The sequence below is a fragment of the Trachypithecus francoisi genome, unplaced genomic scaffold (assembly GCF_009764315.1).
Source record: "Trachypithecus francoisi isolate TF-2019V2 unplaced genomic scaffold, Tfra_2.0 Lachesis_group5, whole genome shotgun sequence".
Taxonomy (NCBI): domain Eukaryota; kingdom Metazoa; phylum Chordata; class Mammalia; order Primates; family Cercopithecidae; genus Trachypithecus; species Trachypithecus francoisi.
This window is the reverse complement of record NW_022681470.1, coordinates 134,406,518-134,477,061: the sequence shown is the minus strand read 5'-3', so window position 1 is coordinate 134,477,061 and position 70,544 is coordinate 134,406,518. Positions and strand designations below refer to the sequence as shown.

Sequence of the window (70,544 nt, the reverse complement as noted above, 5' to 3'; positions counted from 1 at the left end):
CTGCCCCTTAGGGGGTCTGATCCCGCCCCTTGAGGCTTAGGTCCCGCCCCCTGAGTTCTCGCACCTGTCCTGTTTGAGGGACCAGGCTCGGCCCTGCCCACTTGGGCTCAGGCCCCGCCCTTCAGGATCAGGCCCCGCCCCCAGGATCCTGCGGATTGAGGTCCTCAGGCCACGCCCCTGCAGATCCAGGTCTCCAGGACTTGCCCACTGAGACTTCAGAGGACCTAAGCCCCATCTGTGACTCAGGGCTCACCTACCCCCCCTACTGGCTGAACCCCTGGCAGGCTTCCAAATTGAGGAAATCCGGAGCCTGACGTCAGAGCTTTTAACCCGGACATCACCCACCTGAGGCCCTCAGCTCATATGGGCAGACTGCTGAGGCGTGAGGCTGGATCGTAGGGCTCGAGGCTGCTTACTTTTGTTGTTGTTTTGTAAACTCAGACCCTTGTAAGCCCCTTCCTTCCTCCCTTGCCCAAAGACCCTTTGCTGAGTGTTCTGTTTTTGTAGAATAAAAGCAAAGGATGCAGACCTACCCCACCCTCCACCCCCTAACTCAGCCAGACCCTTACACGTGGAGCCCCCAGCATGGGAATGAGGGGCTCTGCAACTGAGCGAAGCTGCGGGCTAGGAGGCTGGAAAGCCATTTGTCCTAGGACATAAACTCAGATTTTGGGGGTCAGTTTGTGTGTTCATTTATTTCATCAACAGATCACCTATTGTTTGCTGGCACTGCTTCAGAACCACAGGCAGGCCCTGATTTCTGCCTTCTCAGGGGGTGGGGGACAGATGTTGAACAAATAATTCCACGTGTAAAGGTTTATTTACAACCCAGGACAGGTGCTCCAAAGGCGAGGCCCCGGGTGCTGAATGAGTATAGCAGAGGGATGGGGATAGGTCAGGGAGAACTTCTCCGATGCTGGAGTGGAAGTTTAGTAGGTGACAAGGGGAGGGACGAATACTCCAGGCAGAAGGAACAGCATCTGAAAGTGCCCTGAGCTGAGGGAGAGCAGAGTGTGTTTGAGGAACTCACCAGGGGCCAGGTGGCTGGATCTGGGAAGTGGGGGCCGAATGAAGGAAGGGGCCAAATGCACAGGCTTTATGCTGAGGGCAATAGGGAGCCATGGAGAGTGTGTGAGCCAGATCACGATAGGACATGGCCAGATCTAGGGCTGGCAGGGAGGTGACTTGTGGGGGATCACCGGGGGTTGGGACCCTGGGAAGGAGGGAAGCTGAGGTCCAGACAACAGGAAGGGCCAGGATTGGGGTGACTATCTAGCAGTGGGGGCTGAGGGGAGGGAGGTGGTAAGGGTGATGCTCAGGTATTTGGCTGAGGGAACTTGATGGTAGAGTAGTCCCTGATATGGGAATATGAAAGGTGGGGGCCAGGCGTGGGGGCTTATACCTGTAATCCCAGCACTCTGGGAGGCTGAGGCTGGAGGATTGCTTGAGACCAGGAGTTAGAGACCAGCCAGGGCAACACAGTGAGACCCCATTTCCACAAAAAATAAAAAATTAGCCAAGTGTGATGGTGCACATCTGTAGTCCCAGCTACTCGGGAGGCTAAGGCAGGAGGATCATTTGAGCTGAGGAGTTTGAGGCTGCAGTGAGTTATGATCATACCACTGCACTCCAGCCTGGGCAACAGAGCAAGACCCTGTTCCAAAAACAAACAAACGAAAAAAGGTGGGCAATGACAATGTAGCAATTTTATACATATAAAACGCTACACTAGGCCGGGCGCAGTGGCTCAAGCCTGTAATCCCAGTACTTTGGGAGGCCGAGGCGGGCGGATCACGAGGTCAGGAGATCGAGACCATCCTGGCTAACCCAGTGAAACCCCGTCTCTACTAAAAAAAAATACAAAAAACGAGCCAGGCGAGGTGGCGGGCGCCTGTAGTCCCAGCTACTCGGGAGGCTGAGGCAGGAGAATGGCGTAAACCCGGGAGGCGGAGCTTGCAGTGAGCTGAGATCCGGCCACTGCACTCCAGCCCGGGCGACAGAGCGAGACTTCGTCTCAAAAAACAAAAACAAAACAAAACAAAACAAAAAAAACGCTACACTAAAGGAAAATGATACTATTATATACACACACACACACACACACACACACACCATCATTGTATATATAGTGGTGGTATAATAGCGGTATCATCTTCCTTTTGGGTAGCATTTGCCTGTAGACCATTTCCATCTAGGTTACTAGAGACAATAATATTAATTCAACAGGCCGGGTGCAGTGGCCCATGCCTGTAATCCCAGCACTTGGAGAGGCTGAGACAGGTGAATTACCTGAGGTTAGGAGTTTGAGACCAGCCTGGCCAACATGGTGAAACCCTGTCTCTACTAAAAATATAAAAATTAGCCGCGTGTGGTGGCAGGCACCTGTAATCCCAGCTACTCAGGAGGCTGAGGCAGGAGAATTGCTTGAACCTGGGAGGTAGAGGTTGCAGTGAGCCGAGATTGCGCCACTGCACTCCAGCCGGGGTGACAGAGTGAGATTCTGTCTAAAAAAAAAAATTAATTAATTCATCAAATATTTATTGGGCAATCTGCCTTGAGACAGGCACTGTTTGAGCCCTAGGTTCCCAGAGTTTACCTCTAGGGAGGAGACATGATAAATGATAAATAAGTAAAGAAATAAGTAAATTCACACAGGGCCTTTTTGTGATGTTTTTGTGACAGAAATGGGGGAGTTCTGAGCAGAGGAGGGACAAGATTTGTCATATGAACTTTTTTTTTTTTTTTTTGAGACAGGCTCTTGCTTTTTTGCTCAGGCTGGTGTGCAGTGGTGCAACCATAGCTCACTGCAGCCTTGGCCTCCTTGGGCTCAAACGATCCTCCTGCCTCAGTCTCCTGAGTAGCTAGGACCATAGGCACACACCACCATGCCCAGCTAATTTTTGTATTTGTTGTAGAGACGGGGGTCTTACTGTGTTGCCCAGGCTGGTCTTGAACTCCTGGTCTCAAGCAACCCTCCCACCTCAACCTCCCAAAATGCTGGGATTACAGGTGTGAGCCACCATGCCAGGATTATCATACGACTTTGTGTGCTCTGTTGAACAGAGACTGTGTGAGGCAAAGATGCGACTAGGCAGATCAGTTGGGGGTGACTGTATTCATCCAGGTGAGAGATGACGGTGGCTTCAACCAAGCTGGGGTCTTTAGAGGCGATCAAGAGCAATTGGATTCCAAGGAGGAGTGACTGTTCACAAAGGCAGTGCCGTCAGCCTTGGTGGTGGATCAAACGTGAAGTTTGAAAGAAGTAGGGGACTCTAGGTTTGGCCTTGAACGTCTGGAAAAACGGAACTGCCATCAGCTGACGTGGGGAATGTTGAGTGGAGTGAGTTGCTTTGTGGGAGATGTCAGGATGTCAGTTTCGGTTCAGAGGAATTGGACATGTCAATTGGATAGACATTTCTCTAATTCAAGAGAGTTTTGGGTTGGGCATGTATAGTTGGGAAGCCTTAGTATAAATATTTTATATATATTTCCAAAAACTAGAGGAGTGATTTCAAATAGGGGTGTTTTTTCCTACCAGAGGACATTCGTTGTTGTTTGGAAACATTTTTGGTTGTCACAACTGGTAGTTACTATTGGCATCTAGAGGGTAGGGACCCGGGACTCTGCTAAACATTCTTCAAGACACAGGATACCTAGCTCAAGAAAACAAGTAATTATCCAGTCCCAAAGGCAAACAGTTCTGCTGATTAAAAACCATGAACTGGAGAACCAAAACAAACAAACAAACAAACACAAAATAAATAAAAAAAAGGAAGAAGAAAAGAAAGCAAAACTTTAAGACTGGGTGAGATCTCTGTGTGTGTGAACGCGCGCGAGTGTGTGTGTGTGTGTGTGTGTGTGTGTGTGTGTGTATGGAGGAAGGGCTTAAGGACTGAGCCCTGGGGGTGGTCTCCAAAGTTAATCTAACAATTACGAGGCCAGGCGTGGTGGCTCACACCTGTAATCCTAGCACTTTGGGACGCCGGGGTGGGCGGATGACTTGAGGCCAGGAGTTCCAGACCAGCCTGGCCAACACGGCGAAACTCCATCTCTATTTAAAATACAAAAAATTAGGGCAGGGCGCGGTGGCTCACTCCTGTAATCCCAGCACTTTGGGAGGCCGAGGCGGGCGGATCACGAGGTCAGGAGATTGAGACCATCCTGGCTAACACGGTGAAACCCTGTCTCTACCAAAAATAAAAAAATCAGCCGGGCGTGGTGGCACGCGCCTGTAGTCCCAGCTAAGCGGTAGGGCGAGACAGGAGAATCGCTTGAACCCGGGAGGCAGAAGTTGCAGTGAGCCAAGATAGTGCCACTGCACTCCAACCTGGGTAACAGAGCGAGACTGAAAACAAAAACAAAAACAAAACTTTTTTTTTATTGAGTGCTTCCTGTGTGCTCTACCCATATATTTCCATTTAATTCTCACACTGACTTGTAAGATCACTTTTTATTATTCCGTTTAACAGAGGTGGAAACTGAGCCCCCGAGTGCCCGAGTGAAGTGACTTACCCAACATCCTTCGGTGGGGCCTCAGCGGGAGCCCTGAGTCCTTTTCTGCTCCACCCCTCAGGCTCTCAGTCCTGGTCTGGGTCCCTAGGCACGTTGCGTAGAAGGGGGCGTCGACGGGGGTTGGGCTAGAGTTGGGGGCGTGGAGATGAGCTACAGCTGGGCTGGCTGGGCGAGAGGCAGTAGCAGCCGCCTGTGTCCTGGGGCGCCCCCCGGTGGCCTGTGCTGGGGTCGTCGGCCAGAATCCCCTGTCCGAGGTACTCCAGAGCGGAATGGGAAACAGACAGTCCCAGACCCTACCTGAGCCACTCGGATCTCGCAGGTGCTGCCTCTCCAACACCTCCCTCCCAACCGAGGGTCTCCAAGAACGCATCCTTCGTCAAACACCTCCTGGACCGTTTTCAGTGCAACCCCGCCATTCACTAGCAAACAAAGTTAGCCTTGGGATCCGACATATGTGGGTTCAATTTGGGCTCTATTCCTTCCAAAGAGCGGCCTTGGGCACGTGACTGCCCCTGTCTGCATCTCCCCTTTCCCTTGTCATGCGAATAGTCCAGTATCATCATGCTTGTAATGCACGTTAAGTTTCCGCCAAGGGCCACGAGGGCGATTAAATGAGAGTGAGAAGGGAGGAGTAAGTTCCTTGGGTCCCCGGAGCCCTGTTACACTACTGCAAGTGTAGTTCTCAAAACACCCAAGTCAGGTCCTATCGCTGGCAGCTGTGGGACCTCCTTTCTCCTGAGTGTGAAGAACCCGCCCTCTGCTGGACAATTTGGAGATAACAGGCGCTAAGGAGTTCATTGTTCGTTCAATTTTGAGTCCGTGCATGTTTGAGTGTGCATGTGTGATTGCGTATGTGTTTAGGTTCATTTGGGTAACAGTGTGTGTATGTGTTGTAGTGTGCACACGAATGTGTGTAAACGTGTGTGTATGGGTGTGACTGTGTGTGTGCATATGGGAGGGTGTGTTGGAAGGACAGAAGAGGTGAACTCCACTCACCGAGTCACTGTAACTATCCACACCAGGCTGTGTTCCCGCTCATGGCTGGAGCCACTGTCAGAGCCCCTGCCTCTGAGCCCAGGTCTGACTTGTGTGGTGCAGGCAGGACATTCTGGAGAAATCATGCCCTTGGAGGCAGCTCTCAGTAATGACTAGTGGGTATTTGGTGGATAAATACCCCAGCTCCCTCGCTCTGGGTGTGATGACTCCCTTGCTCTGGGAGGTGCATGTTCTATTCTGTCTCCCTGAGGTACTAGGCAGGGCTGAGCCCTAGCTACCGACAGTGGAAACTTCCTTAATAAAGGTCCCTTTAACTGCTGCTGCATTCCTTCCCCATCCCACTTCTCCATTGTCCTAATTGTGTTTCCAGGGTTCACCTCCCAAATAAACAACAGGCAGTTGAACTCTTGTCTTATGGTCACCCTCCAGACAGAGGATTTGCACTCAACTCCTCATATTAAGGTCTAGTTCCAGGGAACCCAAATTAAGACACTCATGTGTGCTGGCTCCTCCAATCCCCAGAAACCTATCGGTGTGCCTTTTTTTTTTTTTTTTAACCAACGATGAATGTGAATTTCAGAGAGGGCAAACCACTTGCCCAAGGTCGCACGGCAGTGAGGGAGTGGCAGAGCCTGGCTTTGACTATGGGCTGTATGACCATGAGCTGGGTGCTTGCTCCTCTCCTGACAGCCTCCTCCCTCCTCAAGGACATGGAAGGAGCAGGGAATAGGTTGTAAGTGTAAAGTTTGAAAGGGAAATTTCTCCACTTTCTGCTTTTACTTCCTACCTCTGGCCCAGTAGTTTGGTGTGTGTGTGTGTGTGTGTGTGTTTTTCCAGTTTTTAAATATTGCATATATATGTATATATGTGTGTGTGTGTGTGTGTGTGTGTATATATATATATATATATATATATATAAATGTTTTCCAATGTATATAAAAGCATTTATGCATGGTACCAGTTTTTTTTTTTTTTTTTTTTTTTGGCAGGGTCTCACTCTGTCACCCAGGCTGGAGGGCAGTGATGTGATCTCGGCTCACTGCAACCTCTGCCTCCTGGGTTCAAGCAATTCTAGTGCCTCAGCTTCCTGAGTAGCTGGGATTACAGGAGCACCCCCATGCCCGGCTAATTTTTTTTTTTTTTTTTTGTATTTTTAGTAGATACGAGGTTTCACCATGGTGGCCCGGCTGGTCTCGAATTCCTGACCTCAAATGATCTGCCCACCTTGGTCTCCCAAAGTGCTGGGATTACAGACGTGAGCCACCGCACCTGGCCTTTTTTTTTTTTTGACACAGGATATTGCTGCTCTGTTGCCTAGGCTGGAGTGCAGTGGTGCAATATCAACTCATTGCAAACTCCATCTCCTGTGCTCAAGCAATTCTCCCACCTTAGCCTCCTGAGTAGCTGTAACCACAGGTGCATGCCATCACACCCAGATCCTTTTTTGTGTTTTTTGTAGAGATGGGGTTTTACCTTGTTGCCCAGGCTGATCTGGTGTAGCAGGATGAGTCGCAGACAAAACTCCTCAGACACCGGATTAAAGAAGGAAGAGGTTTTTTTATTCAGCCAGGAGCGTCGGCAGACTCGCGTCTTAAGAGCCGAGCTCCCCGAAAAAGAAATTCTTGGCCTTTTTAAAGGCTTATAACTTTAAGGGGTCCACGTGAAAGGGTGGTGATAAATGGAGCAAGCGTGGGAAATGTGACTGAGGGCTACATGCATCAGCTGACAGAGAGAAAGTTTTACAATGCTTTTTTCATACAGTGTCTGGAATTTACAGATAACACAAGTAGTTTAGGTCCGGGGTTGATGTTATTACTTTTTTTTAACTCCTAGGGCTGGGTGGTGGTGCCAAGGTTGTCTATTTATCTCACTTTTGATTTTTTCTAACTTTCTGCTTTTTGTTTTTTCTCCTGTCTTGTGAACTAGGCAAGGTGGGGGGAGGAGGGCAGCAAGAGTAGTAGTGGTCTTTTCCCTCATTCCCCTCTTCGAGCAGAGCATTATCACTAAATAGTGGGAGTTTTTATTTTATTTTTATTTTCTGAGTCTCTTTGTGGGACACAGCGATAGTGTTTTATGTAATACACTTGTGCTGAAGTTTTTTAATGAACTGTGGTAGCTACAAAACCTTTTATCATTTGAAGGAGCAGGTGTAATACACAGGGGAGCAGCAAGCACGTTTTTATTACCAGTAACACACTTATAATGAGAGTTTTAAATTTTTTATAGCTGCAAACTATTTTCTAAATGAAGACGTAGGATCAAACCTGTGTTAAACTTGTATATACACATGTACTAACTTTGTCATGTCTTAAGCAGGTTAGTTTTGTTACTAGTCTTAAAGGCTTTTTCTTAGCACGTAACAGTATTTTTTAATAACAGAAGTTTTAAAGAGCCAGATGCTTGAACTTGGGGCATCTGTTTGAGGAGAGAGTTAGTTAAAGTAAAGTTATCTTGAGGCATTAACTCTTTTGCTTCTCAAGGCCATTGGTCTTTTATGTTAGCCTTTTTATAAACATAACATGAAGAAATATCTAGGCTGCCAGCTATGTTTTCAGCCAACTGAGCAAATAGGTTTTTTCTGTTTTTGCTAAAGGAGGAGGTTCTGGTAACTTCTGGTTTATATGTTTAAAGAATGACTGCAAGACTCCGAATTGTTGCTGGGCTGGACAGGTCTGGGTTTCCTAAGTAGTATGTGCACAGTGGGGACACCTCATATAGATGTTTCTTCTAGCATGGTTATGGTGGAGGTAACAACAACAAAACAATGTCCAGCAAGGACAAAAGAGGTCCTTACCTGGGAAAAAGGTTGAATACAGTGACAGAACAATAGGAAAACAGTTAGTATTACAGGAAAATAATTAGTCTTAAGATTTTTAACTACATTTACTTGCTTGACGAGTCCTCAAGCTTCAGCCGTGCGTAGATCAGTCAGCTGCTGGTGTGTGACTAGAGCAGGGCTTGTTGTCTCCTCAAGCTTCAGCTGTGCGTAGACTGGTCAGCCTCTGGAGTGACCTAAGCAGGGCTGTTGTCTTCAGCAGCAGCTTGGTCTCGTCTCAGGATCAGCCAGGTTGGATGATCTGCGTCCTGCTGGCTGGTCCACTTGTCCTGAGCTGCCGTTGTTAGCTGACTGTGGTGGATCCAAGACGCAACACCTGTAACTTTAACAGCAGTGGGAGCGGACAAGGTTGCAGTATAGGGCTCATCCTATATGGGTTCTGGAAAAATTAGGTTTTACTTGAAACAGAGTCACCAGATTTAAATGGGTGTCAGGCTTCTAGGCATTATTTTTACTTATTAAATCATGAACACTGTGTATGGCTATTTTCTAAAGCCAGCATTTGCTTTCTTTTTTTGTTTGTTTGTTTGTTTTCTTGAGATGGAGTCTCGCACTTTCACCCAGACTGGAGTGCAGTGGCGCGATTTCGGCTCACTGCAAGCTCCGCCTCCTGGGTTCACACCATTCTCCTGCCCCAGCCTCCCAAGTAGCTGGGATTACAGGCATCCGCCACCACGCCTAGCTAATTTTTTTGTATTTTTAGTAGAGACGGGGTTTCACTGTGTTAGCCAGGATGGTCTCTATCTCCTGACCTCGTGATCCGCCCACCTCGGCCTCCCAAAGTGCTAGGATTACAGGCTTGAGTCACCGCGCCCAGCTTGCATTTGCTTTCTTAAGGTTAATTCCTTTAGTTTCTGGAAGTCACCTTTAATTTGACCTATGATTTGGGGGTGGCCAACCAAACAAAATCTTATAGGGCAAATACCTAGTTTGTTTGGTGGGGGTGCACCTGATTCAGAGGAGGACCATAGGCAAAAACCCGATTTTATCTTAAATAAGCAAACAAGCACTAGTATGTACCGATAGCCTGCGGCATGGGGCAATTCTGTAAAGTCTATAAGCAAGTTTTCACAAGGTAGGGTTCTTTTTCCTGTTTAAGTTTCTTAGAGGAGGGCTTCTTCTCCCCCATACTCCCTATTTAGTGGCTTAGCCTTCAGTGAGTAATTGGAATCCAGATATGGCAGAATCTTGCTTCTTTTAACTTCTAATGCGACCATTGGCTCCTGGGAGCCTAATGAGAAGGTGCCTAGTCTGTCCTAGTCTTTGCATTCTTCAGCTCCTGTCAGCCTGATCAGATCAGTATTTGGTTCCTCCAAGGTGCGGCAGCTTTTGGCCGATGGCCTCTTTGCCTTGAGGCCTTGGCCATTTCCTTTATTGCCTTTTGAACGTTTACCCTTCTAGTGTCCTTTCTTTTTGCATCTTGCACATTAATCTCTCTCTAGCCTTGTCCGGCTCTTGAATCCTTGCCTAACTTGACTTCTTTCATGTTTACATCCATGTCCATGTCCTCTCACATTGCCCAGTTTTCTTTTTATACTTCTCTTAGCCTTTCTTTTTCTTTTGCTCTTTCCCAGTTTTGTTCTTTAGTTACAGTTAACATACACTTTGGTGGCCACTTTTATAGACTAGGTGGTATTCATGCCTTCCGCTTCTGCTTGATGTTACCCTGGGCTTGCTTTACAAATGAAGTATTTACTATATACTGATTTTCAGCAGCCTCAGGGTTAAATGGAGTGTAAAGCCAGAATGCTTTATAGAGTCTTTTATAAACTGACTTAGGCTTTTGTCAGCTCTTTCAAGCATTTCTGAAATCTTTTTTATGTTACTTGCTTTTTTCTACCAATTCTTAGCCTCTGCAGAAGTGCTTCTCAGTATCTCTGCAAATGGTGAAGCTGAATCGCATTCTCTGGGTGTTTTCCCCCTTTTTCCTAGAGTTTAACAGGCTCTTTTCTTTTATATAATTTTTTCATTCACTTGGAGGGTTAAACAGGCATACCGAGAGTCAGTGTAAATGTTTACAGTCTTACCTTCACTGAGTTCTAAGGCCCAAATTAAAGCAATGAGCTCAGCTTAACCACAGTGTCCAGGGTTACCACCGCATATTCTGCACATCTCTCTCCTTGCGGGTTGATGGAGCTGTTCCTGTCCATGTACAGTTCCTAGTCTACTGATGCCCACAGTTGGTCCTGGAGGTCAGGTCTGCTAGAGTAAACTTGAGTCCAACACCTCCACACAGTCACGCTCGACACGGCTCTAGCTGCTGGCAGCAAGGTGGTGGGTTCAGGGTGTCTCCAGTTTAGTAGATCAATGGTTGAAAAGGGCTGATAGATGAAAGTCTGTTGCCCCCCCCGCCCCCGGATGTGGGCCTGGTCATTATAACAGACAGGTCCTCGCATCTTCCTGAGAGGCATTTGCATAGCTCAAGCAAGACCAGATCTGAGATGGCCCATTTGACTATCTTGACTTCCTTCTTTGGCCTCTTGAGGCTCCGATCCTTCCCTTCGAGGAGAGACCCAGGGCGTGTTAGCTCCTGAATCTGGTTTCTGAGGGGGCTGTTGGCTTCGGTAAAGCGGGGTAGGCTGGGACATATGGAGAAAGAATTTCTATCATCTCTGGCGGTTCCTGCAAAACTGGCTTCTCTTGCTGTTTCTGGGACTGTCTGCTGGCGAAGCTGCTCTTGCTTTTACTTTTGTGGCTTTTTTGCAATACGCGGTTAAAGAGGGCTAAATTTATGCTGGTTTTGTTTATATTATACTTAAGCATGAGTCAATATAAAGGAACTTGATCTAGGTACACTGGCTGTCCTGCGATCCCTGTCACCATCTTAAATACATGGCCATTTGTTCTCTGTCTATAGTTCCTTCGGTGGGCCATCCAACACCAAAAGAGGGCAATTCTAATTCACACAGAGTTTTTAACCTCTAAGGGGTTAACTTAACTCTAGAATCTCCTGCAAAACCTTTCTTAAGGTTCGCTGACATATATTTTAATAGAGTAAGTTTTGATGATTTGATGACTTTCCTTTTATTTTCTTGAAATGTTTTAACACAGTTCCTAGCGGAGTGGGCTTACTTTGTGTCTGACCTATTTTTCTCTTGAGACAAAACAACATTCACGCTACAAGAAGGAAAGGGTAAAAGGTCACTCATTCACCTAATTCACACTAAATCAAAATCAAAGCTAAAACCAAAGTGTTGTTAAAGGCACATCTGTTCGTCAAGCAATTTAAGCAAATTAAGCAAAATCAACACTAAAACCAAAGTATTGAGCAATTAATTCAAGTCAAGTCAAAAACAAAAACCAAGGTGCCGGTACAGGCATGCCGTGGGTGATCAGGCCACGCTTCCACTCAAATGGAGTGGGCAAGTTCCAAAGACCAGTCTTACCAAGTTTCAGATGTTCGGTCAGGGAACCAAGAAATGTAGCAGAACAGGCCGCAGACAAAACTCCTCAGACACCGGATTAAAGAAGGAAGAGGTTTTTCTTTTTTTTTTTGAGACGGAGTCTTGCACTGTCACCCAGGCTGGAGTGCAGTGGCCGGATTGCAGCTCACTGCAAGCTCCGCCTCCCGGGTTTACGCCATTCTCCTGCCTCAACCTCCCGAGTAGCTGGGACTACAGGCGCCCGCCACCTCGCCCGGCTAGTTTTTTGTATTTTTTAGTAGAGACGGGTTTTCACCGTGTTAGCCAGGATGGTCTCGATCTCCTGACCCCGTGATCCGCCCGTCTCGGCCTCCCAAAGTGCTGGGATTACAGGCTTGAGCCACCGCGCCCGGCCAGGAAGCGGTTTTTCATTCGGCCGGGAGCGTCGGCAGACTTGCGTGTTAAGAGCCGAGCGCCCCGAAAAGGACATCGTTTTAAAGGCTTACAACTTTAAGGGGTCCACGTGAAAGGGTCGTGATAAATGGAGCTTGCGTGGGAAACGTGACTGGGGTCTACCCGCATCAGCCACCAGAACAAAAAGTTTTACAACGCTTCTTTCATACAGTGGCTGGAATTTACAGATAACAGAAGTCGTTTAGGTCAGGGGTTGATATTATCATTATTACTTTTTTGAACTCCTAGGGCCGGGTGGTGGTGCCAAGGTTGGCTGGCTATTTATCTTACTTTTGTTTCTTTCTAACTTTTTGCTTTCAGTCTTTCCTCCTGTCTTGTGAACTAGGCAAGGTGTGGGGAGGAGGGCAGCAGGAGTAGTAGTGGTTTCCTTCCTTACTGGAACTCCTGGATTCAAGTGATCTGCCGGTCTTGGCCTCCCAAACTGTTGTGATTACAGGCGTGAGCCACTGCACCAAGCCCATTATCAGTTTTTTGATGACTCCAAACTTGTTGGGAAATGTATCTCTTTCAATTATCTATTATTGTATATTGAACCACCAGGAAACTTAGTAGGTTAAAACGATAAACAGGCTGGGCGCGGTGGCTCACACCAGTAATCCCAGCACTATGGGAGGCTGAGGCAGGTGGATCACCTGAGGTTGGGAGTTCGAGACCAGCCTGACCAACATGGGGAAACCCCATCTCTACTAAAAATATAAAATTAGCCAGGCATGGTGGTGTAAGCCTGTAATCCCAGCTACTTGGGTGGCTGAGGCAGAAGAATCGCTTGAACCAGGGAGGTGGAGGTTGCGGTGAGCCAAGATCACGCCATTGCACTCCAGCCTGGGCAAGAAGAGTGAAACTCTATCTAAAAAAAAAAAGAGAGAGATATACAAATTTTTTTTTGTTGTTTGCTTGTTGTTTTTTGTTGTTTTTTGTTTTTTGTTTTTGGTATGTGTATGAACTCCTATCTGTATCAGAATATATACAACTTTTGGTTTGCTCACAAATTTACCATTTGGGCAGGGCTCAGCAAGGGTGGCTTTCTCCATCCTAGACAGCATCAGTGTGGGCAGCTCATTTGAGGCTGGAAGAGATACTTTGAGGTGGCTCACTTTCATGGCTGGCAATTTGGAGCTGCCTATTTGCCAGGGGTCTGAGTTTCTCTCACATAAGACCTCTCCACGGGGATGCTTGTGCTTCCTTTTTACATGACAGCTGAGTCCAAAGTGTCTATTTCAATGGATGTAGAAGGAAGCTATAACGCTTCTTATGACCTAGGCCCTGAAGTCCTAGAAGACACAGAGACAGCCCAGATTCAAGGAGTGGGGAAGTAGACTGCACCTCTGTATCAGTTAAGGTCCTTCAGAGAAACAGAATCAATAAAATCAATCAATCAATCAATCAACCAATCAACAAACCAACCAATATTTATGTATTTATTTTAAGATATATCTGGGTTGGTCGTGGTGGCTCATGTCTGTAATCCCAGTAGTTTGGGAGGCCGAGGTGGGCAGATTGCTTGAGCCTAGGAATTGGAGGCCAGCCTGGGCAATATGGTGAAAACTCACCTCTACAAAAATACAAAAATTAGCTCAGTACAGTGGCATGCACTTTTAGTTCCAGCTACGTGGGAGGCTGAGGTGGGAGGATCACTTGAATTCGGGAGATCAAGGCTGCAGTGAGCCGTGATCACGCCACTGTACTCCAGCCTGAGTGACAGCAAGATCCTGTCTCAAAAAAAAAAAAAAAAAGCTATATCATATATTTATCTTAAGTCATATTTTCAACACCTTAAGATCTATATATACAAAACTATAACTAGATGTAAATTCATTTTAAGACATATATCTGGCTGGTCAAGGTGGCTCAGGGCTGTAATTCCAGCACTTTGGGAGGCCGAAGTGGATGGATCACCTGAGGTCAGGAGTTCGAGATCAGCCTGGCCAACATGGTGAAACCCTATCTCTACTAAAAACACAAAAATTAGCTGGGGGTGGTGGTGGGAGCCTGTAATCCCAGCTACTCAGGAGGCTGAGGCATGAGAATAGCTTGAACCTGGGAGGCGGAGGTTGCAGTGAGCCGAGATCACGCCATTGCACTTGAGCCTGGGCAATGAGAGTGAAACTCATCTCAAAAAAAAAAAAAAAAAAAAAGAAGACATATATCTTTAAGGAATTTGGCTCATGCGGTTATAGGCTGGCAAATTGTTAATCTACAGCTGCAGCAGGTCACCAGGCTGGAAACTCAGGCAGGCACTGATGCTGTAGTCTCAAGGTAGAATTTCTCATTTTCTGAAAAACTCAGTTTTTGCTCTAAGGCCTCTCAACTGACAGGATGAGGCTCATTCACATAATCCAGGGTAATCTCTTTCACTTAATCAACAGATTGTCTGTAACCCCAGCACTTTGTGAGACTGAGGTTGGAGGATCTCTTGAGTCCAGGAGTTTGAGATCAACCTGGACAACACAGGGAGATCCCATCTCTACAAATAATACAAAAATTAGCTAGGCATGGTGGCATGTGCCTGCGGCCTTCCAGCTACTTGGGAAGCTGAGGTGGGAGGATCGCTTGAGCCCAGGAGGTGGAGGTTGCAGAGAGCTACGATTGCACCACTGCACTCCAGCCTGGGCAACAGAGAGAGAACTTGTCTCAAAAAAAGAAGTCCACAGACTATAATTATATCCACAAAACGACTCCACTGCAACACCCAGTTTACTGTCTGACTAAATAACTGGATACTATATCTGGGCCAAGTTGACATAAAACACTAACCATCACAGCCTCTCAAGGGGAAGGTAGCAAAGAGTTTGCTGCCAGTTTTAATCTATTGCATAGGGAGAGAAGGGGCAGCAAATGACCTCTTTTTATGACACTGCACTTCCCAAGGGTCCTCTCTCCAAGTCTCCCTTCTGAGGCTTGGAGTAGTGGATGGCAGTAGGCTAATTTTATTTTGTTTTGTTGTTTTCGAGATGGAGTCTTGCTCTGTCGCCCAGGCTGGAGTGCAGTGGTATGATCTTGCCTCATTGCAACCCGCACCTCCCAGGTCCAAGCGATTCTCCTGCCTCAGCTTCCCAAGTAGCTGGGATTACAGGTGTGCACCACCACGCTAAGTTTTGTATTTTTAGTAGAGACAAGGTTTCACCATGTTGGCCAGGCTGGTCTTGGACTTCTGACCTCATGTGATCTGCCTGCTTCGGCCTCTCAGAGTGGTGGGATTACAGGCGTGAGCCACAATCCCTGACCATTTTCTGTTTTCTTTTCTTTCCTTTCTTGTTTTTATTTTTATTTTTATTTTTTTGAGCCAGAGTATTGCTCTGTTATCCAGGCTGGAGTGCAGTGATGCCATCTCAGCTCACTGCAATCTCTGCCTCCTGGGTTTAGGTGATTCTTGTGCTTCAGCCTCCTGGATAGCCAGGATTACAGGTGCATGCCACCAAGCCTGGCTATTTTTTTTTTTTTTTTTTAGTAGAGACAGGGTATTGCCATGTTGGCCAGGCTGGTCTCGAACTCCTGACCTCAAGTGATCTGCCTGCCTTGGACTCTCTAAGTGCTAGAATTGCAGGCGTGAGCCATCGCACCTGGCCAGAATAGATAATACATTAAAAAATAAAATTTATTAAAAATAAAAAGAAGAGAGGAAATCATTGAGTAACATCGCGTAACATGCTCTGGTGGTGGTTCCTAGCTCTTGTGTGACCTCTGAACTTTTCCAAAGTTCCCTTCTAGGATTTCTGTCTCCCAATCCAGTTCATGGGGTCTTCTGTCACCCAGGCTGCAAATGTGGCAGCTACAGCTACACCTGCTGGTCCTGCCCTCAATATGGACTAAGGGGCTTGTTAGGTTTTCATCCTTCTTCTTTGTCATTTTTTTTTTTTGAGATACAGTTTCACTCTGTCACCAGGCTGGAATGCAGTGGTGCAATCCTAGCTCATTGCAACCTCGACCTCCTGAGTTCAAGTGATCCTCCCAGCTTAGCCTCCCAAGTAGCTGTGACCACAGGCATGTGCCACACACCTGGCTAATTCTTCGTGTGTGTGTGTGTGTGTGTATATATGTGTGTGTGTGTATATATATATATATATATATTTTTTTTTTTTCTCTTCAGAGATGGGGTCTTACTGTGTTGCTGGTCTCGAACTCCTAGGGTCAAGTGATCCACCTGTCTTGGCCTCTCAAAGTGTTGGGACTACATACTCGAGCCACTGTGCCTGGCTGGGTTTTGAGTTCTTGAGCGTGTTAAATGAAACTTCAACACTGGCTTCTGGTGTGAGTGCTGAGTGAGATTTTATCAGTCACCACATGGGTCTCCAGTGCATCCGATTCCTGCTTCTCCTGTGTCTTTTGGTTGCAGGTACCCCTCTACCCCTGGTTATCTCAGTGCATTTGAGGATGGAAGCAAGAATGAACATGTGTGTCCCACCTCGTGCTTTACCCACCTGGCACAACTTCCGGGAAGGGCCCTTATGCAGAACCCATTCCTTTATGTAATTCAGGTTCCTGCTCAAAGATCTCTTCTTGGGACGTCCCTGCCTGATTACCGAGTCTAGAACAGCCCCCTCAGTCACTGTCTAGCTTGTCTGATTCTGCTAATTTCCCATAAGAGAAGTGGCATGTCACCGTCTCCACCACGCACTATTGGTTAAGCAACTCGAGTAGCTTGGGACCTCAGCCTCCCAAGTAGCTGGGACCACAGGCATGTGCCACCACACCTGGCTAATATTTTTGTATTATTATTATTTTTTTTTTGCAGAGATGAGGTCTGTCACACAGGCACTATTGGTTAAGCAACCAATAGTGTGTGGTGGAGGTGGTGACATGCCACTTCTGTTCTGAATCCCAGGCCAGTCCAGATTCAAGGGGAAAGAAATTAAGCTCTTCCTCTTGCTGAAGACAATGACAAAGACTTTGGGGCTATCACGTTTAAGCGTTCTGGGTTAGAATCTGAGATTCTGCATTTCCAAGACGCTGCTGGTCCAAGGAGCACATCTTGAGTATCCACTTCTTATAGCTCATGGCTAGAAAAGTCCTTTTCTTCCCTAAATTTTAAATGAGCACCTACTATGTGCCAGGATTCATTTTCACCCACGGTAATGTTTAATTACTTCATTGTGTGGCTGGAGCAAGGTTCAGCACCTCTCTGTTTTTAATCTCCTCCCTCCCTCTTCTCTCCAGACCTAGTTGGGCATCTACCCTGTCGCCTCCCACCTACTCCAAGGGGCCCTGGCCTTGCCCTGGCTCATCTGTGGGGTGGACCGGGTGGAGCCACCCCAGTAGAGAAGGAGTAGAATCTGTGCATCTCAGCTTGCTGCCAGCTCCAGGGCCCTCCAATGTGCTCTAGGACCTGAACTGGATCAGGCAGGGCTACATGGTATGTAGGTAGCCCTTAGTTAGGGAAGGAAATTTTGGGCATCTCCCCAAAATCTGATCAATCACAGGGGGAATACCTACTCCGATTTTCTCATTCAGCAGCTCCATCCTTCAAACTTACTCCTATCTTGGGACTGGGCCTGAGGACTCGCACCTGTAATCCCAGCACTGTGGGAGGCCGAGGCAGGCAGATCCTGAAGTCAGGAGTTGGGGACCAGCCTGATAAATATGGTGAAATCCTGTCTCTACTAAAAACACAAAAAGTAGCCAGGCATGATGGCGGGTGCCAGTAATCCCAGCTACTTGGGAGGCTGAGGCAGCAGAATAGCTCGAACCTGGAGGCAGAGCTTGCAGTGAGCTGAGATCGCGCCACTGCACTCTAGCCTTGGTGACAGAGCAAGACTCCACCTCAAAAACAAACAAAAAACCTTAAAAAAAAAAACCCAAACACCAAAAAAACAAAAAAACCCTGTCACCCTCATCTTAGTGCCTGAGGGCGAAGAACACCCAATACAGGATTTCAGGACCGTATTTGAACAAGATGTGCTCACTTTAAGGCCAACATCCCGTTTCCCACATAGGAAGACCCAGTCCCAGAGACCCAGCACTGCCCACAGTCAGAGCAAGGACGGGGCAGAACGAGGAATCCACCCAGAGTCCCTTGGCTCTGTCTTCCCATGCCTGCCCCCCGTCCACCCACAGCCCCTCTCACTCTTGCCCCCCATGCCTCCCACCCCACCTTCTACACTGAATAATTCTTCCCATTATAGTGATCCCAGAGTCAGCTACTTAAGAGTCTTGGCCGGGCGTGGTGACTCACGCCTGTAATCCCAGCACTTTGGGAGGACGAGGTGGATGGATCGCCTGAGGTCAGGAGTTCAAGACCAGCTGACCAAAATGGCAAAACCCCGTCTCTACTAAAAACACAAAAATTAGTTGGGTGTGGTGGTAAGCGCCTGTAATCCCAGCTACTCGGGAGGCTGAGGCAGAAGAATAGCTTGAACGTGGCGGTGGAGGTTGCAGTGAGGCGAGTTCACGCCACCTCACTCCAGCCTGGGCAACAGAGCTAGACTCTGTCTCAAAAACAAAACTAAACAAAACAAACACCAAAATAATGAAAAACCCCCACTCACCCTCATCTTAGTGGCTGAGGGCTGAGAACACCAACTGGGGATTTGAGGACAGTATCTGGACAAGATGTGCTCCCTTTAAGGCCAACATCCCATTTCCCAGATAGGAAGACTGAGTCCAGGAGACCCAGCACTGCCCACAGTCAGAGCAAGGACAGGGCGCAACGAGGACTCCACCCAGAGTCCCTTGGCTCTGCTATCCCATGCCTGACCCCGTCAGCTCACGGCCCCCTCTCACTCTTGCCCCCCTTGCCTCCCACCCCTCCTTCTACACTGAGTGAGATCCCAGAGTTAGCTTCTTAAAGGTCTTGGCCAGGCGCGGTGGCTGACACCTGTAATCCTAAAACTTTGGGAGGCCAAGGCGGGTGGATTGCCTGAGGTCAGGAGTTCACCATCCTGGCTAACCCGGTGAGACCCCATCTCTACTAAAAATACAAAAAAATTAGCCGGGCGTGTTGGCGAGCGCCTGGTAGTCCCAGCTACTTGGGAGGCTGAGGCAGGAGAATGGCGTGAACCCGGGAGGCGGAGCTTGCAGTGAGCCGAGATCACGCCACTGCACTCCAGCCTTGGTGACAGAGCGAGCCTCCGTGTCAAAAAAGAAAAAAAAAAAAAAAGAGTCTTGATGAGTTCCACTTGCTGCTGAAGACTTCTTTTCTTTTTATCTAGCTTCCTAATCCTCATTGCTGGGCATGCAAATAATTCTGCTTTGCATTAAAACAAACAAAACCGACCACAGTTTCCTGGTTTACTCTTCCAGTTCTCTTTATCCCCAGAATCTGACCTGGGTAATCCTCAGCGAGGCTGGATTCTTTGTTCTTTGTTCCTGCTCCTAGCCGTCATGTGTCAACCCAGCCCTGGGCTGGCTGGAGGCAGGACTTGAACTTCTGCCAGGTTGTGCAGTCAGAGGCCAGAGACTCCCTTCTCGAAGTCTCCTAATTCTGCACCGAAAAATGGTGCATGGCGTCCTCCCAGCCCATGTGTGGGAGATGTTTGGGTGCAAGGTTGGCCTGCCTGGTCCTCCTTGCCTGACGCCTGAATTCCCAACCTCATGATTTATGTGGCCTTGGCAGGGCAGGGGTAGCTGTAAACGTGGGGTCCCAGAGTCTCCTAGGCCCTAGGTTCAAGCAGGAGATACTGATCCCTGAAGATCCAGTTCCCACTCTGAACTGTGCCACTGACTTGGTTCCTCTTTGCACCCAGCTGCTACCGCCTGCAGGTTTTGGCCGGCTGTCCAGGCAGGGAGGAGGCAGCCAGGCCTATGGCCTATGGGGATTGGCTACCCCTGACTGGCCATCCCAGCCCAGCCTTGCCTAGGTCAGGGGCCAGGTACAAAGAAGCCCCAGGAGGAGGGAAGAGGAAGTTGTGTGGGACAAGCTGCTCCCGACAGAAGGTGCCAGGCTGGAACTGTCGGGGGTGGAGGGTCCTGGTCTGGGAGAGGGAGCGGCACTGCCCATGGCGGGGGTGGCTCCAGGGAGCTGGTCCTGGTGGGGCTGATGCGTTCCTGGTAACTGAAACCAAGCCCTTGGCAGCCTGTAGTGATTCAGGCTGGGCCTTTCGGGACTCTAAGGCTTCCTCTCTCTCTTTCTCTCTCCCTTCTCTCTTCTTTACGTCTTCTCTCTCCACCTCTTCTCCTGGCTGTTGCTGGGTTTCCCTCTCTGCTTTCAGCCCTTGTTTTGTCATCTCTGAGCTCTCCCTGCCTCCAGCACCTCCCGTCCCTGCCCCTGTCCAATGTCCCTGAAGCTCCCTGGGCTCTTTTCTGGGCCTCAGGACTTTACCCTCCATCCCGTCTGCCCTGCAGGATGGTGACACTGAGCTTGTCCTGGCTGGGCCTCGGGCCGGTGGCAACGTCCCCGTGGCTGCTCCTACTGCTGGTCGGGGCCTCCTGGCTCCTGGCCCGCATCCTGGCCTGGACCTACGCCTTCTATGAGAACTGCCGCCGCCTCCGGTGTTTCCGGCAGCCCCCCAAACGGAACAGGTTTTGGGGTCACCTGAGCATGGTGAGTGTGGCAGCAGGACGGGTCTGGGGTCTCAGGGTGGATGGACTTGTAGAGGGGCAGGAATGGGGCTCAGGGAGCTGGATATTGAGGGTGGGTTTGAGTCTGGGACATCAGAGGAGTGAGGGAGACCGAGGGGAGCCCCTCTTCCCTCACTGACCCAACCAGATTCATTCCTCCTCTCTGTCCACTCCATGGCCCCAGGACTTTTTCTTTCTCTCTTTTCCCCACCCTAAGCCTACTTTGGCTCAAGTTCCTGCCTGTCTTCCCCACGTTAATGCATCCTTGTTCTACTTGGGGCTTCTAGGGTGGACTGCACAGAGCAGGTACACCCTGGCTGGCCATAATCTTTTTTTTTTTTTTGAGGCCGGGTCTCGCTCTGTCACCCAGGCTGTGGTGCATTCATACCTCACTGCAGCCTTGACCTCCTGGGCTTAACCTATCTTCCCATCTCAGCCTCCCCAGTAGCTGGGACTATAGTTGTGCACCAACAGACCTGCTAGTTTTTTTGATTTTTTGTAGAGACAGTGTCTCACTATGTTGCCCAGAGTGGTCTCAAACTCCTGGTCTGAAGGAGTCCTCCCATCTCGGCCTCCCAAAGTGCTGGGATTACAGGCTTGAGGCACCGTGCCCAGCCTCTTTCTGTTTTTAAAAGGAAACCATTGATAAAAATTACAGACAAAAGCACACAAATTACACTTACAAATCCATTAGAGATACTATCAATTGGCTAACAGGCAAAAGTTTTGCATAGGCAGTTTGAATAAATAGAGACAGAGATTATTGACGAATTTAAGAAAATCTATGCAATCTCATAATCAATAAAGACAATTTCAGATGTTACTTTTTTTTTTTTTTTGAGACAGGGTCTCATTGTGTCACCTAGGCTGGAGTGCAGTGGCGTTATCTCGGCTCACTGCAACCTCCACCTCCTGGGTTCAAACGATCCTCCTGCCTCAGTCTCCCTAATAGCTGGGACTAAAGGCATGTACCACCATGCCCGGATAATTTTGTATGTGTATATATATTTTTTTCCGAGACATAGTTTTGCTTTGTCATCAAGGCTGGAGTGTAGTGGCATGATCTCGGCTCGGTGCAACCTCTGCCTCCTGGGTTTAAGTGATTCTCCTGCCTCAGCCTCCAGAGTAATTGGGATTACAGGCCCTTACCACCACACCCAGCTAATTAAAAAAAATTTTTTTTTGTAATTTTAGTAGAGATGGGGTTTCACCATGTTGGCCAGGCTGGTCTCGAACTCCTGACCTCAGGTGATCCGCCTGCCTCAGCCTCCCAAAGTACTGGGATTAGAGATGTGAGCCATGGCACCCAGCCGAGATGTTACTTCTTGACTATTACATTGATAAAGGCTTTTAAAAAAAACATAGAAGGCTTTCAGTGTGTAATGCTGTCCACCTTCATACAGAGCAGATAGGCGTGTGGATATTTATAAAATTCTTCTTCAAAGTAATTTTGCAGTATATATCAAAAACATCAAACTATACAAATAACTTATTTGGGGGATGCTATATTCAGTTGATAATCAGTTATATGTAACGTAATTACATGAGACTTCCATTGCATTTGTTACGCTAGTGATAAATAGTAAACATGGTTTCAAAACTAGTGAACTATGGTAAAGCCATATGAACCACTGCAAGTTCCCTGAGAGCAAAAGTGATTTCACCTGCCGTATTCCCTGCTCTATGACCTGAATGTAGAATGGACACCATCTACCTTGAATAACGATTTGTGGAATGAATTGGCAGGATATGAAAACATTAATAATTATGCTTGTGAAGACTGATGGAAGAATAATTAAAACATCAAGCTACATGAAAACATGATACAGATTTTATAGAATGAGATCTCAGGTTTTAAAATTTGTCATTGGAGTTTAAGTAAAAAGATGAGATGGCCGGTGCAGTGGCTCACGCCTGTAATCCCAGCATTTTGGGAGGCCGAGGCAGGTGGATCACCTGAGGTCAGGAGTTCGAAACCAGCCTGGCCCACGTGGTGAAACCCCGTCTCTATTAAAAATACAAAGATTAGTCAAGTGTGCTGATGGGTGCCTATAATCTCAGATACTCTGGAGGCTGAGGCAGGAGAATCGCTTGAACCCGGGAGGCAGTGTCCAAAGCCTGTGGGCCCTTTCTTGCCCAGCTTGCGTGTTGATCCTGTAGGACCCAAGGTCCTGTGGCTCTAGATGCCCTTGGTCATCTTTTATTACTTTCACTTATTTACCAACCTCCATTCTTGGGATCCTTGGAGAGACTCAGGTGAGTTTCTACCTTGGAGGCACCCCCAATCTTGTGGCCACAGAAGTAGACTGAGACACTCCACATCCTCTGTGGTCAGGGCTGGCTTGAAGGAGAGATGGACTGTGGGACCCTTGAGGGGAATCAGGTTTTCTGCCATTGGGGCAGGCAGGCAGGCTTCCTGGAGGAGGGGTTTTTGGAAGTGGGTCTGGAACGATGAGTAGGAATTTTTTAAGTAAAGAAGAGAAAGAGAAAGATAGTTTCGTGTGGAGGTTGGGCCCACTCGAAGACTTGGAGGTGAGAGAGCAAGCACCTGGCTTTTTTTTTTTTTTTTTTTTGAGACGGAGTCTTGCTCTGCCACCCAGGCTGGAGTGCAGTGGCCGGATCTCAGCTCACTGCAAGCTCCGCCTCCCGGGTTTATGCCATTCTCCTGCCTCAGCCTCCCGAGTAGCTGGGACTACAGGCGCCTGCCTCGTCGCCCGGCTAGTTTTTTGTATTTTTAAGTAGAGACAGGGTTTCACCGTATTAGCCAGGATGGTCTCGATCTCCTGACCTCGTGATCCGCCCGTCTCGGCCTCCCAAAGTGCTGGGATTACAGGCTTGAGCCACCGCGCCCGGCCAGCACCTGGCTTTTGAGCAGCAAGATAGAACTTGGTGCCACCAGAGCGATCAGGGTGAGAAGAGGGAGAGGAGGAGATTGATTCTGAGAACAATAGGGAGCCATGGAGGGTGTGTGAACAGGAGAGGGGAATTATCAGCTGCCTGTCTCCTTCCCTTGCCCTACCTGGTTTCTCCCCGCCCCACCTTTTTTTTTAAAGCTCCTTTCTATAGCACCCCTTGCAGAAGTATCTGCAATTCAGGTTTTGCTTCTAGAGAGTCCACACTAAGACAGTGTCTTTTGATTCTCCAGTCCCTCCTCTCCCACTCACCTGCTACTTCTGCTCTTGTTCCCTGACTGGTTTCTACCCATTTTCTTCCACTTCCTTCTGGATCTTTCTGGGTATCTCCTTCAGTCTTTCCCAGCTGGCTCCAGCCTGGGCACAGGTGTGGGAGTGATGGGAGTATGAGACAGAACATTCTCCCACGAACTGAAATTCAGGGCTATCCTTGGGGTGGGACGTGGAGCCTGGTCTGGGGTGGTGCAGCCAGGCTTGGGAGAAGGACTGTGTCTACATCTGCCCCCTGCTAGCTTGCTGCAAAGCTGGGGGTACCTACCTAAAGCTAGGGGCAGGAGGCTGTGCTGGGACGGGGAGACAGGAGAGAAAGTTCAATGGACTGTGATTAGTTATGAATTTGGGATAAACAGCAAGTGGGGTGAACGGTCAAGTATTGGTGGGGAGAGACAGGGAGAGAGAGATGGAGAGTTGGACTTGGGAGAAACAGAGATAGGGAAAAAGATGCATACACAGAGACAGAGAGAGAAACAGTGAGAGACAGAGTGAAGGAGAGAGAGAGGAGAGGGAGAGAAAGACACAGAAAAAGGGACACATAAACAGAAAGTAAAAGAAACACATACACGCACATATCTATATCTGTCATTGACCATGTCTGTCATCTACGTAGCCATCACTCATACATCTCTCTCATCCATACCTGTCCCTCTTATCTCTCTATCCATGTATCCTATTTATCATGTATGGATTAGTCACCTACCTTTCTCTTTCTCTCATCTATCTGTCTGTCCTATTACCTACCTACCTACTACCTATCCATTCATCCATCCTATCTGTGCATCCATACATCTATCCTGTTATCTACCTACCTACTTATATACCTACCTAGTACCTACCTACCTATCTACCTACATACCTACCTTCCTACTTACCTATCCATCCATCCATCCCTCCTATCTGTGCATCCATCCATGTATCCTATTATCTATCTATCTATCTATCTATCTATCTATCTATCTATCTCTCTATCTATCTACTTTTTTTTCAAGATGGAGTCTCGCTCTGTCGCCCAGGCTGGAGTGTGGTGGCATGATCTTGGCTCACTGCAACCTCCACATCCCGGGTTCAAGCGATTCTCCTGCCTCAGCCTCCCTAGTAGCTGGGATTACAGGCACGTGCCATGACAACCAGCTAATTTTTGTATCTTTAGTAGAGACAGGGTTTCACCATATTGGTCAGGATGGTCTTGAACTCATGACCTCGTAATCCACCCACCTCAGCCTCCCAAAGTGCTGGGAATACATGCATTAGTCACCACACCCGGCCTGTCTATCTATCTTCTATCTATCTGCTTGTATATCTACCGACTGACCAAACTACCTATCCATATATCCATCCATCCATCCATCCATCCATCCATCCATCCATCCATCCAACCATACATCCATCCTATCTGTGTGTCCATCTGTCTATTGAATCTATCTATCTATCTATCTACCTACCTACCTATCATCTTCCTCCCTCCCTCCCTCCCCACCTACCTACTGATCCATCCGTGCATCCGCCCATCCTATCTGTGGGTCCATCCGACCATCTATCTTATTATCTATCTCACTATCTTATTATCTATCTATCTGTCTGTCTGTCTGTCTGTCTGTCTATCTATCTATCTATCTATCTCCATCCCTTACTCCCTGTCCACCTACTTACCAATCCATCCATGCATTCACCCATCCTATCTGTGGGCCCATCCAACCATCTATCTTATTATCTATCTATCTATCTATCTATCTATCTATCTATCTATCTATCCATCCATCCATCCATCCATCCATGCATCCATCCATCCATCCATGCATCCATCCATCATCTACATATCTATCTAGAGAAAGACACAGAGAGAGGAAGAGAGTGTGGGAACAGAGAAGCACATAGACACAGACACAGGAGGAGGGCTGTGTCTCAGGTCAAAGGGCTGAGTAGTTTGGGGTTGTGTGGTGGGTAGGGGGGTGCACTGGGCAGTGGTAGCATCTGAGGCCCCCTGCAGGCCTGTTGTCAGCCTTGTCTATCCCCAGCTGCAGGGCAATGAGGAAGACATGAGGCTGATAGAGGATCTGGGCCACCACTTCCATGATGTCCAACTCTGGTGGCTTGGGCCTTTCTACCCTGTCCTGCATCTCGTCCACCCAACGTTTGCTGCCCCTGTGCTCCAGGCTTCAGGTATCTTTCTCAGGAGGCTATGCTGCAGCTTCTTCCCTGCCTCTGCTCCCAGTCCTTCCAACCCTTGGACAGGCCATGCTGAGCAGAAAAATGGGCACATCCAAGAGACCATGGCTCTGCACTAACCTGCTGGGTGACTCTGGGCAGGTCCCTGGTGCTCTCTGGCTGCTGAGGCTTCTTTTAGTTGTGAGTGAAGAAAACTCAACCCTGTGTGGTCTAAGCAAAGAAAGAGAATGCATTGACTGTAAAATAAAAGTCAGGAAGTAAAAGTGAAGTCCAGGAAGGGTGGTCTTCAGGCATAGCTGGATCCAGGCCTTCATAATGCCAGTCTTCATCTCTTAGCTCTGTATCCCTCTGTGATGGTTTCACTCTCATGCTGTTACAGATAAGTCCCAGAAGCTCAACCCCCATGGAAAATTCCTTGTAATTCCAGGAAAATTTCCAGGATTCCCCTCAATTGGCCTGGCCTGGGTCATAGAACCAATTTCTTATCCAGTCACCGCAGCTTGATTGCATAGGTTTAGGGTCATATGCTCAGCTCTGGAGCAGGGGATGAGAGTCCTCTCAACGACTTGGATTGAGAGTGGGGAAGGCATGAGGAGGATGGATGCTGGACAGGCAGATACCACCATTCACTAGACATCCATTCACCAGCCTCCTTGTGAGATAGGCATTTCCTGAGTAAGAAAACTGAGGTACAGAGAGGCGCAATGACTTCTCAAGGTCACATAGCATATCGAGGCCTCCCTCTTAGTTCTTTTTTAAAATTTTTTTGAGACAGGGCCTCACTCATTAATGCTTAGTGTGGAGTGTGGCAGGATACTGAGGAAGCCTAAATCAAGCCTAGGTTACCCGTGGGACGCTAATAGGACCAGATTTAAATCCTATCTGGGGCCCATCTGTAGTGCACGTGGAAGTCATTTTAGACTCTCAGGTCCATGTCTGAGCATGTCACATCAGGACAGGTCATGTATATTGTGTCCATGTCAGAACATGTTAACGCATCTCAGGCTATGCCACATATCTCAGGTCCATGTCAAAAGATGTCAGAGAGTACTGGGCAGACAGGATGTCCTCGTCCTAAGATTTTTTTTTTTTTTTTTTTTTATGGAGACGGCATCTCGCTCTATCTTCCAGGCTGGAGTGCAGTAGAATGATCTTGGCTCACTGCAACCTCTGCCTCCCCACTTCAAGCTATTCTCCTGCCTCAGCCTCCCGAGTAGCTGGGACTATAAGCACCCGTCACCCCGCCCAGCTAATGTTTTTATACTTTTTAGTAGAGCTGGGGTTTCACCGTGTTGCCCAGGCTGGTTTTGAGCTCCTGAGCTCAGGCAATTCGCCGCCTCAGCCTCCCAAAGTGCTAGGATTACAGGCGTGATACACCGTGCCCGGCGAGGGTGTCCTAGGTCTCTGTAAAGGCATTTTGTAGAGCATTGAGCCATGCTCAGGTATTGCAGAACATGTTGGATCACGTAGGAGCCATGCCAAGGCATGCTGGGGTGTGCTGTGCCATGTTGGGCTGTGTCATTATTGTACTGCACCGCTGCAGCCTGGTCTGGTCCCCACTCTCCTCCTCTGTCTTCCCTCCTTCCTTTGCCCTTGACCCTGTTCCTGAGTTACTGGACCTGGAGGGTGGAAGTGCAAACCCCTGGCTTGGAGCCTCCCCCTACACTCAAAGTCCCTCCCCTGCCCCTCTCCATAACCCCTGATGTTCCTTATTCATGTCAGTTGCTGTTGCTCCCAAGGATATGAGTGCCTATCGCCCTGTGAAGCTCTGGCTGGGTGAGTAACTAGAAGAGTGGGGATGGGGACAACCTTCTGGGGCTGGGGGAAAGTGCTGTCCTTGCCCATTGCCCTTGGCTGCCTCTACTAGGGGATGGGCTCCTGATTAGTGCCAGTGACAAGTGGAGATGGCACCGCCACCTGCTGACACCCGCCTTGCACTTCAAAATCCTGAAGCCCTATGTGAAGATTTTCAATAAGAGCGCGAACATCATGCACGTGAGTGCCACAAAGCCGGGTCCCCTCTGGGGCCTTGGGAAAGGAGAAGTGACTTCAGGCAGATCTGGTCTGAAATGCTGGCTTGGTTGGGTGGCTTTGATGCCATAGCTTTTCCTCCGCAGGCCTTGGTTTCTTCATGTGTAAAATGGGGATAATAATTTCTACTGAAAAGGTGGTCAAGATCACGTACTGAAGTCACATTCTTGGCACATAGTAGGTGTTCAGAAGGCATTAATTACTAGTCTCCCTCACAGAAGCCTTGCAAACTAAAGGCAGTTATGATGAAATTTGAATAATGGCAGGGTGCGGTGGCTCACGCCTGTAATCCCAGCACTTTTGAGGCCGAGATGGGTGGGTTACCTGAGTCCAGGAGATTGAGGCCAGCCTGGCCAACATGGTGAAACCCCATCTCTACTAAAAATACAAAAAAAAAAAAAAAAAATTAGCCAGGTATGGTGGTGCATGCCTGTAATCCCAGCTACTTGGGAGGCAGAGGCAGGAGAATTGCTTGAATCCCGGAGGCAAAGGTTGCAGTGAATCGAGATTATGCCACTGCACTCCTGCCTGGGCGAGAGAGTGAGACTACATTTAAGAGAAAAAATTCATATAGCTGTTTCTGCATAGCAAACTACTTTAAAACTCACTGGCCTCGGTGTTCCAAGCAGACACTTCCATTTGTCCCTTATTTTCCAGGAAGCTAGCCTAGGTTCACTACCGCAGTGGAGTCTGAGTTTCAGGAGAGTGAGCAGAAACATTTTAGTACCTCCTGATGCTAGTTCAGAAGTAGCACACTAGCATTTTTACCACATTCTCCTGGTGAAAGCCAGTTTCAAGACCAGCTCAAATTCAAGAAATGGAGACTCAGGTTCTGCCTGCAAATGGAAGGAGGTGCCAAGTCTCATCGCCAAGGGTGAGGGGCAAAAAGTGGGGGACATTTCTGTAATCACTTGCCTCTGTGCTAATGATGAGGATGATAATGACAGGTAACATTTATTGAGCACTTACTGTGTAGCAGAAACTATATGCCAATTCCATGATCTATGTTGTCTAATTTAATATTCACAACCCTATGAGGTAGAGATGCTCATAACTGCCACATTATGGATGAAGAAACTGTGGGTCAGAGAGATTAGGGAGCTTGCCTAAGTTTACAGTTAGGAAGTGAGCTAAAAGTGGTGCAGAAGGGGTTCTAACCTGGTTATCTGGCACCAAAGCAGATCATTTTTTTTTTTTGAGATGGAGTCTCACTCTGTCATCAGGCTGGAGTGCAGTGGCATCATCTCGGCTCACCGCAACCTCCGCTTCCTGGGTTCAAGTGATTCTCTTGTGTCAGCCTCCTGAGTACCTGGGATTGCAGGTGCCTGCCATCACACCCAGCTAGTTTTTGTATTTTTTAGTTGAGATGGGATTTCACCATGTTGGCCAGGATGGTTTCAATCTCCTGATCTCATGATCTGCCCATCTCACCTTCCAAAGTGTTGGGATTAGAGGTGTGAGCCGCTGTGCCTGACCCAAAGCAGATCATCTTAACTATTACTGAAGATTTGACAGAGGGACCTAAAGAGGACAGTGGGTTGACTAAGGGTGCATAGGCAAGGAGCAGAGCTGGAACTTGGACCCAGGTCACCTGACCCCCAGACTTGGACCTTCATGTCCTAATAGTAATAGCTTCTGTCCCTCACAAGCTTGGTCCTCCTTGGGGATGGATACCTGGGGAAGAGGACTAGAAGTTGGTTCTGAGGGAGTCCATTCTGCAGGTTGGGGATGGGAAGGGACTCAGGGGAACCAGGGCTCAGTTCTGGCTCTGTCCCCTTCTCGGTCCAGGCCAAATGGCAACGCCTGGCCCTGGAGGGCAGTGCCCGTCTGGACATGTTTGCGCACATCAGCCTGATGACCTTGGACAGTCTGCAGAAATGCATCTTCAGCATTGACAGCCATTGTCAGGAGTGAGTTCTTCCCCAGGACCTGGGATCTTGGCCATGGACCTATGGGAGTAGGTTGGGGAGAGAGGACTGATCAGGGCATCTGGAAGTGCCTTCTTGGAGAAAATGAGTCAGAATTGAGCATGGAAGTCCAGGGAAGGGGACAAGAAAGATCAGTTCTCCAGGTAGGTAGAACTGTTTGGGTAATGGCAAGGAGGCTAGGATGAGCAGAAGCACGTGCAATAGCCATCAAGGGGACACCTTGGAAATGAGATTGGAGGGGTCAGCAGTAGCTATAACTTAAGGACATTGAAAAGCCATGCAAAGGGGTATGAGCTTTATCCAAGGCTCCCAGGGAGTCACGGGAGGTGTTTAAGATGATGAGGGTCATGGTCAGTCCTGAGCTTGCACGTTTGACTCTGTGGAAGATTGACTGTTATGTAGACACAGGAAGCAAGGAGACCATGGAGAGGAAGAGGCCAGAAGTTGGTGGAGAAAATGGGGCACATTTGAGAGAAACCAAGGAGAAACAGGCAGGAGCAGATGTCGCGTAAGAGGGTGGGGAGATGCCCATGATGGCCAAGCTGTGCCCTGGGGATCCGGGACAGGAGGCAGCTCACAGAGTGGGAGGTGGAGAGTGAAGTGTGCTTGCAGGGCACCCTTTTCTGCATGGAATGTGGTCCTGGGATTCTGGCTAGAAGGTGCTCCCAGGCTTTCATATGTGTTTAGAAGCTGCTTCCTCTCCCTGGCCTGGCCCTGCAGGAAGCCCAGCGAATATATTGATGCCATCTTAGAGCTCAGTGCCCTCATCGTGAAACGGAACCAGCACATGTTCCTGCAAGCGGACTTCTTGTACTTCCTCACTCCCAATGGGCGACGCTTTCGCAGGGCCTGTGACATAGTGCACAACTTCACAGATGCCGTCATCCAGGAGCGGCGCCGCACTCTCACTAGCCAGGGTGTTGATGACTTTCTGCAGGCCAAGGTCAAGTCCAAGACGTTGGACTTCATTGATGTGCTGTTGCTGGCCAAGGTGGGCTTCTCTGGGATCTGAATTTCAGAAGTAGAATGGACCTTGATGTGAAATGTCAGATCCATGAACTTGGACTTGATCCAGAGGGCACTGGGGAGCCATGCAAGGTGCTTGAGGAAAGGAGGGACAAGTAAGATACATTTTAGAGGTGACTCTGGAGAAGACTTCCTAGGAGGAGCAAACAGGAGGCAAGAGACTAGGAAAGAGTCCTGCTAGGCAGGTCTAGTGATGATAAGGGAGGAATCTTGGCTGGAATATGGATCTTCATGAACTGTTTTAGTTTAGACTGAGGCGCCTTCTTGGCTGGTGTGATTTAGAGGTCTTGTCTCCAGGATGAAAATGGAAAGGAGTTGTCAGATGAGGACATAAGAGCAGAGGCTGACACCTTCATGTTTGCGGGTGAGGGTCCCAGGGTGTGATGTCACTAGGGGTAAGAGTGTCTCCATTCCAGGGATGTGGTGGGTGGACCCTGGATCACCCCATCCCATCTTCCTTCCCCACTTCCTCCTGAGGGCCTCTATGCATGGGCGCTGTCCACCCTTTGGTGCTGAAGCAGCCCAGAGACCCAGGCTTACCTGGCTGCCCCTCAGGCCATGACACCACGGCCAGTGGTCTCTCCTGGGTCCTGTACAATCTCGCGAGGCACCCGGAATGTCAGGAGCGCTGCCGACAGGAGGTGCAAGAGCTCCTGAAGAACCGTGATCCTAAAGAGATTGAATGGTGAGTGTGCAGGTTCTCATGTCCTGTTTCTGAGTCCCTGTCATTGGTTTAGTTCTTCAGGTGGGAAAGGGAGGGGGTCTTATTGGTGCTTGTGCTATTACTGCCTAGTGGGAATAGGTGCAGAGCTCAGAAACAGGGCCTGGTACTCAGGGCCTGGTACTCAGCCTGGAGCAAGGGAGAAGTTGTGGGATTTTTGCCTTTACTATGTATTACAATTAAAATCATTCTTTTTTGTTTTCTTTCTTTCTTTTTCTTTTCTTTTCTTTTCTTTTTTTTTTTTTTTTGAGACAGAGTCTCACTCTGTCTTCCAGGCTTGAGTGCAGTGGAATGATCTCCGCTGACTGTAACCTCTGCCTCCTGGGTTCAAGATACTCTACTGCCTCAGCCTTCTGTGCAGCTGGGATTACAGGTGTCCGCCAATATGCCCAGCTAATTTTTGTATTTTTAATAGAGACGGGGTTTCACTATGTTGGCCAGGCTGGTCTCAAAGTCCTAACCTTGTGGCTAGCCCGCCTCGGCCTCCCAAAGTGCTGGGATTACAAGCATGTGCCACCACACCCGGCCGCTTTATCTTTTGGAAAGTATTTTATTTCATTTTTATGCTATACCTTTGTAATAGATCATAATACGTGGTAGATTGGATTTATCTTCTTCAATCTTTCATTTTAATTTTATCTTTTTTTCTTTGAGAGATGGGATCTCACTCTATAGCCCAGGCTGGAGTGCATTGGTGTCATCACAGCTCACTGCAGCCTTGAACTCCTGGGCACAAGGGATCCTGACACGTCAGTCTTCTCAGTAGCTGGGACCACAGGCATGCACCACCATGCCTGGTGGATCTTTTATTCTTAAATTGACCTAGGTTTTGATGAACTTTAATTCTTCCAATTAGAATAAGATGGTTAAGTTCCTACAAAATGAAAAGCTAGATTTTTATTGTATTGCTTTGAATATGTTGATTAATTTATAAAGAAAGGACACCTTCATAATATTAAGCCATCTCATTCTAGAGTATGGAGGGAATCTTATTAAAACAATTTCATAATCTTTATGGTGATTTCCCCCTCATCTTTTTTAGCATATTATATTATATTATATTATTAATTTGAGACAGGGTCTTGCTCTGTCACCCAGGGTGGAGTGCTGTGGCATGGTCTCTGCTCCCTGTAGCCTCTGCCTCCCAGGTTCAAGTGACTCTTGTGCCTCAACCTCTTGAGTAGCTGGGATTACAGGCCTATGTCACCACACCCAGCTAATTTTTTCATTGTTAATAGAGATGGAGTTTTGCTATGTTGGCCAGGGTGGTCTTGAACTCTTGGCCTCAAGTAATCAACCTGCCTCAGCCTTCCAAAGTGCTAGAATTACAGGCATAAGTCACGGCACCCGGCCCCATTATATAATTTTAAACATTTTTTAATGCAAATAGGTTAACACTTTTAAGGAGACCCTCTGTGTGTTGTGTTTTGCTTAGAAATGCTTCTAAAAGTACCATATCAAGTTTTCTTCTAATACTTTTGTGACTTTGGTTTTCTTGTGCTTAAATCCTTGATTCTTCTGGAATTCGTTTTGTTACTGGATTTAGGGTGAGAGGGAGGTTGGAACCGCCTTTGCAAAAATTATAACTGAGGAAATTATGACAGTGAAAGAGATAAGACCTAGTCGACTCCATCTTCCTTCTAACCTTTAAGCTGTCCTTATTCATTCCTGGGCATAGGCTGAACTAACTTTGGGAAGGGATTCAGTTCATGGTTTGAGTTTGAAACAAAATTGAATATAGCCCTTTCGCGAAAAGACCCCCTGTCTTGATAAATCAGCTCTTTCTAGGCAGCGAGCAAGGTGAATCCACCGGGTGGTTAGAAGTTGGTGCGAGGGTTTCTCTGGGCAGCAGGAAGGCTGAGTTTGCTCCCTGGATAATTGTTGGATGTTTCCTTAGGGATGACCTGGCGCAGTTGCCCTTCCTGACCATGTGCCTGAAGGAGAGCCTGCGGCTGCATTCCCCAGTCTCCAGGATCCACCGTTGCTGCACCCAGGACGTGGTACTCCCGGATGGCCGGGTCATCCCCAAAGGTGCCCACAGTTGGGCAGGCGGGGAGGGCTTTGGGTAGGGTGGAGGTCCCATCATGTGGTGGGGATCCTTGTCCTGACTGCACCTCCTCCCGGACAGGAAACACTTGCACCGTCAGCATCTTTGGGATCCATCACAACCCTTCAGTCTGGCCGGACCCTGAGGTGCTACCACTTCCCCCTTCTCCATCCCTGGGGCTTGGTCGGGGGAGAGATCTTGTCCCGCGGAAGCAGATACTCCCTCTCTACTCCACCCACATCTGTTTTTTTTTTTGTTTGTTTTTGTTTTTGTTTTTGTTTTGAGATGAAGAGTCGCTCTTGTCACCCAGGCTGGAGCGCAATAGAGAGATCTCGGCTTACTGCAACCTCCGCCTCCCGGGTTCAAGCAATTCTCCTGCCTCAGCCTCCTGAGTAGCTGGGATTACAGGCGCCCACCACCACGCCTGGCTAATTTCGTATTTCTAGCAGAGACGGGGTTTCTCCATGTTGGTTAGGTTCATCTCGAGCTCCCAACCTCATGAGATTCGCCCCTCAGCCTCCCAAAGTGCTGGGAGTACAGGCGTGAGTCACCGCGCCCGGCTTCACAGCTGTCTTGTATGGGGGTGGCTGGGTGTCCTGAGAGGCCCCCACCCAACAGCTGTAACTCGCTCACTCCCCAGGTCTATGACCCCTTTCGCTTCGACCCAGAAAATCTCCAGAAGAGATCACCTCTGGCTTTTATTCCCTTTTCGGCAGGGCCCAGGTGAGGCTCAGGGGATTCTGAGGTGGGCATGGGGTGAGGGTGCCACAGGTGGAGACAAGGTCTGACTTGTGGGGCCACGTGTTTCAGGGAGTTTAGGGTTTGAATAAGATCCCAAGAAAAGGGGGTGTGTGTTCTCAGACGTGCCCACTCCTGTATCTGCTGGTCTGATTTGGAGGCCGGAGTCAAGGCCAAGCTCGGGGGATATGCAAGCCCACATGGGGGTCCCAGGCACGGGGTCCCTCTCTCTGCCCCTCAATCGGATCTGGGTGGGGTTGGGAGTCCCAGGCTAGGTTCCCGGCGCGATGGGGCCGGGATGGCTGTCCTGGGCACAGAGTCCCCACCCCCTCCCCCAGGAACTGCATCGGCCAGACATTCGCCATGGCTGAGATGAAGGTGGTCCTGGCGCTCACGCTGCTGCGCTTCCGCATCCTGCCTGACCTCGCGGAGCCCCGCAGGAAGTCAGAGTTGATCCTGCGCGCTGAGGACGGACTTTGGCTACAGATGGAGCCCCTGAGCGCGAACCCGCAGTGAGCCACCACTCTGAGGTCTCAGAGCCCCCGCGCCCTCGGGTCTCTGCAGATTCCCAGGAATCAATCTGTGCCTGAGTCCCACAGCCAGCCAGCAGGGGGCGCTGGAGGACTGCAGGGATCCAGGGCCTGGCTGGGAGGGGGCGGAGTGTCTCTGAGCCAAGACCCTGACAGCCCCTCTGGGTGAGCACGGTGGAGCGGCGCTACATCCGTGCTCGGCAATCTCGATTCTCATCTCCTAACACATCCAGTTATTTTTTTTCTGCTCACCTTAGGGTTCTTCACTGTTTTCATTGTTCTTAAATGACTGTCCTTATTAAACAATAATAAGCCTGGTTGGTTTACAGTGTGTCTGATCATTGAAAGTGTCTGTATCTATTACAATGACTGTCATTTTTGTCATGGGGTCAGTGTTTCGGTCATCTTTGCCTGGTATTGGCTGCCATATTTGCATATTTGAAATAATATTGGTAGGATTTAAAGAAGGCAGCTTTCTTTCTCTCTTTCTTTCTCTCTCTCTTTTTTTTTTTTTTTTTTTTTTTGAGACGGAGTCTTGTTCTGTCGCCCAGGCTGGAGTGCGGTGGCACAATCTCAGTTCACTGCAACCTCCGCTCCTTGGTTCAAGCAATTCTCCTGCCTCAGCCTCCCAAGTAGCTGGGATTACAGGTGACTGCCACCACCCCTGGCTAATTTTTGTATTTTTAGTTTATTATCTTTTTGGAGACGGAGTCTCACTCTGTCACCCTCGCTGGAGTGCAGTGGTGCGATCCCAGCTCACTGCAAGTTGCACTTCCTGGGTTCACACCATTTTCCTGCCTCAGCCTCCCGAGTAGCTGGGACTACAGGCACCCGCCACCATATCCAGCTAATTTTTTGTATTTTTAGTAGAAATGGGGTTTCGCCATGCAGACTGGCCTCGAACTCCCGACCTCAAGTGATCAGCCTGCCTTGGCCTCTTAAAGTGCTGGGATTAACAGGTGTGAGCCACTGCGCCCAGCCACAAGAAGGCAGCTTTCTCTAGGGAGCAGTCTTTGGAGGACAGCTGGTTGAGGTTCATGTTTAATGACGCTCTAGGCTTGTGGTGACCAAGGTCACCCAGGTGGTTTAAATATAAGCTGAAATCACACTTGCACGCTATTTTGCTTTATTTTTTTCTCACCCTGAGAGATGTAGCCCTTTGAAGTCTCCACATATGCAAGGAGGGGCTTTTTACCATTTTCCCTCCTCGTATCACACCTACGCTTAAGGTGTTGTTGTTGTTGTTGTTTTTTTCCTGCAATCACAAAACTGTTGAAACAGAGTTCCAAATTTTCCTGATTTGAGAAATGCCTTCAGAGAGAAGATATAATTTATGTTGGTTTTATCTCTAGGTTTCTGTTTTTATTTGAATCCTGTTTTTGTGATTTTTCACTGTCTTTTCTTTTTTAAAAAAATTAAGTTCTGGGATACATGTGCAGGACATGCAGGTTTGTTACGTAGGTAAATGTGTGCCATGGTGATTTGCTGCAATGTGATTGCAGCGATGTGATTTGCTGCATGGTGATACCTACCCATCACCTCAGTATTCAGTCCCACCTCCATTAGCTATTTATTCTGATGCTCTCCCTCCTCCTGCCCCCAGCACGGGCTCCAGTGTGTGTTGTTTCCCTCCCTGTGTCCATGTGTTCTCATTGTTGAGCTCTCACTTATGAGTGAGAACACGCGGTGTTTGGTTCTCTGTTCCTGCGTTAGTTTTCTGAGGATAATGGTTTCTAGCTCCATCCATGTCCCTGCAAAGGACATGGTCTCGCTCCTTTTTATGACTGCATAATACTCCATGGTGTATATGTACCACATTTTGTTTAACAGTCTATCACTGATAGGCATTTGGGTTGATTCCATGTCTTTGCTATTGTTTCACTGTCATTTCATGTCACTTATTCATATGAAGAATTGAAGAAGCATCCAGTTTTTTTTTTTTTTTTTTTTGAGACAGAGTCTCACTCTTTTGCCCAGGCTGGAGTGCAGTGGCATGATCTCGGTTCACTGTAACCTCCACCTCCTGGATTCAAGTGATTCTCCTGCCTCAGTCTCCTGAGTAGCTGGGATTATAGGCTCCTGCAACCACGCCTGGCTAGTTTTTGTATTTTTAGCAGAGACAGGGTTTCACAATGTTGGCCAGGCTAGTCTCGAACTCCTGACTTGAAGTGATCCACCCGCCTCGGCCTCCCAAATTATTGGGACTACAGGCATGAGCCACTGCACCTGGCTGCATCCAGCTTTTTAAAAATGCTGGAATTTAGTTCAAATAACTTCACTTGCTGTTAATGGAAGCAACAAGTCCAACACAGGATGTTAAATTTTCATGATTCAGTGATTATTCCACTCTGGGATGCAGTAGAAGTGATAATTGCCATTGAGTTTATGGATTTCCACACCACACAAGCCCACATCAAAATATGAAGCAGAGTACTGCACATCACGGCCGGGCGCAGTGGCTGATGCCTGTAATCCCAGCACTTTAGGAGGCCAAGGTGGGTGAATCACTTCATGTCAGGAGTTTGGGACTAGCCTGGTCAACATATGGAAACCCCATCTCTACTAAAATTGCGAAAATTAGTTGGGCATGGTGGTGCATGCCTGTCGTTCCAGCTACTTGGGAGGCTGCGGCAGTAGAACTGCTTGAACCTGGGAGGTGGAGTTTAGAGTAAGCTGAGATTATGCCACTGCACTCCAGCCTGAGCAACAGAGTGAGACTCCATCTCAAAAAAAAAAAGCAGGTAGTTGGAATCATTTTAAAACAAAACAAGGAGGGCGGAGCAAGATGGCCAAATGGAAACAGCTCCAGTCTCCATCTCCCAGTGCCAGCAACACAGAAGATGGGTGATTTCTGCATTTTCAACTGAGGTACCAGTACAGTAAGGTACGCTCTAGTGTACCTCCTAGTGAGGTACACTAGGGAGTGCCGGACAATCGGTGCTGGTCAGCTGCTGCAGCCTGACCAGGGAGAGCTTAAGCAGGGAGAGGCATCGCCTCACCTGGGAAGCGCAAGGGGGAAGGGAATCCCTTTTCCTAGCCAGGGAACTGAGACACACAACACCTGGAAAATCGGGTAACGCCCCCCTCAATACTGCACTTTACCAAGGGTCTTAGCAAACGGCACATCAGGAGATTATATCCCACACCTGGCTGGGAGGGTCCCACGCCCACGGAGCCTCCCTCATTGCTAGCACAGCAGCCTGCAATCTAAATTCAAGGCAGCAGCGAGGCTGGGGGAGGGGGACCCACCATTGCTGAGGCTTGAGTAGGTAAGCAAAGCCGCTGGGAAGCTCAAACTGGGTGAAGCCCACAGCAGCTCAAGGAGGCCTGCCTGTCTCTGTAGACTCCACCTCTGGGGACAGGGCACAACTAAACAAAAAGCAGCAGAAACCTCTGCAGATGCAAACAACCCTGTCTGACAGCTTTGAAGAGAGCAGTGGATCTCCCAACAGGGAGATTGAGATCTGAGAACGGACAGACTGCCTGCTCAAGTGGGTCCCTGAACCCTGAGTAGCCTAACTGGGAGACATCCCTCACTAGGTGCAGACCAACACCCCACACCTCACAGGGCAGGGTACACCCCTGAGACGAAGCTTCCAAAGCAAGAATCAGACAGCAACACTCGCTGTTCAGCAACATTCTATCTTCTGTAGCCTCTGCTGCTGATATCCAGGCAAACAGGATCTGGAGTGGACCTCAAGCAATCTCCAACAGACCTACAGCTGAGGGTCCTGACTGTTAGAAAGAAAACTAACAAACAGGAAGGACACCCACACCAAAACCCCATCAGTACGTCACCATCATCAAAGACCAAAGGAAGATAAAACCACAAAGATGGGGAAAAAGCAGGGCAGAAAAGCTGGAAATTCAAAAAATAAGAGCGCATCTCCCTCTCCAAAGGAATGCAGCTTATTACCAGCAACGGATCAAAGCTGGACGGAGAATGACTTTAACAAGTTGGGAGAAGAAGGCTTCAGTCCATCAAACTTCTCAGAGCTAAAGGAAGAATTATGTACCCAGTGCAAAGAAACTAAAAATCTTGAAAAAAGAATGGAAGAATTGATAACTAGAATAATTAATGCAGAGAAGGCCATAAACGAACTGACAGAGATGAAAACCATGACACGAGAAATACGTGACAAATGCACAAGCTTCAGTAACTGACTCGATCAACTGGAAGGAGTATCAGCGATTGAGGATCAAATGAATGAAATAAAGCTAGAAGAGAAATCTAAAGAAAAAAGAGGAAAAAGAAATGAACAAAGCCTTCAAGAAGTATGGGATTATGTGAAAAGACCAAATCTACATCTGACTGGGGTGCCTGAAAGTGAGGGGGAAAATGGAACCAAGTTGGAAAACACTCTTCAGGATATCATCCAGGAGAACTTCCCCAACCTAGTAAGACAGGCCAACATTCAAATTCAGGAAATACAGAGAATGCCACAAAGATACTCCTCGAGAAGAGCAACTCCAAGACATAATTGTCAGATTCACCAAAGTTGAAATGAAGGAAAAACTGTTAAGGGCAGCCAGAGAGAAAGGTCGGGTTACCCACAAAGGGAAGCCCATCAGACTAACAGCAGGTCTCTCGGCAGAAACAATGCAAGCCAGAAAAGAGTGGGGGGTCAATATTCAACATTCTTAAAGAAAAGAATTTTCAACCCAGAATTTCATATCCAGCCAAACTAAGTTTCAAAAGTGAAGGAGAAATAACATCCTTTACAGGCAAGCAAATTCTTAGAGATTTTGTCACCACCAGGCCTGCCCTACAAGAGACCCTGAAGGAAGCACTAAACATGGAAAGGAACAACCGGTACCAGCCATTGCAAAAACATGCCAAAATGTAAAGACCATCGAGGCTAGGAAGAAACTGCATCAACTAACGAGCAAAATAACCAGCTAATATCACAATGCAGGATCAAGTTCACACATAACAATATTAACCTTAAATGTAAATGGACTAAATGGTCCAATTAAAAGACACAGACTGGCAAATTGGATAGAGTCAAGACCCATCAGTTTGCTGTATTCAGGAGACCCATGTCACATGCAGAGACACACATAGGCTCAAAATAAAGGGATGGAGGAAGATTTACCAAGCAAATGGAGAACAAAAAAAAGCAGGGGTTGCAATCCTAGTTTCTGATAAAACAGACTTTAAACCATCAAAGATGAAAAGAGACAAAGAAGGCCATTACATAATGGTAAAGGGATCAATTCAACAGGAAGAGCTAACTATCCTAAATATATATGCACCCAATACAGGAGCACCCAGATTCATAAAGCAAGTCCTTAGAGACTTACAAAGACACTTAGACTCCCATACAATAATAATGGGAGACTTCAACACCCCACTGTCAACATTAGACAGATCAACGAGACAGAAAGTTAACAAGGATATCCAGGAATTGAACTCAACTCTGCACCAAGCGGACCTAATAGACATCTACAGAACTCTCCACCCCAAATCAACAGAATATACATTCTTCTCAGCACCACATCACACTTATTCCAAAATTGACCACATAATTGGAAGTAAAGCAGTCCTCAGCAAATGTACAAGAACAGAAATTATAACAAACTGTCTCTCAGACCACAGTGCAATCAAACTAGAACTCAGGACTAAGAACTCAATCAAAACGCTCAACTACATGGAAACTGAACAACCTGCTCCTCAATGACTACTGGGTACATAACAAAATGAAGGCAGAAATAAAGATGTTCTTTGAAACCAATGAGAACAAAGATACAACATACCAGAATCTCTGGGACACATTTAAAGCAGTGTGTAGAGGGAAATTTATAGCACTAAATGCCCACAAGAGAAAGCTGGAAAGATCTAAAATTGACACTCTAATATCACAATTAAAAGAACTAGAGAAGCAAGAGCAAACACATTCAAAAGCTAGCAGAAGGCAAGAAATAACTAAGATCAGAGAAGAACTGAAGGAGATAGAGACACAAAAAACCCTCCAAAAAATCAATGAATCCAGGAGTTGGTTTTTTGAAAAGATCAACAAAATTGATAGACCGCTAGCAAGACTAATAAAGAAGAAAAGAGAGAAGAATCAAATAGACACAATAAAAAATGATAAAGGTGATATCACCGACCCCACAGAAATACAAACTACCATCAGAGAATACTATAAACACCTCTAGGTAAATAAACTAGAAAATCTAGAAGAAATGGATAATTTCCTGGACACTTACACTCTCCCAAGACTAAACCAGGAAGAAGTTGAATCCCTGAATAGACCAATAGCAGGCTCTGAAATTGAGGCAATAATTAATCGCCTACCAACCAAAAAAAGTCCAGGACCAGACGGATTCACAGCCGAATTCTACCAGAGGTACAAGGAGGAGCTGCTACCATTCCTTCTGAAACTATTCCAATGAATAGACAAAGAGGGAATCCTTCCTAACTCATTTTATGAGGTCAACATCATGCTGATACCAAAGCCTGGCAGAGACTCAACAAAAAAAGAGAATTTTAGACCAATATCCCTGATGAACATCGATGCAAAAATCCTCAATAAAATACTGGCAAACTGAATCCAGCAGCACATCAAAAAGCTTATCCACCATGATCAAGTGGGTTTCATCCCTGGGATGCAAGGCTGGTTCAACATATGCAAATCAATAAACATAATCCAGCATATAAACAGAATCAAAGACAAAAACCACATGATTATCTCAATAGATGCAGAAAAACCCTTTGACAAAATTCAACAGCCCTTCATGCTAAAAACTCTCAATGAATTCGGTATTGATGGAATGTATCTCAAAATAATAAGAGCTATTTATGACAAACCCACAGCCAACATCATACTGAATGGGCAAAAACTGGAAGCATTCCCTTTGAAAACTGGCACAAGACAGGGATGCCCTCTCTCACCATTCCTATTCAACATAGTGTTGGAAGTTCTGGCTAGTGCAATCAGGCAAGAGAAAGAAATAAAGGGTATTCAGTTAGGAAAAGAAGAAGTCAAATTGTCCCTGTTTGCAGATGACATGATTGTATATTTAGAAAACCCCATCATCTCAGCCCAAAATCTCCTTAAGCTGATAAGCAACTTCAGCAAAGGTCTCAGGATATAAAATGAATGTGCAAAAATCACAAGCATTCTTATACACCAGTAACAGACAAACAGAGAGCCAAATCATGAATGAACTTCCATTCACAATTGCTTTAAAGAGAATAAAATACCTAGGAATCCAACTTACAAGGGATGTAAGGACCTCTTCAAGGAGAACTACAAACCACTGCTCAGTGAAATAAAAGAGGACACAAACAAATGGAAGAACATACCATGCTCATGGATAAGAAGAATCAATATCGTGAAAATGGCCATACTGCCCAAGGTAATCTATAGATTCAATGCCATCCCCATCAAGCTACCAATGAGTTTCTTCACAGAATTGGAAAAAACTGCTTTAAAGTTCATATGGAACCAAAAAAGAGCCCGCATTGCCAAGACAATCCTAAGTCAAAAGAACAAAGCTGGAGGCATCATGCTACCTGACTTCAAACTATACTACAAGGCTACAGTAACCAAAACAGCATGGTACTGGTACCAAAACAGAGATATAGACCAATGGAACAGAACAGAGTCCTCAGAAATAATACCACGTATCTACAGCCATCTGATCTTTGACAAACCTGAGAAAAACAAGAAATGGGGAAAGGATTCCCTATTTAATAAATGGTGCTGGGAAAATTGGCTAGCCATAAGTAGAAAGCTGAAACCAGATCCTTTCCTTACTCCTTATAGGAAAATTAATTCAAGATGGATTAGAGACTTAAATGTTAGACCTAATACCATAAAAATCCTAGAATAAAACCTAGGTAATACCATTCAGGACATAGGCATGAGCAAGGACTTCATGTCTAAAACACCAAAAGCAATGGCAACAAAAGCCAAAATTGACAAATGGGATCTAATTAAACTAAAGAGCTTCTGCACAGCAAAAGAAACTACCATCAGAGTGAACAGGCAACCTACAGAATGGGAGAAAATTTTTGCAATCTACTCATCTGACAAAGGGCTAATATCCAGAACCTACAAAGAACTCAAACAAATTTACAAGAAAAAAAAAAACCCCATCAAAAAGTGGGCAAAGGATATGAACAGACATTTCTCAAAAGAAGACATGCATATAGCCAACAGACACATGAAAAAATGCTCATCATCACTCGCCATCAGAGAAAGGCAAATCAAAACCACAATGAGATACCATCTCACACCAGTTGGAATGGCAATCATGGAAAAGTTAGGAAACAACAGGTGCTGGAGAGAATGTGGAGAAATAGGAACACTTTTACACTGTTGGTAGGATTGTAAACTAGTTCAACCATTATGGAAAACAGTATGGCGATTCCTCAAGGATCTAGAACTAGAAGTACCATATGACCCAGCCATTCCATTACTGGGTATAAACCCAAAGGATTATAAATCATGCTGCTATAAAGACACATGCACATGTATGTTTATTGCAGCACTATTCACAATAGCAAAGACTTGGAATCAACCCAAATGTCCATCAGTGACAGACTGGATTAAGAAAATGTGGCACATACACACCATGGAATACTATGCAGCCATAAAAAAGGATGAGTTTGTGTCCTTTGTAGGGACATGGATGCAGCTGGAAACCATCATTCTCAGCAAACTATTGCGAGAAGAGAAAACCAAATACCGCATGTTCTCACTTATAGGTGGGAACTGAACAATGTGATCACTTGGACTCAGGAAGGGGAACATCACACACCAGGGCCTATTATGGGGAGCGGGGAGGGGAGAGGGATTGCATTGGGAGTTATACCTTATGTAAATGATGAGTTGATGGGTGCAGCACACCAACATGGCACAAGTATACATATGTAACAAACCTGCATGTTGTGCACATGTACCCTAGAACTTAAAGTATAAAAAGAAAAAGTAAAAATAAATAATAATAATAGTAAAAGAAGACTGTGTTATCACCCAGAAATCCTGGACTTTGAGCTGGCTGGAGGGAGCAGATGGAATTTGGATTTGATTCGGCCTCTTGACTGATCTCTGCTTTCAGAACAGACCCCATGGTCACATTCCAGCTCCTGTCACTCTGCTAATGTCTTTCATTACCGTCACCATCTGACTTGCACTTATGCAACCCAACTCCTCCCATTCTGGAGCCACCTTCCTCTTGCTTCCTTTCACTAAGATGTCCCAATGGGCCATGTTGCCCAACCCAGATACAAGGTGGCCACTCACTTCCCCTTTCAGAAGCCGCCCCTTGTCCGTTTCTCTCCACCAGACCTTGCCCTCTGACTTAGATCTGCTCTTCCCTTTGGGGGATGTGGCCTCAGTGTGTTCATTTGTCAATGGCAAGATTGATGGGCATGTGCACAAGGGCAGTGGGACGGTGCACAGGACGCACTGGTACAGAGCCTGCTGCAGAAGCTGCTCCCAGGTGGGAGCCACCATCCTGATGGACAGTTAGGGTCACCTCTGCTCCTCTGCGGGCTGCTGAGAAAGGAAGGTTCCTATGTGCAGACCCTCTTCCATGAGAGGAACTGAAGTCTGGGTGGACCAGCCAGGACATGAAAGGATTTGGGGACCAGCCCTAGCGCATGTCCTGAGGCCGCACTGCTGCCCACAAACTACCCTTGTGGAGCCCACTCCATATGACTCTCTGGGCTGGAACCACTCTCAGGACTAGAATACATTTTCTCTCAAGTCAAAACAGACCTCTCTGTTGCCAGACAGTGTATCTTCTTCCTTTGCCCTGGAATGCACCCTTGGGGCTTGGAGATGTCCCTGATATAGAAGGAACAGGAGGAAGCAGAGGTTCCCTTTATCCATGCAGAATCAAGACACTGTTTACTGCAGAAGCTGCATCACCTCCAGAGGCTGCAGACCGACCTGATTCTCCTTAGTATTAGAATCAATAGGATATATCTCTATCTATATTCATATCTATTTATCTATCTAGAAAGGGAGGTAGAGTGAATAGGGAATTTATTATGGGGATCGCCTCATGTGATTAGGGAGGCTGAGAAGTTCTACAAGACACTCTCTGTAAGTTGGAGAACTAGGGATGCCTAGTGGGGTAGTTGCATCTGAGTTGAAAGGCCTGAGAACCTGGAGTTCTCAAGTCCAGGGGCAGGAGAAGGTGGATGTCCCAGCTCCAGAACAGAGAGCAAATTCACCCTCTGCCTTTAGTTCTATCCATGGAGTTGCAGCAAACTCCTTCAAAGAGTGACTTATACTTGCAGAGTCAAAGGTTTCTTTTCCCACTCCACGTAGGCTTTCTGATTCCTCTAAGGGGAGTGATGCTTTATGAACGAGTGGGTGAGTGGGGAGGCAGAGGACCAGTGGGCTTCTAGGACTCTGCTACACCTGTGTATGTAATTCTAAAAGCATACTCAGGGCTGTGCGCAGTGACTCATGCCTGTAATCCCAGCACTTTGGGAGGCCAAGGCAGGCGGATCATGAGGTCGAGAGTTTGAGACCAGCCTGGCCAATATGGCGAAACCCCATCTCTACTAAAAAATACAAAAATTAGCCAGGCGTGGTGGCGTGCGTCTGCAGTCCCAGCTACTCGGGAGGCTGAAGCAGGAGAATCGCTTGAACCTGGGTGGCAGAGGTTGCAGTGAGCCGACATCTTGTCACTGCACTCCAGGCTGGCAACAGAGTGAAACTCCGTCTAAAAAAAATAAAAATAAAAATAAATAAACAAAAAAAACCACAACAAAGCATACTCAGGCCTGGTCTTTTCATTGGTTGCTGTGGGGCCTCCTTCCTCTCTTGAATGTGAAGGAGGCTCCACTGGACAGTTTGGGGAGAACAGACTCCAAGGTGTCTGGATTATTAGTTTGTCTCTGTGTTTGTGTGTTTGTGTGTGTGTGTGTGTGACAGAGAGAGAGAGGATGTATGTGGGTGTGTGATTGTAGGTGTGTGTTTGACTGTGTGCATCTGTGGGACTGCATTCACAGCACATGCAAGTGTGTTTGTGAGTGTATGTAATTGTGTGCATGGGTGGCTGTGATCATGTGTGCATATATGTCTGTATTACACCCTGTGTTGGTGACTGTGACTGAGTGTCTGAGTGTGGTGTGCATATGTGAGTGTGTGCATGTTGTTGTCACTGAGCCACTGGAGCTGTCTGCACCAGACTGTGTTCCTATTCATGGCTGGAGCCACTATCAGAGCCAATATTCTTATCCCCAGGCCTGACCCTTGCAGTGCAGGCAGCACATTTTCATGCCCTTGTCCCCACGTCTGACGCTTGCAGTGCAGGCAGCAGATTCTCATGCCCTTGACCCTAGGTCTAGCCCTTGCAGTGCAGGCAGCACGTTCTCATGCCCTTGATCCCATTTCTCACTCTTGCAGTACAGGAAGCACATTCTCACGCCCTTGGAAGCAGCCGTCAATAATGGGTGGAGAGTATCGGTGGGTAGGTGCCCCAGCTCCTTTACCCTGAGTGGGATGTCTCTGAGGTGCATGTTCTATGCTGTCTCCCAGAGGTGCCATGCAAGGCTGAGCCTTGGCTGCCCATGGTGGAAACTATTTTAAATAAGTTCCTTTTAATTGCTACATTTCCTTTCCTGTCTCAGTTTTCAGCTGTCCCACTGGTGTTTCCTGGACTTGCCTCCCAAACAAACAACTGGCAGTTGAAATTTGGCCGCCTCTAAATAAATTATTTGCACTTTAATCCTTGCATCAGGGTCTACTTCCAGGAAACCCAAACTAAGACATGCATGTCTGCTGGCTTCTGCAGTCTCGATAGGCTTATCATTGTGCTCTTTGTACTGAAGAGGAACATGAGACTCAGAGAAGACAAGTCACTTGCCCAAAGTCACACAGCTGATTAGTGGCAGGCCCAGGTTTGGCCATGGGTCATCTAATCCTAAGCTTGGTGCTTGCTCCTCTCCTGAGAGACTCCACCCTACTAAAGATCAGAGGAAACAACATAGGAAGTTCGAAGCCATCAAAATCTTTGCTGCCTGTGCCAGAGGGAACCAAGGCTCCTAGCTGGAGTCTGTGTCCTTGTCCTGTCATTAGAGTAAAAATGGCATGCACATGCTTGCGGCTGATCATGTGCCAGGGAATGCTGTTGTAAGCACTTTACTCTTTTCAACTCACTTAATTTTTACACAACTTAATTTTTACAACAACCTTGCTATGACTTCAGGCAAGAAAACTGAGGCACAAAGAAGTAAAGAGAATGCACACAGCTGGTTGAGAGTTGAACCAAGCAGCCTGTACCTGGAGTCCCTGTTCTTTACCATGACACTATCTGGCTTCTCACAAGTCGTATAGATGGAGTTCTAATACATGTCAGGCATGATGCTAAGCAATTTCTTTTCTTTGTTTGTTTTTGTTTTTGAGACAGTGTCTAGCTCTGTCACCTAGGCTGGAGTGCAGTGGTACAATCTCGGCTTACTGCGTCCTCCGCTTTCTGGGTTCAGGTGATTCTCCTGCCTCTGCCTCCAAAGTAGTGGTGATTACAGGCGTGCTCCACCACCCGTGGTGAATTTTTGTATTTTTAGTAGAGATGGGGTTTCACCGTGTTGGCCAGGCTGATCTCAAACTCCTGACCTCAGGTGATCCATCTGCCTTGGCCTCCCAAAGTGCTGGGATTACAGGCATGAGCCACCGTACCCGACCAGCAATTTCTTTTAAAATATAATTTGTAATTATATATATTATGTGATATATGATATATGATATATAAGATATAAATTATATAATATATCATATATAATATGTATGTATTAAATATATGTATATATGTATAATATATAATGTGTATATGTTTATATTATATAAGTATATGTGATATATAATATGTATATATTATATATAGTATATTGTATATATGCTATATATTATATAATACATAATACATATAATATATTATATCATATATTTATATGTAATATATGATATAATATATTATATATATACATAATACATATAATATATTATATCATATATTTATATGTAATATATGATATAATATATTATATATTATACATAATATGTATAATATATAATATATATTTATATATAAGTAATTATAATTAAAATGCTGTGCAACCTTCATATAATAAAAGGAAACAATTGCTAAGTGTAAGCACCGAGGACAAGACTTCTCCCTTCAACCCCCTGCTCCCATTCCAACAGCTGGGAGAATGCTTATGACGTGCCTGCGTAAACTTCAGCGCCCACATAACTGGTGTGTTGGGGGGTCCTGTCTTTTTTGGGAATGTAGCACTTGGGTCCTGGCAGGGACCTCACAGGGGCTAAAGGAGTGGGTTTAAGAAGGAGCTGTTTGCAAAGGTGTGGGCAGGGCTAAGGGGAACCATGAGGGATGGTGCAGCACCTTGGGGGTTAGCATCCACCAAGAGCTGTCACCACTCCCAGGCTGGTGGTGCCAGGAAACAGCTGCTCCTGGAACCAAGATCTGTGGCTGAAAGAGGAGGGCAGAGGACAGATCTCATTCCCTTCTCCCCTCTGATCATCAGTGGATGCTCCTATTGACCAAACTGCCATCTGTTTATATGACTGGAGAGGCTGCAGGCAGGTGTCCAAAGTCTCTTGTTGTGGTTCATTCCTGACAATGGGTCAATGCTAGTCCCCCTGATCCCACAGACTGAGGTCCACTCAGCTTCTCTGTCTTGGGTGGCCCCCTTGTTCACTGGCTAGGCAGACACTTGAATGAGGAACAATATTCTGTCTCTTCCTGTACTCTCCTCTTTTCCCTGTCGCAGGGAGAGACTGTTGTTCACATCCTGAGTCTCTCCATCTAGGACTGGGGGCTGGTGTTACAGGACCACTAGGTTCATATGTCTGCTGCGCAATAACAGAAAATACACTGAGACAGAAGTGTTTGCAGCAGAGAAAAAGTTTAATGATCACAGGGTGGCCGAGCTGGGAGATGGAAGGAACTCTCAAATCCATCTCCCCCAGGAGTTCTGGGCTGGAGTTTTTAAGGACTCCACGGAGGGTGAGGGATTAGAAAATGGGGGTCGCTGATTGGTTGAAGAAAGGAGGATGAAATGATCAAGATGTGGAAACTGCCTTCTTTGGTGAGTGAGCCCCTCGTGGGGTCCTGCAGAATAACTGATGTCAGTAGTTTCCCTGATATGCAAAACCTGAAAGAATATCTCAAATGGAGAACTCACATTTCACAATGCTTGAGACAGTACCTGTAGGGCAACTATAATTTTGTGACAGGGTTTGTGTGATTCTAAGGCACGAGGCAGCAAACGGCTATGAGGAAGCAGTCAGAGAACAAACTGACATAATGATTTTTTTTTTTTTCTTGAGATAGAGTCTTGCTTGGTCACCTGGGCTGGAGTGCAGTGGTGCAATCTCCACTCACTGCAAGCTCTGCCTCCTGGGTTCACACCATTCTCCTACCTCAGCCTCCCAAGTAGTTGGGACTACAGGCGCCCGCCACCACGCCCGCCTAATTTTTTGTATTTTTTAGTAGAGACGGGGTTTCACCGTGTTAGCCAGGATGCTCTCGATCTCCTGACCTCGTGATCCACCTGCCTCGGCCTCCCAAAGTGCTAGGATTGCAGGCGTGAGTCACTGCGCCCAGCTGACATAATGATTAATGCTGAATGTGCTGCAAACTTGGTGTGTTTTTTTTTCCTCCTCCCTTCTTCCATGATTAATTTTATAAAGCGTATAGGTGATACAGTTGGACTGTGTTCCCACCCAAATCTCCTCTTGAATTGTAGTTCCCACAACCCACACGTGTCGTGGAAGGTACCTGGGAGGTAATTGAATCATGGGGGTGGTTACTCTCATGCTGTTCTCATGATAGTGAGGGAGTTCTCATGAGATATGATGGTTTTACAAGGGGTTTTTCCCCCTTTTGCTTGACACTTCTTCTTGCTGCTGCCATATGAGGAAGCACATGTTTGCTTCCCCTTCCCCCATGATTGTAAGTTTCCTGAGGCCTTCCAAGCCCTGTGGAACTGTGAGTCAATTAAACCTTTTTCCTTATTAAATTACCCTGTGTTTTTATTAGCAGCGTGAGAACAGACTAATACAATAGGAATGGGTCACTGGTGAGGGTGCTGGGGTCAGCTGTTCAGGACCAGTGCCACCCAATACATCCCACCCATGAGGGGTTGATGCCAACTCTTATGGGTTATCTGGACTTTTCTGAAGCTTTCCTGGGGCTGTTTTTCTGCAGCTCATCTGATTTCCTATTGCCTCTGGCAAGAAGCTGGCAGCCTCAGCCAGTCAGTCTATCTCTGGACATGCCTTGGGAGGCTGGCTATGATTCATGACCTTTATTGTGGTAAATGGCACTCAGTAAGCACTTTGGCTTGACTATCAGGCCAAATTTTATCAACGCCATGGGCGGGTCTGCAGGACGGCTGGTTCCTGTTTACCCCATGGACCCCAAGGGAAATTGCTGAAGTCTCTCTTTATCTTGGTACAACTAAAGAAGGATGCAAGAATGGACAAATGTTTTGGGCCACTCATTTACTCCTCCTGGTGCTGGGTCTTTACACACCTGGCATGACTTTATGGGCTGGTTCTTATCCACAGGTCACTCTTCCATGTCACTCAGGTTTCTGCTCAAAGGTCACCTCCTGGGGGCCCCCTGCCTGATTACCATATCCAGAACAGCCCCCTTGGTCTCTTTCTATCTCACCTCACTCTTGTAAATTCTTTCGTCACCATCACCATTGGATTTGGTCTTGTGATCTGTTGGCTTCTTCCATCAAACAGGAACACCAGGTTGGCAGTGTTGACTGAAATTAAGGCTTTGAGGCAAAAATAATTCGATAAAGGTTTATTGGAAGTCAAATGTGAGGATTGATTGGGGAAGACACAGTAATGAAATTGAACATGCTTTAGTCTTTTATAAATTGGAATGTTTTTGTGAGAAAGTTTAGGAGAAGGGAGGGGAACTCAAACAGGAGTTGTCTGTTTTTCTTTCTTTCTTCTTCTTTTTTTTTTTGTTTTTGTTTTGAGACAGGGTCTCACTCTGTCACCCAGGCTGGAGTGCAGTGGTGCGATCACAGCTCACTGAAGCCTTCACCTCCTGGGCTCAAGCGATTCTCTTACCTCAGTCTCCCAAGTAACTAGGACCACAGGTGTGCACCACCAAGCCTGGTTAATTATTATTTTGTAGAGACAGGATCTCCTTTTGTTTCTCAGACCGGTCTTGAACTCCTGGGCTCAAGGAATCCTCCCTTCTCAGCCTCCCAAAATGCTGGGATTACAGGCACGAGCCACTGTGCCCAGTTGGAGTTGTCTTTTTCATTGCAGGGTATAATATAGAGATTATAATTATTGGCTACAGATGACAACATATAGGCTAAAACATTAATATATGTAAAACAATCAGTACAACTTTATGATTTAGAAACAAATTTGTGTCTTTTTCAATGTCAATAGGTTACATATTAAGTATGTCAACAGTTTGAGGAACTCAGGGTAAGATTTGACGTTGGCTATGATTCATGACTTTTATTGTGATAAATGGCACTCAGTAAGCACTTTGGCTTGACTATCAGGCCAGATTTTATCAGCACCATGGGCAGGTCTGCAGGACAGCTGGTTCTGCGGTTCACGATTTTTTATTCAGGGACAGGAGGTAAGCCATGAATCATAAGATCTTTCTGGGATGATTCATTTGGAAGCCTGCTGAAGGTGACTTGTAGGTTATTAGTTCTTTGGATAATCTTTTCAAGGAAGCAGTGAAGACCAATCTCTGCTCAGGTTAGAGTAATAGGGGTTATTTATCTTTTGCCATTGGGAAGGCTCATTTTCAGGAAGTCATGTCTTTCCAGGCTGAGGAGATAAATAATTTTGTTATTGCAGGCAGGAGAAATTGTTAGTGACATGGGGCAGGTCATGACTTGAGGCTCTGTGTTTTCCTTTGAATTGTGAGTCATATCTAGTTGTTGGGCAACCATTATTTTGGTCTTAGCTGTTGATGAATAGTTTTAAAATTCTAGAGAATTTAGGTAGAGAGAAAGGTAAATGTTTTAATTTTGTTTACAAAATTGTGTTTTACCCATTTGTAAGACATACATAGTTTAAAAGAAATTTTTTTTTTGATTTTGGAAAACAATATAAAAAGAATTAGCAATGTGTTAAATAGAAAGTTATGTAAATCATTTTAGTCTTTTATCAGTTCAGTCTCCTATAATTTTTGTTATGTTTGATGTTGGGTTAATAATCCTTAAGCATAAGTTTTTATTGGAGTTTTGGACGTCTTTATTTAGTCTATAGATCATTAAATTATTAGGAATCTGTGCTGTAGAGTCTTTTTTTTTTTTTTTTTTTTTTGAGACGGAGTCTCGCTCTGTCGCCCAGGCTGGAGTGCAGTGGCCGGATCTCAGCTCACTGCAAGCTCCGCCTCCCGGGTTTACGCCATTCTCTCGCCTCAGCCTCCCGAGTAGCTGGGACTACAGGCGCCCGCCATCTCGCCCGGCTAATTTTTTGTATTTTTTTTAGTAGAGACGGGGTTTCACCGTGTTAGCCAGGATGGTCTCGATCTCCTGACCTCGTGATCCGCCCGTCTCGGCCTCCCAAAGTTCTGGGATTACAGGCTTGAGCCACCGTGCCCGGCCTGTAGAGTCTTTTATAAGAAAAGTAATTTTGGACAGGGTGACTCATGCCTGTAATCCCAGAACTTTGGGAGGCCGAGGCGGGCAGATCATGAGGTCAGGAATTCGAGACCAGCCTGACCAACATGATGAAACCTCCCCCTCCCCCCCCCTCCCCGCCCCGTCTCTACTACAAATATAAAAATTAGCCCAGCGCGGTGGTGGGTGCCTGTAATCCCAGCTACTTGGGAGGCTGAGGCAGGAGAATCACTTGAACCTGGGAGGTGGAGGTTGTGGTGATCACACCACTGTACTCCAGCCTGGGAGAGAGAGTGAAACTCTGTCAAAAAAAAAAAGTGATTTTGTACTCGAGTTGGTTGAAAATGTTTTTTGGGCCAGGCACGGTAGCTCACGCCTGTAATCCCAGCATTTTGGGAGGCCAGGGCGGACAGATCACCTGGGCAACACGGCGAAACCCCAACTCTACTAAAAATACAAAAATCGGCCGGGCGCGGTGGCTCACGCCTGTAATCCCAGCACTTTGGGAGGCTGAGGCGGGCGGATCACGAGGTCTGGAGATCGAGACCATCCTGGCTAACACGGTGAAACCCCGTCTCTACCAAAAATACAAAAAAATCAGCTGGGTGTGGTGGCGGGCACCTGTAGTCCCAGCTACTCTGGAGGCTGAGACAGGAGAATGACGTGAACCCGGGAGGCGGAGCTTGCTGTGAGCCGAGATCGCGCCACTGCACTCCAGCCTGGGCGACAGAGCGAGACTCCTTCTCAAAAAAAAAAAAAAAAAAAAAAAAATCAGCCGGGCATGATGGCAGGGACCTGTAATCCCAGCTACTTGGGAGGCTGAGGCAGGAAAATCGCTTGAACCTGGGAGGTGGAGGTTGCAGTGAGCTGAGATTTCACCACTGCACTCCAGCCTGGGCCACAGAGTGCAGTCTTCTCCAAAAAAAAAAAAAAAAAAGGATAATAACCAGAATTATCACGGCAGCAGCATCAAGTCAGAATCATCAGACTTTTATAAATGTTGCATAATCTTTAAGACATTTATATTTATAACATTTATATAAATCTAATTTTAGAAAGGATTAACATAATTAAAATTATGACTGCAAATATATTTGATATTTATAAATGTAAGTAATTTTTGGAACATTTATATTAATAACATATTTATAAACATGACTGAAAGATCTAGTATTATTTATCTTGTGACAACTTTTTAATATAATTTTTCAAATAAATCTAATTATTTAATCTATAAAGACTTATTTTAGGATTTTGATCTTGGAGAAACCTGTAAAAGATATAAAAAGATCTAAACACCTGATCAAATTAGAATTATAGGCCAGGCACAGTGGCTTTCATCTGTAATCCCAGCACTTTAGGAGGCCAAGGCGGGCGAATCACTTGAGCTCAGGAGTTTGAGACCAGCCTGGGCAACATGGTGAAGCACCATCTTTACAAAAAATACAAAAATTAGCCGGGTGTGGTAATGCACACCAGTAGTCTCAGCTACTCAGGAGGCTGAGGTGGGAGGATTGCTTGAGCCCAGGAGGTCAAGGTTGCAGGGAACCAAGATCATGCCACTGAACTCCAGCCTGGGCAACAGAGCGAGACCCCCCCAAAAAAAAGAAAAAAAAAAAGAAAAAGAAAACAAATTAAAATCACAGGTCATTGTAAAATAATATTTATTTAACTAGAGTGATAATCAAAAAACTTTACAAGCATTAGAGAAAATTATATGGATGTGAAAATCTTAACTCTTTTATTTTATTTAATTAATCTATTTATTTTTGAGACAGGGTTTTGTTCTGTCACCCAGGCTGCAGTGCAGTGGTGCGAACATAGCTCACTGCAGCCTTGACCTCCTGGGCTCAATCCATTGCTTCAGCTTCCCGAGTAACTGAGACTACAGGTTTATGTCCCCACACCCAGCTATTTTTTTTTTTTTTTTGTAGAGACAGGGCTTCCCTATGTTGCCCAGGCTAATCTTGAATCCTGAGCTCAAGCAATCCACCCTCTTCGGCCTCCCAGGGTGCTAGGATTACAGGCGTGAGCCACCAGGCCTGGCCTAACTCTTTTGCAGCTTAGTCTTTGTAAGTAATTAAAAACCTGATGAAGATAACACAGAAATTATTGCAATAACATGTAAACTTTTTGTTTTTAAGGCCAGTGACCAAAATGTAAAGACAAACCTCTTGTAGTGTGATTGTGTTTTTTTTTTTTTGAGACAGAGTTTTGCACTATCACCCAGGTTGGAGTACAGTGGCACAATCTTGGCTCGCTGCAACCTCTGCCTCCCCGGTTCAAGTGATTCTCCTGCCTCAGCCTCCCTGGTAGCTGGGATTACAGGTAGGTGCCACCACATCAGGTTAATTTTTTTTTTTTTTTTTTGTATTTTTAGTAGAGATAGGGTTTCACCATGTTGGCCAGGCTAGTCTGGAACTCCTGACCTCAGATGATCCGCCCACTTTGGCCTCCCAAAGTGCCGGAATTACAGGTGTGAGCCACTGCACCTGGTCTGAATTTTTATTTTATTTAATTAATTAATTAATTTATTTATTTATTTATTTTTGAGATGGAGTCTCGCTCTGTTGCCCAGGCTGGAGTGCAGTGGCCGGATCTCAGCTCACTGCAAGCTCCGCCCCCGGGTTTACGCCATTCTCCTGCCTCAGTCTCCCAAGTAGCTGGGACTACAGGCACCCGCCACCTCGCCTGGCTAGTTTTTTGTATTTTTTAGTAGAGACGGGGTTTCACCGTATTAGCCAGGATGGTCTCGATCTCCTGACCCCATGATCCGCCCGTCTCGGCCTCCCAAAGTGCTGGGATTACAGGCTTGAGCCACCGCGCCTGGCCGAATTTTTATTTTTAATAACCTTAAATTTTAGTGGAAACTTAGGAAGTAAGATCTTGAGTTGTCTGTCACAAATTAGTATGTTAAAGAGGTGAGCTACTTTATAATTTTTAGAAACGTGTTTTTGTATAACATAATTTTTTCTTTTCTTTAACTTTTATTTTAGGTTCTGGCACACATGTGCAAGTTTGTTATAGGTAAATTGCATGTTGCAGGAGTTTGGTGTACAGATTATTTGATCACTAAGGTAATATGCATAGTACCCAATTGGTAGTATTTTGGTCCTCACCTTCCTTCCCACCGTCCACCCTCAAGTAGGCCTCGGTGTCTGTTGTTCCCTTCTTTGTGTCCAAATGTCCTCAATGTTTAGCTCCTATTAAACATTTCTGCATGTGAGAACATGCAGTATTTGCTTTTCTGTTCCTGTGTTAGTTTGTTTAGGATAATGGACTCCAGCTTCATCCATGTTGTTGCAAAGGACATGGTCTCATTCTTTTTTTCACGGCTGCATAGTATTCCATGGTGTATATGTACCACATGTTCTTGATCCAGTTGATAGATATTTAGGTTGATTCCATGTATTTGCTATTGTGACTAGTGCTGCAATGAACATACATGTGCATGTGTCTCTATGGTAGAACAATTTCTATTCCTTTGGGTATATACTCAATAAGGGGATTGCTGGGTCAAATGGTAATTCTGTTTTAAGTCCTTTGAGAAATTGCTAAACTGCTTCCCACAATGCCTGAACTAATTTACAACCCCACAAGCAGTGTATAAGCATTTCCTTTTCTCCATAACCTCTCCAGCATGTTATTACTCTGTATATAATTTTTACTTTTTTTTGTTGTTGTTGTTGTTGAGACGGAGTCTTGCTCTGTCGCCCAGGCTGGAGTGCAGTGGCCGCATCTCAGCTCACTGAGAGCTCCGCCTCCTGGGTTTACGCCATTCTCCTGGCTCAGCCTCCCAAGTAGCTGGAACTACAGGCGCCCGCCACCTCGCCCGGCTAGTTTTTTGTATTTTTTTAGTAGAGACGGGGTTTCACTGTGTTAGCCAGGATGGTCTTGATTTCCTGACCTCATGATCCGCCCATCTCGGCCTTCCAAAGTGCTGGGATTACAGGCTTGAGCCACCGCGCCCGGCCTAATTTTTACTTTTTAATCATAGTCGTTCTGACTGGTGTGAGGTGGTATTTCATTGTGGTTTTGATTTGCATTTCTCTAATGATGAGTGATGTTGAGCATTTTGTCGTATGCTTTTTGGCTACATGTATGTCTTCTTTTGAAAGCTGTCTGTTCATATCTTTTGCCTCCTTTTTAATGAGGTTGCTTGTTTTTTTCTTGTAAATTTAAGTTCCTTATAGATTCTAGGTATTAGACCTTTGTCAGATGCATAGTTTGCAAATATTTTCTCCCATTCTGTAGGTTGTCTGTTTACTTTGTTGATGGTTTGTTTGCTGTGCAGAAGCTCTTTAGTTTAATTAGGTCTCATTTGTTGATTTTTGTTTTTCTTTGTTACAATTGCTTTTGGCATCTTCATCATGAAATCTTTGCCTGTCCTATTCCCAGAATGGCATATCCTAGATTATCTTTCAGGGCTTTTATAGTTTTTGGTTTTACAGTTAAGTCTTTAATCCATCTTGTGTTAATTTTTGTGTATGGTATAAGCAAGGGGTCCAGTTTCAGTCTTCTGCATATGGCTAGCCAGTTAGCTCAACATCACTTATTGAATAGAGGGTCCTTTTTCCATTGCTTGTTTTGGGCAGCTTTGTCAAAGATTAGATGGTTGTAGGTGTGTGACCTTGTTTCTTGGCTCTCTATTCTGTTCCATTGGTCTATATGTTTGTATTTGTACCAGTGCCATGCTGTTTTGGTTACTGTAGCCCTGTAGTATAGTTTGAAGTTGGGTAATGTGATGCTTCCGGCTTTGTTCTTTTTGCTTAGGATTGCCTTGGCTGCTTAGGCTCTTTTTTGGTTTCATATGAATTTTAAAATAGTTTTTTCTAATTCTGTGAACAATGTCATTGGTAGTTTGATACGAATAGCATTGAATTGGTAAATTGCTTTTAGCTGTATGGCCATTTTAACAATATTGATTCTTCATATTCGTGAGCATGGAATGTTTTTCCATTCGTTTGTGTCATTTCTGATTTCTTTGAGCAGTGTGTTGTGACTCTCATTGTAGAGGTCTTTCACCTCCTTGGTTAACAGTATTCTTAGTTATTTTATTCTTTTGTAGCTATTGTGAATGGGGTTGCATTCTTGATTTGGTTCTCAGCTTGGACACAATTTTTTCTTTATTAGAAATGACCCAAATGTTTAATGAGTATCTATTATTTAATTTAACCATAATGTTAAGATTTTGAATTACATAAGAAGGTTTTAATAAGCATTTATCTCATTTATGCTTACCCAGTTTATTTATTTTTAATAGGTTGACTAGACTATTTATGAGAACTTAGATATTAGACAAAGTCATTATTTAAAGTTATGTATGGTTATGTTAAGCAGTTTTATAGCTTGTGATTATCAGGTGTTCACCCAAGTGAGAAACTTAAATTAAAATATGGGTATTTTGTCAACAACTCAGAAGATTTAGCTGTTTTTATTAAGCTAACAATATTAAATATCTGATTTGTTAAAATTATACAAACAAAGATCATTTGGTTTTGACCAGATTTACAGTGTTATAACCCTTGTGTCAAAGCCAAACACCTTAAAACATCTAGTGGAGAGAAATACAAAATTTTCTGACCAGTAAACTCAGGCAAAAATATACACTGACAATTTTAAAGACATTTAAATTTTTATCTTATGAATAATTTGAATGCCAACTTATTTATTAAAGACTTCCTTAAGTCATACAAACTTGGAACAAATATATTTGGGCTTAGTAATTTATGAGCACTCACCTATTTATAAGTCAGTTTTGTAGCATATAGATACAACATATAACAATATATGTGCATATATTTAAACACATCTAAACAAACATATATACACACATAAAGACTTTATAGTTTTTATTTTAGAATTTTAGTCATGAGAGAGCACTGTAAACTTACTAGTTTATAAAAGACTGTTGGATCCATATTACAACTGACAAAATCGGAACTTGTTTACTTGGCTAAACTTTGTCTCAACAGATAACCTAATGAAGGCTGTGGATCAAAATGTTGGGTAAAGAAGTTCTTATGGCAGTTTGATTTTAAAAACATCTTTTGCCCCTTTTTTCTTTAGTTCTAAATGAGCTTAGGGTTAAATTTTTAATGTTTATATTTTAGTTAGAACTGGCTGAATTGTTAAAACACACACACACACACACACACAATCTCTAAGTAATCTTGCATTAGCAATACCATAAACAGTGAGCTTTATCTCAATACCAGTAGAAAAGTTAGCAGATTTAAAATGGGCAGAAAAAACCAGAGAATTTAGAAGGCTCTGTGTGCTAACTCTATAGTTATAAGTTGACCATCTGACCTCTGAATTCCTTTTCTTTTCTTTCTTTTTTTCTTTCAGAAGGAGTCTTGCTTTGTCACCCAGGCTAGAGTGCAGTGGCACGATCTCGGCTCACTGCAACCTCTTCCTCCTGGGTTCAAGTGATTCTCCTGTCTCGGCCTCTCAAGTAGCTGGGATTACAGGTGCCCACCACCACACCCAGCTAATTTTTGTATTTTTAGTAGAGATGGAGTTTCGCCATGTTGGCCAGGCCGGTTTCAAACTCCTGACCTCAAGTGATCCACCCGCCTTGTCCTCCCAAAGTCCTGAGATTACAGGCTTCGGCCTCCTCACCTGGCCCTGAATTGTAATGTAATTTGTCCATCAATTTAAAATGTAAAAAAGAATCAGTCATGATACATAGCCAGCTGTGGTGTCAAAGAACCTGGCATATATTAATGTTTGAGAATTTAATTTTGTTTCTTAATCTCCCAGTTTAGAAAAAAATTATTGGATCTGGATTTTTTAATCTCAGTGGTTACATTTTCTTTTTGTAGTTGTTCCATTTGTTCTTTTCATTTTACATTCATATATATTTTCCCCTTTTGAGGGAAGGAAATGTGTGCATTGTGAACTCCTAAAAATCTCTGCCTGAGGGATATATGGGAATCGAGTGAACAAGCAAAAAGAGATGAACTCATATTGTTTCCGGAACCAAGCCAGGTCTTGCTGCATTTCCTTGAGGCCCTGTAACGAGAAGCAGACAGACTAGGAAAGAAAGGAATTTATTACTGTAACCAGACACAGGGAGAATGCCTGAGATAATTCAGACAGACCAACTCAAAGTGTTACAATTTTCTTAGTGCTTACATAGGTTGGGATTATGTGCCTATGTGCTGTATATCATTCGCCTAAGTCTACTGGTAACTAATTTTGTTTCAACTATAAGGTCAGAGGAAAAAATGCTGGCTAAGTCTGATTAAAAGGTCCTAGTACCTTCAAGGCCTGCCTACTGTGGTATGGAGTGATTATTTCTTTTTCTCTTTTTTTCTTTCTTTCTTTCTTTCTTTCTTTCTTTCTTTCTTTTTTTGTTTTTGAGATGGAGTCTCGCTCTGTCACCCAGGCTGGAGTGCAGTGGCACAATCTCTGCTCACTGCAACCTCTGCCTCTTGGGTTGCAGTGATTCTCCTGCCTCAGCCTCCTGGGTAGCTGGGATTACAGGTGTCCACCACCATACCTGGCTAATTTTGTATTTTTAGTAGAGATGGGGATTTCACCATGTTGGCCAGGCTGGTCTCGAACTCCTGACCTCAGGAGATCCGCCCACCTCGGCTTCCCAAAATGCTGGGATTACAGGCATGAGTCACCGCGCCTGGCCTGGAGTGATTATTTCTATCTTATCTCCTTTACAGCTTGATCCAGAGAGCTGCCTTAGACTCTCCAATGAATCTATTCAAACAGCTGCCTCTGTTACCTTGACTTGTCTCAGATTCTGTTACCCGAGATGGGTCCTGGCACTAGGAATGTAAGACTGCCTCTATTATTTTGACTTGTTCCAGGTTAGGGAGAAGCCTGTGCAAGGCTCCTATTGACCATATGTTTCGTTTCTAACTTTGATGTCTGAGCACCTATTTCCCTAGTTTGGACTCTTTGCTCAATTTTAAGGCAGCTCTGTGGAAATCTGTCTGTGTAACAGGAGTGCTATGCAGACCTGTCTGTGTGACTGTCATGCAGGCCTGGTTGTGTGATTGTCAGCGAGAACTCTCCCGCCACAGTAGCACAGCGGGTAAGAGGAGGGGGAACAGTTGGAGGTTTAGAAGCTTCTAAGTCCTACTGAAAGTTAGTCTCTCATTTAATTTTTCTGGTCCTAAGACTAGCATCTTTTTAAATTGCCCACACAAATAAATCACTTCAGGTATTTCAAAAAGATCTCCATTTCAGCCATTGTTGCTTATGACCATCCTGGGTTAGGCAGGACCACTTATCTCAGCACTTGTAAATATAAAGACTATAAAAATAACTTTTCATGGCTGGGCGTGGTGGCTCACACCTGTAATTCCAGCACTTTGGGAAGCCGAGGGAGGCGGATCACCTGAGGTCAGGAGTTCGTGACCAGCCTGGCCAACATTGTGAAAACCTGTCTCTGCTAAAAAAAAAAAAAAAATTGGCTGGGTGTGGTGGCGGGCATCTGTAGTCTCAGGTGCTCGGGAGGCTGGGATGCTGAGGCTGGAGAATCTCTCGAACCCAGGAGGTGGAGGTTGCTGTGAGCAGAGATTGCATCATTGCACTCCAGCCTGGGTGACTAGAGAGAAACTCCGTCTCAAAACAAACAAAAACAAAAAACTTTTCCCGTAACTTTTATGCATAAACCCTAACTGGGGTACAGTCAGTCTTAACAGGACCCATTTCCCATCTTGGTAGGTTTGAGTGAGATAAGCTATGTTGTGGAACAAGAATGCCCTAATGTGATCAAAATAGGATAAAACCAAGGAAAGTTTGTCTCTCCCCAACCTCCGAGAGAAACCATTCACCTGCCCTAGGATTCACCCTGCCCTAGAATTCAACTAAAACCCTTACCTTAAATTTGCAGCAGTAGCTCTTATTCTGAGAGCATCGCTGCACCTCCTAGACAAGGGAGAAAGCAGCTTCAATAAGGCAGAACTTTGCCTAAAACAGGAAGTTGGTTGATTTCAGGAGAAACTTATCTGTTGCACCCAGCAGGGGCATCCAAGTTGGGGGAACACGATGGATTCCTTGCATGAAAGTCGAAACCTGCTCAGATTGGTCCAGGGTGACCAGGGAGGTCACTCTGAAACACTGATGACTAGAGGCAGAAATACTTGGATAAAGGTTTATTGGAAGCCAAGGTGAGGATCAACCCAGGAAGATGCACCAACACATTTGGATGGGTGCCAGAATCTTTTACAAGTTGGAATGTTTTTATAACAAAGTTTAGGAGAAGGGAAGGGAACTCCTCATATCAGAATTGTCTGTTTTTATTGCAGGGTATAATACAGAGGTCGTAATGATTGGATACAGATTATAACATACAGGCTAAAACATTTTGTATGTAAAACCATCAGTGAAACTTTCTAAGACTGGGCACGGGGGTTTATGCCTGTAATCCCAGCACTTTGGGAGGCTGAGATGGGCAGATCACTTGAGGAGAAACTCATCACTCCTGAGGTCAGTAGTTTGAGATCAGCCTGGCCAACACGGTGAAAACCCGTCTCTATTAAAAATACAAAAGTTAACTGGGCATGGTGGCACATTCCTGTGATCCCAGCTACTCAGGAGGCGGAGGCAGGAAGATTGTTTGAACCTAGGAGATGGAGGTTGCAGTAAGCTGAGATTGTGCCACTGCACTCCAGTCTGGGTGACAGAGTAAAACCCTGTCTCAAAAAAAAAAAAAAAGGAAAAGAAAAAGAAAAACTTTATGATTTATAAATATATCAGGACCACTTCATGGTTTAGAAACAAAGGATTGTGCTTTTCCATATCAGTGGAAAATCAGAACATCAACAGTTAGAAGAACTCATAAGATCTGAGTAATTAAAGATAAGATTTGAGAACCTCACAAGATTCTTTACTCAGGAACAGGATGTAACCCATGCATCAAGAAATCTTTCCTGGGGGTTAACTGGGAAGCCTGCCAGATGTGACCAGTAGGTTATCAGCAGATACCTCGTCTGTCTTGTTCAACCTGTGTCCCAGGTCCTAGCACCAGGCCTGCTACTGTTTAAGTGCTTATGTGAAGTTTGTTGTTGAGAAACTAATTACCTAAAAGTTAGAACTTGACCTCTTCATTTTACCTAGGAGGTTATGAGACTTAGAGGGTTACACAGCCAGCGAGTGGCAGAGCCTGGACTTGAACTCAGTTCTGCAGAAGGCAGAATGTGTTCCTTCTTGAACATTCAAGGAAAGGGGAGGTGAAACTCCAGCTAGCGGGCTGTCCGTGTGCTTGTTCTAGGGACACCCCAGGCCGATTCCTGGGAGCTGGGCCTTCATGGTGACACAGTAAGAAAAACTCACCTATTGGCCAGGTGCAGTGGCTTACGCCTGTAATCCCAGCACTTTGGGAGGCCGAAGTGGGTGGATCACTTGAGGTCAGGAGTTTGAGACCAGCCCGGCCAATATGGTGAAACCCCGTCTCTACTAAAAACACAAAAATTACCTGGGTGTGGTGGCTCATGCCTGTAATCCCAGCTACTTAGGAGGCTGAAGCAGGATAATCGCTTGAACCTGGTGGGGCAGAGGTTGCAGTGAGCTGAGATCGCAGCATTGCACTCCAGCCTGGGCGACAAAGTGAGACTCTGTCTCAAAAAACAAAACAAAACAAAACAAAGCAAAGGAAAAGAACTACTTACCTATATTGTGGATCAACTCTGTGTCCCCACTGTACCAAATCCTTATTTATTAAAAAAAAATTTGTTTTAATTATTGCATTTACAGCAGCCTAGCTTGAAAAATGAAGCAACAGAGACATGTAGAAAGTTAAAAGGTCTCTACTTCAGTTGTAATGTCTCCAGTTCCACCATGGTATGTACATTCTTCTGGATTTTTTTCAGTGTGTATACACGTGTACATACAGACACACACAAATACACTCGTATGTTTTTTATATTGATGGGACCATTTCTCACATCTTTAATTTGAAACTTATTCTCTGCTGTCTCTGCCTGTGTCTGATAGAATGCTGGCAATGCTTTGTGATGCTTTAGGAGACACATTTGTCAGATGTGAAGACTCAGGCTTAGGAATTGTTGGGTGGTGACTGAGGCTGGTCACTCTGTGGTCTGACGCACTTTCCTACTGCCCCACTCTGGGTAGGGGTGGAAGGGCCCCTGCAGAGAAGCACCAGCTTCTGTTTTCCCATAAGTGACTCCCCTCCCTCCAATACTCACTAGGGGATATTCCATAAGCCAGGCTGTGTGATTTGGCCCCTGAGATATTCCTGGTTGGATGAGAAATCTTGGGGAGACTCCAGACTTCTCAGGCACAAAACTCCCAGAGCAGAGAGCTCCCTCTGGACTATCCCTCCCTCCCTCAATTTCCTGTTCTGCTGCCTGGTCCAGGAATCAGGATCTTAGTGATAAACCTTGGCTTCTCCCAGGCTGCAGAGTCCTGCTGGGGTGTGAGTCCTTGCTCATGGCTCATGAAAGTTCAACATCTGCTTATGGCTTCAATATTGGGCCAGATTTCGCTTCCCACCTTGAACTTCCCAAGGATGAATTGTGTGGTCCCACATGTTGGTGATCTCAGCATGACCTTCAAGGGAACAAGAACTCATGTGCATTTTTGCACAACCTGGGTGCCCCATCCCATGGCTGCCCTTGGACAGTCTCCCTCTTCATTCATGTCTCTGCTAAAAGGTCACCTCCTCCTGGAAGCCCTCCCTGATTCTCTGATTTATTGGATTGTCTGATTTATTGGATCATTGCCTGTCTCTTTACGTGTTGTGATACCTTTGACAGCCGAGCACTCACTGTTGCATCCCCAGTGCCTGGAACAGTGCCTGGCACATAGTAGGTGCTCAAGAAACATGTAGTTGCATGAACAGCCCTGAGAGGCATAGATTTATCTTTTTATTTTATAACTGAAAGAAGCCCTGAGAATCAGAAAGGTTAAGGGGTTAACTCGCAGCATTCCTGCAAAGCCTGGAGCCAGGAATCTTGAAGCAAGGCTACTTAAACTTGAAGGATTGTATAGAAATTCCCTGGGGTTCTATTAAGATGCAATCCTGAGTCAGTATTTCTGGGTTGGGGCATGGGATTCTGCATTTCCTGCCAGCTGTCAGATGATGCTCATGGCACAGGTCTGTGGACCACACTTTGAGTAACTGAGCCTTACAGTTAAAGTGCATGTTGCCAGCTCCTTCCCTTCACCTCCTCTTTTTGAGGTTCTTTCCTCTGAAGACTCCTCCTCTGTCTCCCTCTAAAGCCCCTCATTCCACATCCCATCTCCCAAATGCAATATCTGAGCCCACAGCAATTTGGGAGGCCGAGGTGGGCAGATCACGAGGTCAGGAGTTTGAGATCAGCCTGGCCAACATGGTGAAATCCCGTCTCTACTAAAGATGCAAAAAATTAGCTGGGTGTGGTGATGGGCGCCTGTAATCCCAGCTACTCAGGAGGCTGAGGGAAGAGAATCACTTGAACCTGGGAAGCAGAGGTTACAGTGAGTCGAGATTGCACCAATGCACTCCAGCCTGGGTGACAGGGCAAGACTCTGTCTCAAAAACAAAACAAAACAAAAAAACCTGAGCCTAGGAGGGGCAATACTGCCCATCGTCAAAGCAAGGACAGAGCAGAAGGAGGACTCCAGTCAGGGTCCCCTGGCTCTGCCTTCCCCATCTGGACCTTGTTTGCTCACAGCTTCCCTCAGCCTTACCCTTCATGAGCCCCCTCTGTCCTCCTACGCTGAGCTCAGCATCCAGGTTGCTTTTCCAGCTGGTCTCGTTATCTCCGGAATCTGACCCTGGGTAATCATCAGTGGGGCTGCATTCTCTGTTACTGCTTCTATCAGTCAGGTCTCAACCTAGGTCCTGGGCTGCTGGGAGGCAGGACTTGAATTCCTGCCAGGCTGGCAGTGGAGGGCAACAGGCTTCTGCCTCTGAATCTCCTAAATCTCCACTGAGAAATGGTGCACAGCATTCTCCTGGCCCACATTTGGAGGGGAACTCGAGGGTTGTTTTGGGAGAAGGCTTGGCCTCACCCAGCTCACCTGGCACCTGAACACTGCATTCCTTTACCTACCTTCCCCTGGTCTTGGAAAAGCAGGGTGACTGCAAATTTTGGGGCTCAGATCACCATTGGCTGCCCTCCAACTTACCCTCTGCCTTACGTGAGGTGCTGAGTACTGAGTGGCCGTGCTGGGTCACCTGGAGTTGGTTCTTCTACAGCTATGGTCCCCGCCAGTCCCTGGGTTTTGGTTGGCTGCCCTGGCACAAAGGAGGCATCCAGGCTGTGAGGATTGGCCAGCCCAGCCCAGCCCAGCCTCCTGAAGTGTTTCCTAGATCTGGGGCCAGGGGCAAAAACCTCCTAGCAAAGGAGGAGAGGAGGTTGTGCAGGACAAGCTTCTCCTGACAGAAGGTGCCAGGCTGGGGGTGGCAGGGCTGGATAGGGAGGGGCACTGCCCAAGACTGGGGTGGCTCCAGGGAGCTGGCCCTGGTGATGGGTGCTTGCAGGTAGCCAGAGGTAAGTTGGCTGGTGGTTCTAGACGAGGCTGTCTGGTCTCTAGTCTCCTTGATCTTGAATTTTGTGTCACTTCTCCTCTCCCCTCTCCCTTGGCCTCTTCCCCTGAGATTCCCTGAATCTCCCTCCGTGCTCTTTTTTTTTTGAGATGGAGTCTTGCTCTGTCACCCCAGGCTGGAGTGCAGTGGCCGGATCTCAGCTCACTGCAAGCTCCACCTCCTGGGTTCACGCCATTCTCCTGCCTCAGCCTCCTGAGTAGCTGGGACTACAGGCACCCGCCACCTCGCCCGGCTAGTATTTTGTATTTTTTAGTAGAGGCGGGGTTTCACTGTGTTAGCCAGGATGGTCTCGATCTCCTGACCTCGTGATCCACCCGTCTCGGCCTCCCAAAGTGCTGGGATTACAGGCTTGAGCCACCGCGCCTGGCCTCCCTCCATGCTCTTAACCGTGTTTACCCATCATCGGTCCTGGAGCTCCCCAACCCCTTTCCTAGGCCTCAGGACTTCACCCTCCATCCCCTCTGCCTTGCAGGATGTCGCTGCTGAGCCTGTCCTGGCTGGGCCTCGGGCCGGTGGCAGCATCCTCATGGCTGCTCCTGCTGCTGGTCGGGGCCTCCTGGCTCCTGGCCTGCATCCTAATGTGGACCTACACCTTCTACGACAACTGCCGCCACCTCCGGTGTTTCCCGCAGCCCCCAAAACAGAACTGGTTCTTGGGTCACCTGGGCCTGGTGAGTGGCAGGAAGATGGATCTGGTGTCCCAGGGTAGGAGGGTGGAAAGGGGCTCGAGGCTGAGGGGGTGGGCTGGGGTCTGGGACGGGAGAGAAACTCACTCATTCCTCTGCTCACTCACTCATTCCACTCCTCCCTCACTCACTCCTCTATCCACTCACTCATTCCTCTCCTCACTCATTCATTCCTCTCCTCACTCATTTCTCTACCCACTTACTCATTCCTCTCCTCACTCACTCATTCCTCTCCCTGCTCGCTCATTCCTCTCCTCACTCGCTCATTCCTCTCCTCCCTCACTCATTCCTCTATCCACTCACTCATTCCTCTATCCACTCACTCGTTCCTCTCCTCACTCGCTCATTCCTCTCCTCACTCGCTCATTCCTCTCCTCACTCGCTCATTCCTCTCCTCACTCGCTCATTCCTCTCCTCACTCGCTCATTCCTCTCCTCACTCGCTCATTCCTCTCCTCACTCGCTCATTCCTCTCCTCACTCGCTCATTCCTCTCCTCACTCGCTCATTCCTCTCCTCACTCGCTCATTCCTCTCCTCACTCGCTCATTCCTCTCCTCCCTCACTCATTCCTCTATCCACTCACTCGTTCCTGTCCTCACTCGCTCATTCCTCTCCTCACTCATTCCTCTCGTCACTCACTCATTCCTCTCCTCACTCACTCATTCCTCTCCTCACTCACTCATTCCTCTCCTCACTCACTCATTCCTCTCCTCACTCACTCATTCCTCTGCTTTGCCATGCCAAGCCTTTCTCACCTCCTTGTCTAGGCGAAGCCACTCCTGGCGTGTTTTGAATTCTTTTCCTGACTGTTTTCAGTACACTAGTGAACCTCTGATGGGTTCCTGTGGGAGAGTGGGGATTACACGGCAGGGATTCACCAATATTTCCACAATCTCCACTGCTGTACTTGAGGCCTCTTGAGCTCACTGTCTAGAACCCACTTTCTGCCTGACCCATTTACTTGTGTCCGCCCATTTCTGGGCTGCAGTTTTCCCATAGAAGGTAGCTATACACCCCCTGCCCTCACATCGTGACACAGCTGGGCCGGAAGAGAGAAGTGTGCCGTCTCCACCCTCCCCTTTGCAGGGACATCTTCTTTCTCCCCACTAAGCTGTCCCAATGGGTTGTGTTGCCCAACCTGGATACAATTTAGCCATTTACTTCCCCTTTAGAGTTATCTGTGACCCTTCAGACCCTGCCCTTTCACTTAGACCTTCTGTTCCTTTTGAGGGATTTGGCATCAGTCTGTTCATTGGCAAATGGCAGGATTGATGGGTGTGTCCGCAGGTGCAGGGGGAGGGAGCACAGGACGGACTAGCTCTGAGTCTGATGTGCAGAAGGTGCTCCCTAGTGAGAGCCGCTGTTCTTCCTGACAGGCAGTTAGAGTCACCTCTTCTCCCCTGGGGGCTGCTGAGAAAGGAAGTTCCACAGTGTGCAGACCCTTCTCCATGGGAGGACCTGGAGCCCCTGAGGCCCAGCCAGGACATAAAAGGATGTGGGGACCAGCCCTGGGAACATGTCCTGAGGCCACGTTGCTGCCCACACACCACCCTTGTGGAGCCCACCCCACATGACTGTGTGTGAGCTGGAGCCACTTCCAGGATGAGAAAATCCATCCTCTTTATTCAAGGTGGACTTCTTCATGAACAGATAGTATGTCTTCTCCCTGTTCCCCGGGATGTAGCCTTGGAACTTAAATACTGCCCCCAAGAGAAAGGAGCAGGAGGGAGTGGAGATTACCCCTATGTGTGCAGAATCTGGACATGCTGTTCATGGCAGAGGCTGTGCCACCTCTGAATCCTGCAGTGGGACCTGCTGTGGCTCCTCCTGGGAAATGTATTTTTTTCTCCAGAGTAATAGAATTAATATGATATCAATATCCACATCTATCTATCTATCTATCTATCTATCTATCTATCTATCCATCCATCCATCCATCCAGCCATCTGTCTATGATCTATCTACTCTATGGAGAGACAGAAGAGGCCACTTATTATAGGAATTGACTTGTGTTCATGGAGGCTGAGAAGTCCCACTCTATGCCTTCCACAAGCTGGAGAATCAGGGACACTGGTGGTGCAATTCCGTCTGGGTCCAAAGCCCTGGGAACCTGGAGTTCTAATGTCCGAGCGTAGGAGACGATGGATGTCTCAGCCACAGAGGAGAAAACAAATTCACCCTTCCTCCACCATTAGTTCTACCTGGACCCTCAACAGATTGGATGATGCCAGCCCAGGCTGGGAAGGGGAGATCTTCCTTCCTCAGTTTACCTTCAGATGCTAATCTCTCCTGAAACCCCCTCACGGACATACCCAGAAATAATGTTTGACTGGATCTCTGGGCATCCCTTAACCCAGTCAAGTGGACACCTACGATTAACCATCCCAGGAGGTGATGGCCCTTGTCTTGCTTGCAGGTCACCCCTACGGAGGAGGGCTTGAGGGTCCTGACCCAGCTGGTGGCCACCTACCCCCAGGGCTTTGTGAGGTGGATGGGTCCCATTTTTCCCATCATCAACTTGTACCACCCCGACATCGTCCGATCTGTCATCAATACCTCAGGTACTCCTGCAGAACTTGTGGTGGTGGGCACAGGAGAATGTCGGAGGGCTTCTAGATCTCCTCATCCCCAAAGCTTCTGTGCAGCCCCTGTAGGACTCAGCCCCTTCCTTCCTGCTTCTCTCTCAGCCACCTTCCTCTTTCCTTGCTGGATTCACCAACCCCAACCTCAGTGTCTTTTCTCTCTGCTGCCATCTTCCTCACCTCCCTGTTGTTCTGGGAACCACTGGGGCCCTGAGAAGCTTTAATCCAAGACCCTGTCCTGGAGGAACCCCCAAACTTGAAGAGATGGATCGGTACAGAGACTTCATAGGGTTAGAAATGGGCCAGGAGGAGACGGGCTGTGACAGATCAGAGGAGAACAAGATTTCTACTGGGGCATGCTAGAAGACTTCCTGGAGGAGGAGTAGCAGGAGCTGGGTCTGGAATGATGAGTGATAATTATTTTGAAGCAGAGGCAGGGTGATGCAGTGGGCATTGTTAGTATTCAAGGCTCCTGGCCAGGCCTGGCATTGACTTTGCCCTTCTGCAGGCTCAGAGCAATGAGAAGGAGTTGTGGCTGGTGGAAGATCTGGGCTGCTATTTCCATGACATTCTCCTCTTGTGGGTCAATTCCTTCTAACCCCATCCTGTGGCACTTCCACCATATGCTCATTGCCCTCCTGCTCCAGGCCCCAGGAATCTCCCATAGGAGACCCCACCCCAGCCTGGAGCCCTACCCTTGCCCTCTGCCCTTCCCATCTTTGGACAGGCCAGGATGAGCAGCAGAAGGGGTATCACCGCACAGAGACCATGGCTCAGGCCCCAAAATGCTGCGTGACTCTGGGCAGGTCCATGGCTCTCTCTGGCTGCTGAGGTATCTTTTCATTGTGAGTGGTAGGAACTCAACCCCATGAAGTCTAAGCCATTAAAGAGAACCTACTGACTGCAAAGACCAGGGAGGATGGCCTTCAGGCACAACTGGACCCAGGTCTCACCTAATATCATCAGAATTCTGTCTTTAACTCTTATTCTGTAAAGGTGTTTTCTAGAGTATTGACTTATGCTTGGGTGTTGCAGAACATGTTGGACCATGTACGAGCCATGTCAAGGCATGCTTAGCATGCTGTACCATGTTAG

At 46.6% G+C, this 70,544-nt stretch overlaps 3 protein-coding genes and 1 long non-coding RNA gene across 9 annotated transcripts in view; 3 read left to right on the top strand and 1 right to left on the bottom strand.

Moving 5' to 3' along the window:
* The window catches only part of LOC117075340 (cytochrome P450 4F22), a 42,838-nt gene extending 42,159 nt beyond the window's left edge, over positions 1–679 (top strand). The window contains exon 14 of the mRNA XM_033197611.1: positions 1–679. This exon is cut by the window's left edge and continues 380 nt beyond it. The gene's annotated coding sequence lies outside the window, so the exon portion shown is untranslated.
* A 10,187-nt stretch (positions 680–10,866) lies between these two features.
* Positions 10,867–30,368, bottom strand: LOC117076176. Its single transcript, XR_004434265.1, has 3 exons — positions 30,356–30,368; positions 23,889–23,894; positions 10,867–10,999 (listed from the first exon to the last, which is right to left on the bottom strand). It is a non-coding gene; the product is annotated as an uncharacterized LOC117076176 (long non-coding RNA).
* LOC117076175 (cytochrome P450 4F3-like) lies at positions 19,853–35,371 on the top strand. Of its 3 annotated transcripts, none has more exons than XM_033199351.1 (13): positions 19,853–20,049; positions 20,458–20,656; positions 25,877–26,021; positions 27,750–27,803; positions 27,895–28,022; positions 29,847–29,968; positions 30,707–30,977; positions 31,310–31,376; positions 31,568–31,697; positions 33,631–33,764; positions 33,862–33,926; positions 34,421–34,503; positions 34,857–35,371. In XM_033199351.1, the coding sequence occupies exons 2-13, from the start codon at positions 20,459–20,461 to the stop codon at positions 35,032–35,034; spliced, it is 1,575 nt and encodes a 524-aa protein (XP_033055242.1). In that variant the 5' UTR covers positions 19,853–20,049; position 20,458; the 3' UTR covers positions 35,035–35,371. The 3 variants fall into 3 exon arrangements, with proteins under 3 accessions (XP_033055242.1, XP_033055241.1, XP_033055239.1); XM_033199350.1 differs by having other exon boundaries at positions 20,008–20,163; positions 25,883–26,021; XM_033199348.1 differs by having other exon boundaries at positions 20,009–20,163.
* A 28,055-nt stretch (positions 35,372–63,426) lies between these two features.
* Positions 63,427–70,544, top strand: part of LOC117076173 (cytochrome P450 4F8) — an 18,800-nt gene continuing 11,682 nt past the window's right edge. The window contains exons 1-3 of one of the 4 annotated variants that reach the window (XM_033199341.1): positions 63,427–63,468; positions 66,654–66,852; positions 69,284–69,428. In XM_033199341.1, the coding sequence (XP_033055232.1) occupies positions 63,449–63,468; positions 66,654–66,852; positions 69,284–69,428 (364 nt within the window). In that variant the 5' untranslated portion in view covers positions 63,427–63,448. Of the gene's footprint in view, positions 63,469–65,958; positions 66,021–66,515; positions 66,853–69,283; positions 69,429–70,544 lie in introns of those variants that run through there. The other 3 variants (XM_033199342.1, XM_033199340.1, XM_033199338.1) reach the window with 3 other exon arrangements.

Bases quoted from the DNA above. Each gene is read 5' to 3' on its own strand.
- LOC117076175 (XM_033199348.1), top strand. The intron at 27,804-27,894 runs GTGAGTAACTAG...TGCCTCTACTAG, and splicing joins CCCTGTGAAGCTCTGGCTGG to GGGATGGGCTCCTGATTAGT. The intron at 33,927-34,420 runs GTGCTACCACTT...CTCACTCCCCAG, and splicing joins CAGTCTGGCCGGACCCTGAG to GTCTATGACCCCTTTCGCTT.